We start from the raw sequence: 72089 nt of genomic DNA on the forward strand, positions 1-72089 counted from the left end.
CCTTCTCCACCTGCGTCGCCACTTTCAGTGACCTGTGTACCTGTACACTCAGATCCCTCTGCCAATCAATACTCTTAAGGGTTCTGCCATTTACTGTATATTTCCTAGCTTTATTAAAGCTTCCAAAATGCATTACCTTACATTTGTCTGGATTAAACTCCATCTGCCATCTCTCCGCCCAAGCCTCCAACCGATCTATATCCTGCTGTATCCTCTGATGGTCCTCATCGCAATCCGCAAATCCACCAACCTTTGTGTCATCTGCAAACTTACTAATCAAACCAGTTATATTTTCCTCCAAATCATTTATATATATTACGAACAGCAAAGGTCCCAGCACTGATCCCTGAGGAATGCCACTTGTCACAGCCCTCCATTCAGAAACGCACCCTTCCACTGCTACCCTCTGTCTTCTATGACTGAGTAAGAGTTTTAACAACACCAGGTTAAAGTCCAACAGGTTTATTTGGTAGCAAATGCCATTAGCATTTGGCATAAGGGCATTTGCTACCAAATAAACCTGTTGGACTTTAACCTGGTGTTGTTAAAACTCTTACTGTGTTTACCCCAGTCCAATGCCGGCATCTCCACATCATGACTTCCATGACTGAGCCAGTTCTGTATTCACCTTGCCAGCTCACCTCTGATCCCATGCGACTTCACCTTCTGCACCAGTCTGCCATGAGGGACCTTGTCAAAGGTCCATGTAGACAACATGAGGGGAGATCTTATAGAGACATATAAGATAATGTAGGGGCTATACAGGGTAGACGCAGAGAGATTCTTTACACTTAGAAAGGAAACAAGAACTAGAGGACACAGCCTCAAAATAAGGGGGAGTCAGTTTAGAACAGAGTTGAGGAGGAACTTCTTCTCTCAGAGGGTAGTGAATCTCTGGAATTCTCTGCCCATTGAAGTAGTGGAGGCTACCTCGTTAAATATGTTTAAGTCACAGGTAGATAGATTTCTGATCAATAAGGGAATTAAGGGTTATGGGGAGCGGGCGGGTAAGTGGAACTAAACCACTATCAGATCAGCCATGATCTTATTGAATGGCGGGGCAGGCTTGAGGGGCTAGATGGCCTACTCCTGCTCCTATTTCTTATGTTCTTATGTAACACCCACTGCCCTAACCTTATCAGTCACCTTTGTCACTTCCTCGAAAAACTTGATCAAGTTAGTGAGACACGACCTCCCCTTCACAAAACCATGTTGCCTTTCGCTAATATGTCCACTTATTTCCAAGTGTGAGTAAATCCTGTCTCAAAGAATTCTCTCCAATAATTTTCCTACCACTGACGTAAGGCTCACCGGCCTGTAATTATCTGGATTATTCTTGCTACCCTTCTTAAACAAAGGAACAACATTGGCTATTCTCCAATCCTCTGGGACCTCCCCTGTAGTCATGATGTGGAGATGCCAGCGTTGGACTGGGGTAAACACAGTAAGAAGTTTAACAACACCAGGTTAAAGTCCAACAGGTTTATTTGGTAGCAAAAGCCACACAAGCTTTCGGAGCTGCAAGCCCCTTCTTCAGGTGAGTGGGAATTCTGTTCACAAACAGAGCATATAAAGACACAGACTTAATTTACATGAATAATGGTTGGAATGCGAATACTTACAACTAATCAAGTCTTTAAGAAACTAAACAATGTGAGTGGAGAGAGCATCAAGACAGGCTAAAAAGATGTGTATTGTCTCCAGACAAGACAGCCAGTGAAACTCTGTGGGGGTTACAAATAGTGTGCCATGAACCCAATATCCCGGTTGAGGCTGTCCTCGTGTGTGCGGAACTTGGCTATCAGTTTCTGCTCAGCGACTCTGCGCCGTCGTGTGTCGCGAAGGCCGCCTTGGAGAACGCTTACCCGAATATCAGAGGCCGAATGCCCGTGACCGCTGAAGTGCTCCCCAACAGGAAGAGAACAGTCTTGCCTGGTGATTGTCGAGCGGTGTTCATTCATCCGTTGTCGCAGCGTCTGCATAGTTTCCCCAATGTACCATGCCTCGGGACATCCTTTCTTGCAGCGTATCAGGTAGACAACGTTGGCCGAGTTGCAAGAGTATGTACCGTGTACCTGGTGGATGGTGTTCTTACGTGAGATGATGGCATTTGTGTCGATGATCCGGCACGTCTTGCAGAGGATGCTGTGGCAGGGTTGTGTGGTGTCATGGTCACTGTTCTCCTGAAGGCTGGGTAGTTTGCTGCGGACAATGGTCTGTTTGAGGTTGTGCGGTTGTTTGAAGGCAAGAAGTGGGGGTGTGGAGATGGCCTTGGCGAGATGTTCGTCTTCATCAATGACATGTTGAAGGCTCCTGAGGAGATGCCGTAGCTTCTCCGCTCCGGGGAAGTACTGGACAACGAAGGGTACTCTGTTCACTGTGTCCCGTGTTTGTCTTCTGAGGAGGTCGGTGCGGTTTTTCGCTGTGGCGCGTTGGAACTGTTGATCAATGAGTCGAGCGCCATATCCTGTTCTTATGAGGGCATCTTTCAGCGTCTGGAGGTGTCTGTTGCGATCCTCCTCATCCGAGCAGATCCTGTGTATACGGAGGGCTTGTCCGTAGGGGATGGCTTCTTTAACGTGTTTAGGGTGGAAGCTGGAGAAGTGGAGCATCGTGAGGTTATCCGTGGGCTTGCGGTACAGTGAGGTGCTGAGGTGACCGTCCTTAATGGAGATGCGTGTGTCCAAGAATGCAACCGATTCCGGAGAGTAGTCTATGGTGAGTCTGATGGTGGGATGAAACTTGTTGATGTCATCATAGAGTTGTTTCAGTGATTGTTCACCATGAGTCCAAAGGAAGAAAATGTCATCGATGTATCTAGTGTATAGCATCGGTTGAAGGTCCCGTGCGGTGAAGAAGTCTTGTTCGAACCTGTGCATGAAGATGTTGGCATATTGAGGTGCGAATTTGGTCCCCATGGCTGTTCCGTGTGTCTGGATGAAGAACTGGTTGTTGAAGGTGAAGATATTGTGGTCCAGGATGAAGCGGATGAGATGTAAAATTGCATCTGGAAACTGGCAGTTGTTGGCGCTGAGCACTGAGGCCGTTGCAGCAATGCCATCGTCATGGGGGATGCTGGTGTAGAGTGCCGAGACATCCATTGTGACGAGGAGCGCTCCTGGTTCAACTGCTCCATGTGTGCCGAGTTTCTGTAGGAAGTCCGTCGTGTCGCGACAAAAGCTGGGGGTTCTTTGTACAATGGGTTTCAGGATGCCCTCGACATAGCCGGAGAGGTTCTCGCACAGGGTCCCATTGCCCGATACGATGGGACGGCCGGGTGTGTTTGCCTTGTGTATCTTCGGGAGGCAGTAGAGATCTCCAACGCGGGGAGTACGTGGGATGAGAGCACGGAGGGTGTTCTGAAGGTCCGGATCAAAGGTCTTGATCAGAGTGTTGAGTTGACGGGTGTGTTCTTTGGTCGGATCTGCAGGTAACTGTCTGTAGTGTTCCTCATTGTTTAGTTGTCGGTACACTTCTTTGCAGTAATCCGTTCTGTTCAGTATGACGATGGCCCCTCCTTTGTCTGCTGGTTTGAACACAATGGGACAGCCAATGAACCGGAACAGCTGACAGAGAGATCCGCAGTGCATCCGAAGAGGAAAGAGTCGAATTGGACTCCTCCGGAAGGCCGCTGCCCTCGACTTGACATGTATGCCCAAGCCGTCAGAGGTGCGTCAACACCAAATTCATCAGCCGCACTCACAAGACAGTCCTGAACATCACCCAAGCACAACGTAACGCCATCCACGCTCTCAAGACCAACCGCAACATTGTCATCGAACCAGCAGACAAAGGAGGGGCCATCGTCATACTGAACAGAACGGATTACTGCAAAGAAGTGTACCGACAACTAAACAATGAGGAACACTACAGACAGTTACCTGCAGATCCGACCAAAGAACACACCCGTCAACTCAACACTCTGATCAAGACCTTTGATCCGGACCTTCAGAACACCCTCCGTGCTCTCATCCCACGTACTCCCCGCGTTGGAGATCTCTACTGCCTCCCGAAGATACACAAGGCAAACACACCCGGCCGTCCCATCGTATCGGGCAATGGGACCCTGTGCGAGAACCTCTCCGGCTATGTCGAGGGCATCCTGAAACCCATTGTACAAAGAACCCCCAGCTTTTGTCGCGACACGACGGACTTCCTACAGAAACTCGGCACACATGGAGCAGTTGAACCAGGAGCGCTCCTCGTCACAATGGATGTCTCGGCACTCTACACCAGCATCCCCCATGACGATGGCATTGCTGCAACGGCCTCAGTGCTCAGCGCCAACAACTGCCAGTTTCCAGATGCAATTTTACATCTCATCCGCTTCATCCTGGACCACAATATCTTCACCTTCAACAACCAGTTCTTCATCCAGACACACGGAACAGCCATGGGGACCAAATTCGCACCTCAATATGCCAACATCTTCATGCACAGGTTCGAACAAGACTTCTTCACCGCACGGGACCTTCAACTGATGCTATACACTAGATACATCGATGACATTTTCTTCCTTTGGACTCATGGTGAACAATCACTGAAACAACTCTATGATGACATCAACAAGTTTCATCCCACCATCAGACTCACCATAGACTACTCTCCGGAATCGGTTGCATTCTTGGACACACGCATCTCCATTAAGGACGGTCACCTCAGCACCTCACTGTACCGCAAGCCCACGGATAACCTCACGATGCTCCACTTCTCCAGCTTCCACCCTAAACACGTTAAAGAAGCCATCCCCTACGGACAAGCCCTCCGTATACACAGGATCTGCTCGGATGAGGAGGATCGCAACAGACACCTCCAGACGCTGAAAGATGCCCTCATAAGAACAGGATATGGCGCTCGACTCATTGATCAACAGTTCCAACGCGCCACAGCGAAAAACCGCACCGACCTCCTCAGAAGACAAACACGGGACACAGTGGACAGAGTACCCTTCGTTGTCCAGTACTTCCCCGGAGCGGAGAAGCTACGGCATCTCCTCAGGAGCCTTCAACATGTCATTGATGAAGATGAACATCTCGCCAAGGCCATCTCCACACCCCCACTTCTTGCCTTCAAACAACCGCACAACCTCAAACAGACCATTGTCCGCAGCAAACTACCCAGCCTTCAGGAGAACAGTGACCATGACACCACACAACCCTGCCACAGCAACCTCTGCAAGACGTGCCGGATCATCGACACAAATGCCATCATCTCACGTAAGAACACCATCCACCAGGTACACGGTACATACTCTTGCAACTCGGCCAACGTTGTCTACCTGATACGCTGCAAGAAAGGATGTCCCGAGGCATGGTACATTGGGGAAACTATGCAGACGCTGCGACAACGGATGAATGAACACCGCTCGACAATCACCAGGCAAGACTGTTCTCTTCCTGTTGGGGAGCACTTCAGCGGTCACGGGCATTCGGCCTCTGATATTCGGGTAAGCGTTCTCCAAGGTGGCCTTCGCGACACACGACGGCGCAGAGTCGCTGAGCAGAAACTGATAGCCAAGTTCCGCACACACGAGGACGGCCTCAACTGGGATATTGGGTTCATGGCACACTATTTGTAACCCCCACAGAGTTTCACTGGCTGTCTTGTCTGGAGACAATACACATCTTTTTAGCCTGTCTTGATGCTCTCTCCACTCACATTGTTTAGTTTCTTAAAGACTTGATTAGTTGTAAGTATTCGCATTCCAACCATTATTCATGTAAATTAAGTCTGTGTCTTTATATGCTCTGTTTGTGAACAGAATTCCCACTCACCTGAAGAAGGGGCTTGCAGCTCCGAAAGCTTGTGTGGCTTTTGCTACCAAATAAACCTGTTGGACTTTAACCTGGTGTTGTTAAACTTCTTACTGTGACCTCCCCTGTAGCCAGGAGGATACAAAGATTTCTCTCAAGGCCCCAGCAATGTTCTCCCTTGCCTCTTTCAGTATTTTGGGGTATATCCCATCAGGTCCTGGGGACTTGTCTACCTTAATGTTTCTCAAGAACCCCAATACCTCCTCCTTTTTGATCTCAATATGACTCAAACTATCTACACACCCTTTCCCAGATTCATCACTGGCTAGGGTAATTTGGAGATAGAATTTTCCTCGGTGGTGTGTGCTAAGACCAATTATAGCACATCCATTTTTACTTTGGCTGGGAACAGCCAACACAACATTGACCAGGGATTTAGCCTAGAGCCTTCCTGGCATGTTTGGCCCAGTAACATAATGGGTGATGTGTTCACTTACTGAGCCACTGAGTATTTCATCTGAAAAACATTTACCAGATTAAACTATTGATTGAGTGCTGTGCCAGATTGAGGATTGCACTAACATGAATCATCATCATAAAACAGACCCGTGCAATGGCTTTTAAAAGCCTATACTGTACAATAATGAATGTGCTTCCAATCTTTTTTCTCATTCTGTAATATTGTTCTCTGGAGTTTTGATGGTAATTTACATTGGAAACATACTTTGCATCATACCAAACTGTGCTCAGTTTTTGAATTCACTGGATTTAATCTCACTTACAGAAACCTTGTGATTACAGAGTTTAGAATGTAGAACTGAATCATTAATACAGTGAGAAGGTGACTGCTCTGCAATGTAAAGGGAACTACACGTCTTTGATTATGAGGAAAAGGAAATAATTCATAACTGAAGGAAGCAATTGAAACTTGTGTTGATTAGTGCAATGGGTTAATATCAATTTAATCCCTGGACCTTTGTTTGATACACACCGCAATGATGGAATAAAAGTTTCCTTTCTTTGTTGGTTACAAAGATTCAAGTCAAATGAATCTGCAGCAATCTCAACTCAGTTCATTATGGATGTGGACCAAAACACAAAACTATCTGTCAATAAGCATAGAATTAGTCTTGGTCATAGAGGTCACAAGACAATTGGGTGGAAAAATGGAAATGTCACCCTAGTGTAGCAGGGACTGCTCCTCTGAAGTTTTAAATCAGGCACCTTGTTTATAGATATATTTATAGCAAAGGAAACAATGGTCTAGATTTTGGTGGAGTAGGGTCGACTTTTTGGAGTAGGGTTCGACTTTTTTTCTTGAGCAAGAAATATTTTTGCTTTCCAAATTGCAAGCTAATAGAGAAGAGGACATCTCTTCATCTGTGACCAACAGTCTAATAACTTATATTAATATAGCACCTTGAATGCAATAAAACATCCCAAGGTACTTCACAGGAGCATTATGAAACAAAGTATGACACTGAGCCACATAATTAGGTAAGATGACCAAACGTTTGGTCAAAGAGTTAGATTTTAAGAAGTGTCATAAAGGAGAAAAGCAGGGTAGAGAAGTGAAGAGGTAGAAAGAGGGAATTCCAGGGCCTAGAGCCTAGACCGCTGAAGGTGTAACTGATGATGGAGCAATTATAATCAAGGATGCATATGCGGCCAGAATTAGAGGGGTGCAAACATCTATGAGAAGTGTGGAGCTGGAGGAGATTAAAGAATTAGGGACGGGCAAGGCCATGGAGGGATTCAAAAACAAGGATGAGAATCTTAAAATCAAGACTTTGCTTGAACTGGAGCCAGTCTAGGTCAATGAGCACAGGGTCTCAGATGAATGGGATTTACAACATGGGCAGCAGAGTTTTGGACCTCAGGTTCACGGAGCATAGAATGTGGGAGACCAGCCAGGAGTATTTTGGACTAGTCAAATCTAAATGTAATGAAGGCATGGATGAGTCATTCTCAGGTGAACTGAGAACTTCATAACCAATGACATTTAAGGATTAAGAGCAAAACAGAGGAATGACAGAGAAAAAAATAGAGTGAACTTGAGTTTCTCCACCAAGCACCATGCCAGAATCACAGGCACTCTTTTCCCCCTCGCCCTTCAAAGCCATCGCCCTCCTCCTTCAAAGCCATCACCTGCCGCCTTCATAGGCATTGCCCTCCCTCTTCATGAGCATTGCCTCCCCCTACCCCTCTTCATAGGCATTGGCGTTCGCCCCCACCCCCCAATACACATAAGGGGAACCAGCCCCAATGGGGCTCCCCAAAGGGCCTGCCCTGGCACTGCTCCTGGCACAGGTTGGCACTATTCCGGCACAGGTTGGCACTGCCAGTTTGGCACTGTTGGGAGTTCCCCTGGACTGATTCCCCTTCTTATGTAGCTGTTGCAATGTAGTATGATTATTTAATGAGGGCGGCTCATGTAGCTGAGAATCACTTTAATAATGTGTAAATATAGTAAAATTTATCGAAAAGGGCAGGAACCTCGTTACATCGGTGAGGGGCAGGGAAAATTAGGAAACGAGATCTTGCCGGTGAGAATCTCATTTCCTTACTCTCATGGGATTTTGTGCCCATTGCCATTTGCATTCACCACGAGTGCAAAATCCCCCCCCCCGCCATAATCAAAAATATTTTAAAAATTAGTAAACAAAAAAGACTGCAAATTACAGTGGGTGGAATTTTTCTCTCCCTCCACGGCGTATTTCGCAGTGGCAGGAGACAGCTTGCTACTCACTGGCAGTGGAATCTTATGGTCCCACTGTTGTCAATGGGGATTCCCACTGAATGAACCCCTTGTCGCTGGGAAACCAATGACGGGGGTACGCTGTCGGTGGGACAGTAAGGTCCTGCCGGCGTAAACGACAGCAAGATTTTGGGGTATGCCAGTCATAAACAAAAACAATCTTTTCCACTTCTATTTCTGAGGATAACCTGCCTACAAATATTCATTACAAGTTCACCAACTCCCACAGCTTCCTTGACTAGACTTCCTCATACCCTGCTTCCTGCAATGACGATGATGTGGAGATGCCGGCGTTGGACTGGGGTGAACACAGTAAGAGTTTTAACAACACCAGGTTAAAATCCAACAGGTTTATTTGGTAGCAAATACCATTAGCTTTCAGAGCGCTGCTCCTTCGTCAGATGGAGTCAGATGGCAATGGGCTCCATCTGACAAAAGGGCAGCGCTCCGAAAGCTAATGGTATTTGCTACCAAATAAACCTGTTGGACTTTAACCTGGTGTTGTTAAAACTCTTACTGCAATGACTACATTCTGTTTTCCCCGTTTTTCAGTTTACGTCGCATCTGTTCTGATGACACTATTTTCCACAATGGCACTTCTGACCTGCCTTCCTTTTTACTCAACTGAAGATTCCCCACCACTGTGGTTGACAAGACCCTCAAATGTGTCTGATCCATTTCCCACACTTCTGCCCTCACCTCTTCCCCTCCCTCTTGGAAGCATCTTCCACTTTTTTCGCCGCCTCCAGCATAATGCCACCACTGAACATTTCTCCCTTGTCAGCATTCCAAAGGAACCGTTTCCTCCACATCACTCTGATCCACTCCTCTATCATCCCCAATGCACGTTCCCTTCCCACAGCACCTCCCCATGCAATCTCTTAACTGTTCGAAGCCTCAAACATGGTGAAGCAGCAATTTAATTGTATGTCTTTCAATTTGCTGTACTGTATTTACTGTTCACTATGTAGTCTCCTCTACACTGGGGTGATCAAACGCAGACTGAGTGACTGCTTTGCAGCTCAGTTTTGAAGCATAGCCCCGACTTTCCAGCTGCTTACCATTTTAATTCACCATCATGCTCATGCTCACATTTCTGTCCTTAGATGCTACAATGTTCCAGTGAAGCCCAATGCAAGCTGGAGGAACAGCACTTCATCTTCTTATTAGGCATTTTACAGCCTTCTGGACTCAATAATATGTTCAGCAACTTCAGACCACAAATTCAGTCCTCCACTTTGAATTGTTTTTTGCCAAGTGCCAGTCTTTATCTTATGTTTGCTTTCATACTGAGCTGACTTTTATTCTGCCATTAACTCTCACTCTGGATCTATGCTTTGTTTCTTTACCACAACCATTACCACCCCCTTTGCCTCTTGGTCCATGACATCTTTGGTGTTTAATGTCCCCTGCCCTCTAACCTATCCCTGACCTTTTTTGTTCGACCTGATCTTTCCCCTTTTTTCAATCCATCACATTTCCATGTCTTTTCAGTTCCAGTGAAGAGTTATATAAGATTCAAAGTGTTAACTGTTGCTCTCTCTGCAGATACTGCCAGACTGGAGGCAAGATTTTCCAGTCCTTCCCGCCAATGGGATTTTCTGGTACCGTCGAAGGTGACCCCCTGTGCCGGGTTCCCTGGCAGTGGGACAGGTGAATCACACAAAATGCCATACACATTGGCGGGATCAGAGAATCCCACCAGCGGCCAATGGCAAGCTGCCTCTGCCGACAGAAAAACTCCTTGGGGGTGGGAGGGGTGGAAAATCCCACCTGTTCTTTCAGCAATTTCTGCTTTTATTTCAGATACTCAACTTCTGCTGTATTTTGCTTCTATATCAGAATAATCTGCTGCACGTGCATTTTTTTCTTCTCCCTTGAGTGACATTAGAGCTCAGGCCCACATTTTATTAACACAGGTCACACAATGTACCCCATTGTTCCTAACCTCAATGTTTACAAAAAATATAAGCCTGATTAACAGCTCTGGTTTCTTCAAAGGAAATAAATGGTCTGCAAAAAAGGAAGTGAAGAAACCTCAACTGTCAATCAGGCTAGAGTCTTTGTAAACATTGTGGTTAGGAACAATGAGGGTACTTGAGATGCATTCAAGCATGAAGGGGAAGGTAAATAAACATAGCCTACTGGAGGCTGAGTAGAAATCCATTGAACTGTGAATCAAAGCCTATTTTAAAGCACTGCAGTATGAAATTGAAAGGGAATAAAGGTTTTCAATGGAATAGAGAGGATTTCAAATGTTTCAGTTTTCGAGGAAAGCTCAGAGACTTAAAATAAAAACTATGTGAATACATTGGGGCTAAGTGAACCTTCCCCGCAGTTAAATTGACATCTCTCTGTCAGAGGACTTCAAAGGGGTCTGCTCACACCTGTAGCTTCTGGCAGAGAGAAAGGGACATCCCTACTGCTGTGATTTAAAAGCCTGACAACTGTCCAGAGGGCATGGAGATTAAAGTAACCAGGCCACTTCAAATTTTCACAGCTGACAGGCAGGAATGAAAATATTGATCACAAGGCTGCCTAAAATCAACATCCCAAGGGTGATCTTCAGGTCTGCTAGGGCTAGAAGGGGCTGTCCAGCCGCGCAACTCTGATCCTGGGGGAGAATGGCGAACCCAACCCCTTGCCCCGAATCCAACTCCCCCCAACTCCAAGGAGCCTTTGGGACTCTTGCTCTGCAGCTTGGCAGTAACAGAGGGCCCATGGGCACTGGACTCACTTCCTTCAGCTACCTCAGGGAGCAAGGCACCATGCCAGGGTATCAGTGCCAGGGGATAGTGCGCATTTGGCATTGCCAAGGCATGTGACCTGAAGTTGGGCTGCTTTGGGGTCTGAGGGGGGCTGTGGAGGTCTGAGGGGGAAGGGGAGTCTGAGAAGGGAAGGAGGCAGAAGGGGTAGCTGGAGGATGTCTCATTGGTGGGGGGTCAGGTCAGGTTACCCTCATGCTGGCATGGTATGAGGAGGGTGGTGGCCCATTATTTGAGTGGTGGGGATAGGATTGGTGTTCCTCTGGTCAGCCATGTTGATCCTCTAGAAGGAACTCTTCAGTTGTAGGCAATAAAATAAAACAAAACTTACTCCAACTTATAAATCAAAGAAAAATATTTAATAAAGAAACTTCATTACTCCAACACTTGAGGCCTCACCCTGGGCCATTCCAAACTCCCTCCAATTCTCAACAGATTCTTATTTATACTGAGTCAACTGTCAGCTAACCAGCACATTATTTTGTCATTGGTTACATAGTTTACTGGGGTAGCTGACCCTTACAACTTGTTACCATTGGTCACACTACAACAGATCCAATGTTATCATTGGTTACATTCTAACAAGCCGGAGATGTGGGTTTGTGTGTGTGTGTGTGTGTGTTGGGGCGGGGGTTGGGGGTGGGGGGGGGGGGGGGGGGGGGCGCGGGGTGGGCGCGGTGGTGGTGGAATACTGTCCGTGAAGGTGGAGATTCGAGACTCAATCTCTGAGTAGTGGGGCTGGTCAGCAGGTTACTTGCGATGCATAAATTTAAATCTGTCACGTGGGTGAATCCCAACTGACAGATACACCCAGTGCCAGCACGATTCATAGAATCCCTACAGTGCAGAAGGAGGGCATTCAGCCCATCGAGTCTGCACCAACTCTGTGAAAGATTACTGTACTTAGGTCCACTTCCCCGTCATATCCCTGTAACCCTGCACATTTTCCATGGCTAATCAACTTAACCTATGCATTTTTGGATACTATGGGTCAATTTAGCAAGGCCAGTCCACCTAATTCATGACGTCTTTTGACTGTGGGGGAAACTGGAGCACCCGGGGGAAACCCACGCAGACGTGGGGAGAACGTGCACACAAACAGTCACTCAAGGCTGGAATTGCACCTGGGTCCCTGGTGCTGTGATGCAGCCTTGCTAACCACTGTGCCACCGCCGCCAGTGGTTAGCAAGGATGAATCACAGCCTGGCATGTAGAGAAAGATTGAATACTCGAGGGGAGTCAAAGATAGAATTTTACCAATCTTTTGGTGATGTACTGGGAGATGGAAAGGTTTTGGAGGGGCTGTATTTTCTGCCTTCCCATTGCCATGCCATTTTGCCAGCAGTTGGAAAGCTCTCTAACTATCCGGCAGCAACCAATTGAGCTTTTACGGTGGCCAATTAAGGATGATCCCCCCCTCCCCCATTTGATTGGGCCGGCAGCTCTTCGGGAACTGGTTGCCATTCTTGATTAGGACGTTAGCAGTCACATAATGCGCCACCCTGGGAACATGCCTCCCTGCTTAAGATGCGTTGTCTTCTTAAGCAGGATCTCCTCCTGATGCCAGTAGCAGCTCCAGCTGTTCCTATAAAATTCAGTCCTGGGTTTTCAAAGAGGAGCTGTTCCTTATGCCCTGTCCAAGTGTGCAGGAAATCTACTAAAGGACTGAAGCCAGAAATGGGAGCTGTATTCGCAAATTGGATAGATTTTGGCTTTGTAGACTGAGAGGAAGGTTCCTTGATTTCTGCATTCTCAGCCCTTATCCTTTGAAACATAATATGGGGTGAATTTTCCAATTCCACCCTCCACGGGAATCGTAGCGGGCGGGGGCTGACCATGGAAAGATATGTTGACCTCGGGTGGGATTTTCCAGTTTTGGGGCAAGCATGGCCGGAAAACCCCACCCAATGTCTGTGAGCACAGCTCACCACTGGGAGCATGGCATTGCAGAACTTAAAAAGTTGTTCCAGGGTACAGCTCTGTTTGACCTGAAAAAGGAAACTAAGCTCCTTGAATGCAATAGAGAAGATGTGAGACTTTAATTTGACATAAGGAAAGATGTGAGGCTGTCTAAAAACATCAATCATTGAAGAAGGAGTAAGTGTAGAACCATCAAAGCAATTTCTGGCAGTTGAGTAGGCTTGCTGGATGAATGAAGAAACTCAAAGTTGTTCAAAATTTAAAAGAAATGATACGTCCTGCACCCCAATAGAGGGTTTGGAGATGAAATTGGAGTGGTTCAAATATTGAACTGTAAAATGCACTGTTGAGCGAAGGAGTGGATATGTTGGATGTATCAGTGGCTGAGATCTTTGATGTAAAGAAGAAACAGAGTGGAGGAGATGATAGACCATTTAGAACTCCTGTGTTAATGGGAAAAATATTTGCTGAAATACAGCTGCATTAATGCAGTTTATTGCAGCAGTGTAGATGGAGGGATGTAGTTTATTATGTGGTAAGTACATGGATGTAATTTGTTACAGTACAGCTGCAGGTTTGATAGAATTTATAGCGTTACAGGTGCCTGGGTATCGTGCTTTGTATTACAGATTTGTGGCAAGAGAGAGTGCAGTTAATTACTTCACAGATGTTTGCACAGTTGTTCTGAGTATAATGAGTTGAAGATCTAAGTGCCCAGCACATTATTACTTTCTGCAATGAAAGGAAAAGCACAATGCAACGTTTTTCTTGATTGGTGTTTCATTATCCAAACAAAAAAATTATCTAGACATCCCTGGTCTCAATTGCTTTGGATAATTGACATTTCTACTGTAACCACAATCCAACTAAACGCAGACAATGAAACCAAACAAGGGCTGATTCACCCGAAATTATTGCAGAAAGGAACAGAGGAAACTATTGTGTAATAAACTTATAAGGCACAGTAAATAAGTTAGCTTTACGCTAATTAAATTACAGTATGAAAAAGATTTTTGGCTTTAAATTATTAAATTTTGATGATTGAATTGTGCATGTGGGAGGTAGAAAGACATTAAGAAAGAATTTTGATCTAAGGTTTGTATTTTGGTCAGTGTATGGAGATGATTATGTGGCATTAATATAATGTTTTATCATGTGATGTTCATCAGCAATTTCCACTTTGGAAAGTTAAAGGTTTTCACAAAAACTTTTAAAGCCAACACAGGAACTGTGTTTCATCCAGTTTGTGTAATATTTTCTACAACTTAACACTGCTCCTGTGCCAAATAATTTACCATTTGGTGGCATTCATCAGTTTTAACAAGTTGGTGCACTTCATTGAGGTGATTAAAAGATTACCCTCAATTTCCAGCTGTAGCAAAGAGGAAAAGGACTTGTTAGCGCGAGTGAACAGATACCACACCACTCGCACCCAGAGCCAAGATCGATAGCAGCACAGTTTATTATAGTGTTTTACGTCGACGGAGGTACAATCAGGACACAGACAAGACAGTCCCGTAAAGTACTCTGCTTGCCTGCCAAAACGGAGTACAGTTATAGTAACGATCTGTTTTGATATGTAAATGGTTTGTGAGTGGTTTCCTGATATAATCATCCTGTTTCAATAGGTTTGTGGGTGTGGAGTTTGATGTGTAAATGGTTTTCTTTTATAGTTATCCCGTTAATGGGTTTTCTGGTCTAGAGTTTTAATATGTAAAGTTTGGTTTAAGAGTGTGATAATTGCTTTATGTCTCTGAATTCCTTTGGACAATGGGTGTTTGATGGGATGTCAGGAAGTTTTCCAGGTCTCATGGTATTTTCTGAATAGCATATTGATGCGAGTTCCTGAGTCTTTGTCAACCTGGTTTCTGTGTTTAAAATATGTCTGCTTACCTTACTCACACCTTTCTGGCTGAATGCTGTCCTGTTTTGCTTCATTTATCGAGTTACAGTTTAAGAAATATTCTAATCCTAATACCCACAAAATTTATGCCCGCCTACAGTCCCCCCTGTCGGTCAAAAGTGAATTTTTGTTGTTTATTTCCTTTTCACTTTTCTAACCGATCTTTCTCCCCTTTATTATATTTTGTGTCCGGTGCTTCCTGCCTCCGTACGCTGCAGTCGTACAGTTTAGGGAAGTCCCGGAGTTTGTCAAATCATGTGTAGGCGGGAGTAATCATCCCGCTTGGTTACCTGCCCCATCATACCAATTGTTCTAACTAAGTTCTTATGTGCTTTCATTCTCTTCCGCTGGCGGTAGGTATAACATGTAACCAATCCCCAGGAAAGGGCTAAGATGAGTTGGATGACCACCAGTGTGTGCGATGTAATTCGGACCCAGGGGTGGATGTTTACATTTAGACCCCAGTCCCACACCTTCTGTACCCATGTTTGACTTCGTAACGCCGTCTCGGTATCTTGTTCCAAGGTTTTGATGTGTGACTGTAACCGGTGGTATAATCGGACGGAGTGTCCTACTTTAAGTCGGAGCTCCCTTAGGACTTCGGTCAGGTGTGGGATGGGGGCTTGCTCGGGTTCTTGGTAGTCTCTTAGGTTGTCTTTTAGGGGGTCTGTGGCATTAAAGGCTATGGTCTGCCTATTTCGGATATTGGTGATGTGAGCTTGACCTATAGTGACTGGCTTGCGAGGGGTAAAACAGAAGTTAGGGTCGGGGATTGGGCATGTTAATCCGTTATATGTGAATGATGTACGTGTGGTGGCTACACAGTATCTACCCCGCCCCCCGTATCCTGCCCGGGCGAAATGTGGGTCTACGGGTATAATCTCTAAGGTGCAGTCCTGTGTTCGGTTAAACCCACATTCTGCTGCCTCTCCTTGTCTCAGTGGGTGAGGACAGATGGTGACCTCTCCCCTCTGCTTGCACCCTGCGAGAGAAACACTGGACATTATGCCATGTTTGGAGATGGCCATGTTTTCGGTTATGTGGTAGCGGAGGGAAGCATTGCCCCTAACAACACCAATATTTTCAATTCGGAAGATGGGGAATGGTCCAGCGTCCTGTGTGACCGTTGGAATTAGCAGAACCATTCCTATCCCGGTGCCCTCACTAACCTCGCAGTCGGGGATTACTGGATATACTCGTGTCATCCCCTTCAGGGTCCGGTCATCCAGCACCCCCTTCTGATCTGCGAGTTGCGCTAGTTGGGCGCTGTCGATCCAATCGGGCACTTCCCCCCTGTGTACCTGGTCCAAATTGTGTCGTACTTGTGCCACCATCCACTGACCATATGCATGGCATAACTGTCCCTGTTGTACCCGGGCAGTGTCTTCCCTTTCCCTGTCTATGAGGCGATTGATAGTTCGGGCATGTGCTTCTAACACTGCAATCCCATCTAGTTGGATATGGGCGCCCGCTTCCCCTAAGAATGCTTGTTCCGCCTGCTGGTCTAATGACCGCTGTAATATGTTTTTCATTACCCCTTTCAGCTGTTCAATTTTACTGTTGAGGCCCTGGATGTCAATGGAGTTAATCATTGTGTCTCCTGTATTCAGCCCTGTGAGCATATCATTGATAATACCCCGTTTGCTTCGGTATGTGTTGGTGTTTATGTTTCCCCTGTAGTGTGTGGCCCCCATTGCGTCAATGGCCCGTTTTATGGTCTCTCTCTCTAACATCTGATACAAGTTCTGTACCCGTTCTGAGCAATGCCTGGGTACCTGGATTCCTGAAATGTCGATCAGGACAGGTACCACCTCATGTTTTACGTTGTCGTACACAATTTCCCCCTCGTTCCACAACACCAGTCCTCCCTCCGGTCCCCTGCTTTGCAAGGGACAGGGTAAGATTTCGGGCCTTGTGGTCGTGGGGGCCCGCGTTGGAAGCGGTGCAAAACATACATACAATGAGACTGCGGGAGCCTCAACAAGTCCGTAATAGCCGCAAATGTCCATGTTTGAATTCAAAGTGTCCTGTGGTCGGGCCTCTTGTGGGTTGTCGGGGAGGGCGCAGAGAGTCCCAAAAACGCACTGGTCTCTGTTCTGGAGGTCCCGCTGTTGAATGCATGTTCGGAGTCCTTCTAAAGTGCAAGTGAAGCAGATCTCGTTGATACCCGGGTAAACTTGTAGCCATGCGTTAAGATAAGTTCTACTGTTCATAGGGTCCGGTCCAGCTGGCACACATAGTGCCTCGGATGTGTTGAAGGCTACCCCGTGGAATCGCGGGTAGATGGGGTGTTCTTTGGGTGCCACACTCGTCAGGAAGGTCGCCGCGAGGATCATTCTCCAAGTGGTCCACATGGTTCTGGAGAGGGGTTGGGGGAGGATATATAAAACCTGGTGGCCGCCAGTCGTTAGGTTCATATTAGGTGATGAACTTGTCTTACTTATCTTATTCTTATTTCTATCTACATATATACATTCATGCCTCGGTTGGCATATAGTTCCTTTAGTGTTGGAAAATAAAGGTTGTTATTTCGATTTCCGCTGTAAGGACAAAGATGGTTAAGGGCCAATACGTGGAGTGGACGGAGCATCCTCTGTCCTTTCAGTCAGTCTGCTCTGTCCTCTTTCCCCGTGGTGATAGGATTTTAATTGCGACCAATGTTTCCATCGGCCTTTTCCTTTCACATCGACACACGCACATGTATCGCTGGTAAGGATAACCTCGTGGGGTCCCATCCATTTCGGTGCAAACCCGGGTCGGTCTGGGGCAATCCGAATCAAAACCCTATCCCCTACTCGAGGGAGGGTGGGGGTATGACTGACATTTTCCTTTTTAGCCTGGTCTCTAATGGCTTGCTGGTCCCTGGCTGTGTGGTGCAGGTCTCGGAGTTGTGAATCTAAGTGTTGCACATATCGTTTGAGCTTGTCCCGGAGGGGTGTCATTTCTTCCCCTCCCACGGCGATGTTTTCGGGGAGTCGCATTGCTCTCCCGGTCATTAGTTCGAACGGGGTGAGCCCTATGGTTCGACCTGGGGTGGCCCGTAGGCGCATCAGGATACAGGGAAGGACATCTACCCACCCCTGACCTGTTTCTGCGATAGTTTTTGCTATCGTGTTCTTGAGGGTGCGATTCATTCTCTCTACCATTCCAGCACTCTGGGGGTGGTATGGTATATGGAACCGCTGTCGGATCCCTAAGGTTTTACATGCGTGTTTCATTACCTTGCCTGTGAAGTGTGTCCCCCCGCTGCGGTAATGAATCCGCGCCTATTCCATGCTATCATATAGTCGTGAACCACCCCGAACGCATATTGACTGTCCGTGTATATGTTTACCCTTTTGTCCCTTCCTGCGCTAAGGGCCTTTGTTAATGCTATAAGCTCGGCCACTTGAGCAGAGGTCTCCCCCCTTTTACCAATCGCTGGATAGGTTCTGCTATGGATGCAAACTGATCGATGAAATTCCGACAGTAATTAAAGAGTCCCATTACCCTACGCACCCCCCTAACTGTGTTCGGACGGGTCATGTTGGCAATTGCTGTTTTTCGGTCCGTGGGAAGGGTTTTCTTTCTCTGACTTATGTAATGCCCCAGATATCGGACCTCTGGTTTTGCGAGTTGTGCTTTGGTTGGGTTAACCTTAAATCCTGCTGTTTGTAAGCCCCGCAGGATTACTGACAGGGCTCCCAAATGCCCCGTCGGGTTAGTGGAGGCGATCAAGATGTCATCCACATATTGGAGAAAAGCGCTCTCATAGGGGGATAAGTTACAATTTTCGAGGGCTTTGCTCATAACCCGGTGGAATATGTTGGGGCTATTGTGGAATCCCTGGGGGAGACGGGTCCAGGTGTACTGTCTACCTCCACAGGTGAAGGCAAACTTCTCCTGGGAGTCTGGGTGGAGTGGAATTGACCAGAATCCGTTTGCTATGTCCAGCACGGAGAAGATACAATATTCAGGTCGCAGTCCGTTAAATATAGTGGCCGGGCTCGCAACGATAGGGTGTTCCTTTGGGGTGACCTTATTCAGGGCGGTATAGTCGATGGTTAGTCGGTAGTTCCCGTCTGGCTTACGGACGGGCCACATCGGGGAATTTGTGTGGGACACGGTGGGTCTCAGGATGCCCCGTTTAACCAAAGCCTGGACGATTGTTTCGGTTGCCTGTAACGCCTCGGGTTTTATGGGATATTGTTTATGAGGGGCATGGGCTGGTCCTTGTATTTGTAAAGGAAGGATTGTGACGAGACCGCAGTCTTGCTTGCCTGTAGCCCAGACCCGGGGTAGTGCTTGACATAAGAGTCCCACTAGTCCCTCCTTCTTCCAGTCTCGGGCCGTCGGAGCCGGAGCCCCCATGCCTATGGCTGCTACGTTCTTATTAGGGACCCAGTATCCTTGGATCCCGCTCTTGTGTTCTTTCCTTGCCGTCCACAGCAGGCGCTTATTGAAAGCGTCCACCACTGCTCCTAACTCTCCCAGGAGGTCTATTCCCAAAATTGTCCCTTCTTCATTTGGGCCCACCCAGAAGTGTACGGGGAGTATGATCCCCTCTACCTCAAATAACACTGCTTCGCTCTGATATGCTATAGTCCTATCCCCCCCTATTCCTACTACTACTATGGAACGGTGGGTGGTGGGTAGTGCCATGTTGGTGAGGGATATCGAAGCCCCCGTATCTATTAATATTTTGCATCGCCGGCCCCCTAACGATGCATTCACCCAGATACGGGGGTCCGTTCCCGGGGCGGGGGCCGATGCCACTCATGCAGATTTTTGTGCCGCCAAGGTTTGTATAATGTCCAGCAGCTGCTGGTGGCTGAGGTGCGCTGGGTCCGAAACCACCTCGTTCTCCCTTATATCTGGGGCGCTTGCCGGGGTTTTCTCCAGTCTCTTCGGGGGCGCTCCCTTTCTCCTTGGGATCCTTCTGTCTTTGCAGGTAGATTCGGTGTGTCCGATTCTGCCGCACTTATTACATGTATTAGGAGGGTGCGGGATTATAGCTCGGCATTCCCTTTTGAAATGGCCTAATTCCCCGCACCTGTAGCAATGTCCTCCTTCAGTTCCTACCGCTGATATCCCTACTCTGGCGCCCCGTGTTTTCCTTTGCTGGTTGTCTACAGTGACAGCCCAGTTTTCTAATTCATTGAAGGTGTTAAAGTTTACCAATCCTGTCTTTAGGATAGCTTGGTGTGCTGGGCTCAGCCCATCCCTATATAACCGGAGGAATGCCGGGTTCTGTCTATCTGCATCTGGCATTCCTCCGTGGGCTACAAAGGCATCGAATTTTCGTCGCCCGTATTCCTGAGCCCCTTCCTCCTTTTTCTGCGTTACTCCTACTATTACACTCCAACTCACGGGGACCTCCCCCATGGTCAGGATGATATCGTTTTTAAAGCCTGTCAGAGCCTGTTCCTGCTCCCGGCGGCTCCCGTCTAGGTCTGCACACCAAGTCCCATTCTGGTGTTCTGCCCGGAGCCGAGCCCAGTGATTCTCGGGCATCTTGGCTCTTACTAACCCTGCTATATCTCGGTTGTGTAAGTTGTGGCACAGTTGCATCCCTTTCATCTTTTGCCAAAAAATTACGTTACTGTGCCTGGGCTGCAGGGTTGGGAGCTTTTCTAGTAATTTCATAGTGCCCCCTGGCGAGAGTGACACATAAGTCATTTTAATTTGGGCCTGCCTTCCTCGCCCGTCTCTCCCTTGTCCCCCTGGGATACATTCGATCTTAAGAGGTGCTGCTTTGGCGTTTGGGGGATCGGTGGTTACCGGGGGACTCCCCCCTGTTTTAATCATGCTTTTAATTAGGTTCTTGTTTTTATCTGCTAGATAGCGGGTGAGGGACCCTTCCGGCCCCCATTCAAAAATGGTGTCAATGCTATCCATGTCGAATCTCTTAGCTAAGATCAGTGGTGTACTAATCCTGGTTTGGTGCTTCCCACAGATACTTGTGTAGGTATCCCTGGGGTTCCTGGTTTGGTGTTTCCACTGTCAGTACCTTTAAACCTTCAGCAGTAACACGCAGAGCCCGTCCTGCATGTAACGGGGAGATCACCGCTCACAGAGACAGGGGGGGGGCTCTGACCACGACTACAGGGGCCGGGGGCCACTCTTTCCTGACCAAATCCTACCGCTAAATCAATCCACAGAGGCTCGCCGTTTCCCTATCTCCCCGGGAATCACCCTGACCTGGGTGCGGACAAGCGTGGGATTGACCGCAGGTAGGAGTTCCCCCGGCGTGTAGCCGTTCTTTCGCGCTACCAGAGGTCTCCTGCTTGTAGTGCCCGAAGCACTCACAGAGGCTCCAGACTTAGTAGCGCCCGGACATGTAGCAGACTCCTCGCGGATCTGTTTCCAGTGGCCCAGACTTTCGCGCCTGCAGAGGTCCTACCCGACTTGCAGCGCCCGGACTTAAACCGAACTTCGTGAGTCCGCGTTCATTGGCCCTAACCCTGGACGTCCTCCCGGCCTCCCGGCCACTTAACCCTTGTCTTCCTTAGGTACCTTTTGGGTCAGCTAATGTCTGGTCGGGTCCGCTGTCAGGGATACACGGAATGCAACAGTACACAATCAATTACAATTCGCGACCCCGCTCACCCGCCCAAAGAAGAACCTACCCCGCTGTGCAGCTCTCGATCGGGCTCTGTTCACAAGTTCAGATCGCGGCAGCCGTGGAACACCGCTGGCACTGGGAATTCCCGCGGACTTTAAATGAGTAAAGATACTCACCCAGTGTTTGAGAGGCGATGTTCCAGCGGCGGTCACGATCCCGGACGAGCCCCCAATTGTTAGCGCGAGTGAACAGATACCACACCACTCGCACCCAGAGCCAAGATCGATAGCAGCACAGTTTATTATAGTGTTTTACGTCGACGGAGGTACAATCAGGACACAGACAAGACAGTCCCGTAAAGTACTCTGCTTGCCTGCCAAAACGGAGTACAGTTATAGTAACGATCTGTTTTGATATGTAAATGGTTTGTGAGTGGTTTCCTGATATAATCATCCTGTTTCAATAGGTTTGTGGGTGTGGAGTTTGATGTGTAAATGGTTTTCTTTTATAGTTATCCCGTTAATGGGTTTTCTGGTCTAGAGTTTTAATATGTAAAGTTTGGTTTAAGAGTGTGATAATTGCTTTATGTCTCTGAATTCCTTTGGACAATGGGTGTTTGATGGGATGTCAGGAAGTTTTCCAGGTCTCATGGTATTTTCTGAATAGCATATTGATGCGAGTTCCTGAGTCTTTGTCAACCTGGTTTCTGTGTTTAAAATATGTCTGCTTACCTTACTCACACCTTTCTGGCTGAATGCTGTCCTGTTTTGCTTCATTTATCGAGTTACAGTTTAAGAAATATTCTAATCCTAATACCCACAAAATTTATGCCCGCCTACAGACTGGAGACCTGTTATTTCAGATCTCCATCTCTCTCTGTGCAGCCCTTGGGTAGCCTGGTTGGTCATATGTGGATCTACACCCACCATAGGTGCAAGCCAGGTGTTATTATTGAAAGGAGATTGGAAGGTACATAGGCAGTCCTTTTCCTCACTTGCTTTATGCTTGCCTCAGAAGGCTGACAATGGTGATTGTCATTTCCACTCCATCTGACGAAGGAACAGCGCTCCGAAAGCTTATGGTATTTGCTACCAAATAAACCTGTTGGACTTTAACCTGGTGTTGTGAGACTTCTTACAATGGTGATTGCACCAGGACTGTCCTTGGAATGCAAGGTCTGAGGAGAGTTGCTGATCACCATGCAGAGTGTTTGCTATTTCTCTTCAGTGGGACCCTTGGGCCTCAGGATCTTCTGGTAGCAGCTAGGACAGATAAGAGTGGATCTGATAAGTACATCAGTTTCCTCACACACTGTACTTATGTTTCCATTTCACTGATGCCCTGGTTCTCTGTGCAAGATCCCTTTTTCTTATCCATTCTCAGAATGTGGCCCTCTCTGAAAAGGCCAGCATTTATTGCTGACACCTAATTGCCTTCGAGAAAGTAGAGGTGAGTTGTCTTCTGGAACTGTTGCAGTCCATGTGGTGTAGGTACACCTGAATTGCTGTTAGGGAGAGAGTTCCAGGATTTTGTCCCAACAATAGAAACAATGCTCTATGTCCAAGTTAGAATGGTGGAAACTTGGAGGAAGTGGCATTTTCATGGACTTGCTGCCCATGTCCTTCTAGGAGCTAGTGTGTTTGGGACTGTCATAAAAGTCTTGGTGAATAGTACACAAGCATTGTGAACTGGTAAAAGGAGTGGATGTTAAGGGCTGTGAGTGAATTATTGATAAAGCTGATTGCTTTTGGTTATGGATCAAGCTCCTTGAGCACTGTTGCAGCTTTGGACCCATCCAGGTAACTGCAGAATAATTCATCACACTCCTGTCTTGTGTTTTCGAGGTGAGATGAGCCATTCAGCACATAATGCCCAGCTATTTGCAGGAGTTGGGTCTGAGTGTGGAGGGCTTCCAAACCAGACCCTGGCCCCATGCAAATTATTATTTGTACATACTGACAAGGAAGGAACAGACATTAGTGATTCCAGTTGGGATGATGGGGTGGCAGTAGGTCTCACTACATGACTTTGCCAATGTTCTGCACCATGATCCCACCTGCTCCTGGGTGGGTTTGCAAAGGAGAATTCCTCCCCACTGAATTTATGACATGGGGTAGATGTAGATTAAAGCTTCACCTACTTTGTCTAATCAAGCATTTTGAGAACACATGGAACGCAACTTCAATGCAAAGTAAAACAACCTTTGTACCATCAGGTATTTCCAATTCAAATGCAGCATAATTTAGAGAGAGTAAAGTTCCCTTTACACTGTGTCAATAATGTTTCATGATACCAACTTCAGAGCAGCTACCCAGTTGTACGTTTGTGATAGTTGGATTTAAATCCAGATCTCAGAGGTGGAAAGATTAGCCCCAACTTTGAGACAAGCAAAATGGGTTGTGTTGACTCAAGTTGCTAGTACTGGTATCTCAGGGAACAGAGCCTAGTAGATTTTGAACAGGCTACGAGAGAATTTGGTCAGCAGCACATTTGAGTAGAGGTGCAGTATCCAGCAGGGCAGCAGCCATAAGAAGGGACTTAATCTAGATAATAGAAACAATAGACATATTTGCTCACAATGGTACAATGAAGAGATGTGCAAGTCTGCTGCCTTGGATGCAAAAATATTGTAGGTAGTACTGCAAAAGTTGTAACAAAGGCACATGGGCTGATAAGAGGAGTGAGGTGTGCTCCATTCTTTCACACTGCATAAAATTATGTCCTTATTTTACAGCTTCTTTTGTTGTGCCCAAGTTGCACGGCACACTATTCTTGAAGGTGGATGAGATGGCTTCAGAAGCTCTGAGATGTACAGGGGCTCCGCTTATGCCAGGAGATTTTTTTCACTGAGGGCAGCTGTATTGGATGCAGAGGATGTGTTTCTTCTTCTTCAGTGTGGATACTTTGGCACATTGCATAATGAGGACATCATAACTGGTGTGCATAATAATGCGGTCAGATGCAGTCTGAATTCTGAATGCAAACCCTTTCTATTCATGATAGCCATGAGATTAATGTGAAGAGATCTGATGCCCATGATAACCATGTTCAAATCTTTGCTCCTCAGGGAGCTCAGGTACCTCTTAGAACTTTCCATTCTCTGTAACAGATGTCTCTTATCCACAGGAAAAATGAAGAATTGTTGCTGTTGCAAATAGCAAATAATGCATTTGTGTTATGTTTGGGTGTCAAATGTCTGTTGTGGTGCTCTGGAAAGGCCTAATAGATGAAAACTGTGCTGTGGTCACCTTGGCTTTTAAATGAAGTGTTGCCACAGATTTAGCTGTTTTCTAATTTGTGTGCAGATCTTTAGGCAGCAGATGGCACAACTCTCTGGCAGTCTGTCTTGAGAAACAGAGCTGGCAAAGGCATCTCTTTAGACTTAGACATGTCTAGGTGGACGTAGAAGAATTTACAAACACAGGCCTCAGGGCAATAAGGGACATGATCTGAATTAGGAACAGGAGCAGGCCATTCGGTCCCTCAGCCTAGCTCTATCATTTGCAAGATCATGGCTAATCTGATTGTGGCCTCAACTCCACTTTCCTGTCTGTCTCTCCATAATCCTGATCAAAATCTATCTAACTTGGCCTTGAGTAAATTCAATGACCCAGCCTCCACTGCTCTCTGGGGAAGAGAATTTCACAGACTAATGACCCTCTGGGAGAAAACAAATCTCTCCTAGTCTCTATCTCAAATGGGAGAACTCTAATTTTTAGTTTGCGTCCCCTAGGTCAAGACTCTACAAAAAGGGGAGAGAAAATTCCACTCTGCCAAGGCCCTCAGGATATTATACGTTTTGATAACATCAACTCTCATTCTTCTAAATTCCAACCTGCTCAACCTTTGAATCAGTTGAGTGAACCTTCTCTTAACTTCTTCTAATGTAATTATATTCTTTCTTAAGTAAGGAGACCAAAACAGTACACAGTACTCCAGATTGTTATGGTCCCAGCTGATGCTACTGTTGGACAAGCAGGTCCCAGAGTGGAACTCAGACATGGATAAACAGAGTCACAGGACTGCTAATTAACATTTAACAAAAGAATAAAACATTCATAAAACACGAAAAGATTGACTATAATACAATACCCCTTCACCCCACCTATACCTTCACAGATTTACACAGATTTCTAAGGATAATACAAGTTACAAAATATATCTCATAAAGTTCTCAGTAAGTACACAGTTCATGTAAACCAAAAGGGGAAATGTGGACAGGCACACCATTCTCTGAAACCAAATGGAAGACACCACCCAATACAACATCTGTGCTTATCACACTATGAGCCAGCTGGTCTCACTGGAACTCTGGCTTCCGCAAGAGTGCTTCCAAACTCCATTTGTGAAAAGCATGCCTTAGAATCTTCTCTCAAGCAATGTTTTCTCTTGGATACCTTCACCAAGGATCCACTTCCAGGATTTCAATCTCTCCTTTCAGTATTGCCCTGCCCTGGATTGCCATGTGCATTCAACTCACTTTCTTACCTATCTTCATGTCATCAGTAAATTTAGCTACCATGCATTTGGTCCCTTAATCTAATTTGTTACTATAGATTTTAAATAGCTGAGGGACCAGCACTGATCCCTGTGGCACTCCACTAGGAACAGCTTGCCAACTTGAAAATGACTCACTTATCCCTACTTAGTGCTTTTTGTTAGCTAAAAAATCCTCCATCCATGCTAATATTTTCCCTCCTGCACCATACATTCCTGTGCGAGATTCTCCAACCTTGTTTGCAGCTGGGATTCTCTGGTCCTGCTGCTGAGAATAGAGATTTGGCTGAGTGCCAAATTCTCTGTTCTCACTGGCAGTGGTGAACAGCGTCGGAGAATTCTGGCTCTTATTTTGTGTGGTAACCTTTTATGTGGCACTTTATCCAATGCCTTTTGGAAATCCAAGTACACCACATCCATAGATTCCCTCATATACACCTTGCTTATTATTTCCTCAAACATGAATCCCCTTTCACAAAACTGCATTGACAAAACTGCCTGATTGTGTTATGATTTCTAAATCCTTTGCTGCTATCTCCTTATGAAAGGATTGTAGCATTTTCGTTATGACAGATTTTAGGCTAACTGGCCTATAGTTTCCTGCTTTCTGTCTTCCACCTTTTCTTGAATTGAGGACAATCCACTGGAACCTTTCCAAAATCCAGACAATTTGGAAGCTCACAACCACTGCATTTATCATATCTGCAGCTACTTCTTTTAAGGTCCTTGGTTACAAGCCATCAGGTCCACGGGACTTGTCAGCTTTAGGTTCTAATAATTTTCCCAGTACCTTTCCTTAGTGATCATGATTCTTTTAAGTTTTCCCTCCTGATTCCTGGGATTGTCCTGAATGCACCCTTTAGGTGGGATTTTCTGTGCAACCCACCACGCGTTTCATGGTGGCGGAGGTGGCTTGCCATTGGGCGGCAGTGGGATCTTCTGCTTCTGTCATGATCACAGTAAGAAGTTTAACAACACCAGGTTAAACATCTTACTGTGTTTACCCCAGTCCAACGCCGGCATCTCCACATCATGTCTGTCATGATCAACAGGGTTTCCCGATGAATGCACCCCTCACTGCCATGAAACCCACGGCGAAGGTACACCATTGGCGGGACCAGAAGATCCTTCCACATAAACGGTTGGAAAACCCTGCCCTATGAATCAGCTTCCAGATTACGGGGCAATTCTCCCATCCCACCAAGCTAATTTATTAGCCAGGACTGCGGGGAAGGGGGTGGTCTGCACTGCAGGGGGGGGGGGGTTGGAGCTGTGGGGGGGTCTTGGCTGGGCCCGGACATGGTCGGGGTGGTGGGGGGGGGGGGGGGGGGCAGCGATCAGGCCGTTGGGGGGTGGGGATTGGCAGACAGGGGTCACTGCGCATGCGCCGATCTCGATGCTGACAGCTCAGTGCTATGCTGCCAGCTTCTCCAGCGGGAATAGGTTCCACCCACTGATTTGCAGTGTGATTTACGCTAGTGCACTCTGCAGTGCACAGAGCGTGGGAGATTTGGCACTTAGAATTTTTTTGGGGAGAATCGCTCCTACCTTTGCCAAACTGATTTGTTCAACAATATGAAGATTGAAATCCTTGATTATTGCAGTTTCTTCCTTATAAGCCCCTTTATTTCTTCTTGTACACTGTCCTAAAGTGTAGCTACTGTTATGTGCCTACTCTCACAAGTGATTTCTTATCTATGCTATTTCTCATCTCTACCCAAACTGATTTTACATCTTAATCTTCTGAACTAAGGTAATATCTCACTACTGTAGTTATGATTTTCTAATTAACAGAGTTGCACATCACCTTTTCCTAGCTTTGTGTCCTTCCGAAATGTCAAATATGCTTGAATATTTGGGTTCCAGGCTCGCAGGTTTGTACACTTCCATACCTCGGCTCCTCATGAACTCCTCTTCCTCATCTCAATTATTCAGTACGCATTCGACCTCCAGAAGAATCCCATTGCTTTGTGAGCCATGACATCAAAGTCAAACAGCAACCAAGAATATTGAAGCAAAGCATTGATGGATAAGGACCAAAATATCCTGACAAACATTAAAAAATTGAGGATAACTGAGCAACAAATGACTAACAAGTGGAGAAAAAAAATCACCTAAGGATATAGAAAAATACCTAAAATGACTGGAAACATATCTACTGCCCTTAAGAAACCTGGGTTGGCAGGCCAGTCCTCCCACAGTTTGTATGGGCAAGGCTTGCTCTGTGGATGGAGCTTCATCAGAAAGCCTGAAGCTACCCGCTCCTGTATTTTCCTTTGTGCATCCTGGTCGCCTTGTCCAAGGCCTGTCATCCTTTTTAATCTCATTTGATTTCCCACATTCTGTGTATTTGAAGTATGATGCACTACTCCACAATTGTGAGAGCAATTTAGGTTGGAATTTGTGTGGTAGCTTTAGCTAAAATAAATGAAACAACACAGAAGCTTTGATTCAAAGGTTCTGACTAAGCCCACAATTCCCAGGCAAAAACTATTGAAGAATACTTACTTAATCCTTGTTTGGAGCATATAATGAGAAAAAAATGCACCAGAAGAGAAAATTATAAATACCAATTACAAAGATTATAAACATTGAAAATTCCATTTCTCAATGTCAGCTTCATGTGTTTTTTCAACAGTGGGGAAAATTCCAGCAGCTTACATGAAACTGAACATAGGTACAAAACAAAACACTCTGAGAATCAAAGGGCGAAATCTTACCAAGAATGGCAGAGCGTTGTTTCCGGTGAGAAAGCACGCGTGTTTCTCTCCAGAGAAATCGGTCAATTTTTCTCGCCAGATCTTATGACACTCTTCCAAAAAAAATCAAGCATCGTCCCCTGCTTCCCCTGTCCCGTGATCATCAGCCCCCTCCCATGACCATTGCCAGGTTGGCACACTGCCAGGGTGGCGCACTGCCAGGATGTCATGGGCATGGAACCAACCTGGCTGTACTCACTTGTGTCAAAGGGCAGTGCTAGGGGGCATTGCCAGGGCATTGCTTGGCCATGTCCCTCTCCCCTGGGGGCTATGCTTTATGTGCCCCTGGGGAGACCCCCACGACAGGTTCACATCTGTGTGAAACTATTGTGAACTGCACCGATATTTGAAGATATGATGAGGGGTCAAGATGCCACGGTGGAAGGGGGGTGTTTAATCATATTAAAATGTATGCAATTACATGTAACTCAAGTCCGCGCCATTATGGGCACCAATGACATCGCCGGCGAAGGGTGAGATAGACCTGGAGTCGTGTTCTCGCCGGCAAGAACTGTGACTTCTGGAGTTTGAGCCCCCGCTGGCATTTGCACGGATGGTGAACGCAGGCTCAAGATCACCCTAACCCTAAACCCCAGTGTTTCTCAGAATTGGAGATCTTAAAGGGGAAACTTCTTAAAAATGAGAAACCTTGGCAAGACGCAAAGTGCTTGGAGATTTGATGAGGGAAGTTAGAAAATTAGCCTATCACCATCTTTTCCAAGCAGTATGAATGGGCACTAAATGCGGCACAAGCAATTTTGCATAGATCTTATGAACCTTATGCTGGATCATCCCAGCTGCTGCTTCTTGGCACTAACCCTGCCTCAGTGTGTGTAAGCAGGGGGTTAGTGCATGCCCAGACCAAAACTTGGGAAACCAATGTGTCCCATTGGCAAGAAACCTTTTGGTGAGGTGTGGGAGATGGAGCCGGGTGTGGTGGTGATTGGGGGCGGGGGGGGGGGGGGGGGGGGGCAGGGAAGGGGAGCTTGACTCCTCCCCTTAGAGAGGAGGACTGTGGCCCCAGCAGTCCCATATGTTTGAGCTCCATTAAAAAATGTAAAAACAAAATATTCGGCAACTTTCAGAGGGGTCAGACTCTCATCCTGGATCATACACCTTAGTGAAGCCAACTTTTATCTTTCAGGAGGTTAGTATGTTTTAATCATGTTTGCATGTTGGTCTTCAAACTTATAAAAGGTCCCTTTGAGGCTGAGGAAGGTATAACTCCTGGAATTGGGCACCCTTCCTGCCACCACTCCCACCCCCGCCTCCTCTTACCAGAGCCTGGTAGACTCTGTTCCCAAGTTCACCCAATGGATTCCTCCATGTAAGGTGAAAACCAACACTTGTTGGTGCTGGCAGAGTGTGTAGTTGTTCTGCTACAGCTATAGTTTACCAGCTAGACCGAGAAATTTGAACTCCATTAAGTTTGGGTTTAAAACCCTGTAGTTTACAGGAAGAAGGAAAGACTGAAGCAGATGAGAGGCATTGGGATCTGCATTATAGATTTTTTTGCCTTCACCAATCGGCTTCCTTTGGAAAATCTCTTCTCTCTACAGTTTGCTAACACACAGAAAGGCTGACAGTAAAAGTACAGTTGGTCCATTGTTGCAACTAAGCAACATAACCCCTAATGCTCCCTAACATCTCCACCCCACTTCCTTCCACAACCCATATAATCTGAAATAAATAGATTTGTTCATAAACCCAGAGGGGGTGATCTTACCAGCTAATCAGACCGGTTGATGGGCAGGGTGAGCCGGTAAGATTGCGCAAAAACTCAGGTTCGTGCCCGGTTTCTTGCCTCTTGTGATCTTATCGGCCGTGGATTTCCGGCATGATCAGCCTCGCGCTCAGGAAGGGCGCAAGGCTGTGATTATAATACAACAACCAATTTAATTGCTGATTTAAATACTATTAGTGAGCCTGTGATGCAATTGTCTGGGCTCACCTGCCTTAACGGCCGCACCAGTGAAACTCCCCACCAGCGAAGTTCACATATGGTCCTCATCAACGGGGACTTGACATGGTGGCCTTGCCGGTGGGACCGGAGGCCATTAAGGCCCCCTGGGAGGTCGGGGGCTGGTGGGGGGGGGGGCAGTCCTCATTGGGCACCCAGCATTGCCAACCTGGCATTGTCCACTGGGCATCTTGGCACTGCCCACTGGGCACCAGGCAGTGCCAAGGGGGCAGGGCCTCAGGGGGACAGGGTCTAAAGGAAGTGGGCAGGATTTGAGGGAGGTGGGGCCTAAGGAGAGGTGGGCGAGGGGAGCTGCGCACTCTGCAACTGGTGACTGAGCTGGGGGAGCTATCGACCGGGCTGGGGTGGGGGGAACGGGGAGGGAGGGGGGCGATCGGCTGGATCAGGACAGGGGTGGGGGCAATCAACCAGGACAGGTGGGGGGGGGGGGGCGATCGACCTGGGCGGGGGCGGTCGACTAGGTTGTGGGGGGGGGGGGTTGATCGACCCAGCCATGGTTGGGGGAGGTGAGATCGGCCTGGGAAGGGTGCGATGGCGTTATTCATGGGGGTGAGTAGGCTGATTGGCTGGGGAGGCCAGCAATCGGAACAGGAGGCATGGGCGATATCGGGGGGAGGAGGCAGGTGACTGAGAGCGTGCGCAATTGCACCCTCTGGTGTGAGCAGTCAGCTTTCTGGTGAGCTTAGGCCCCTCCCCCCTACTGGCAGGAATCAGTTTTTGCATCATTCTTTGCATAAAGTGCCATAAGATTTCATTTGTGATCTCACCAAAAAAACAGATCTGAAACTCTGCCGTTTTCATGCTTGTTCCGCACTTCGAATTGTTTTGGTAAGATCGTCCCCACGGTGTGTTTAGGAGAATAAAGAATTCTGGGAAATTTCTCTCTGTATCTCAAAGGTGAGTTAATTAAGTCCCTGGGGTTTTCAATGACCATGAGATACATCAGTCAACGTTCTATTTACCTTTTATAACCAGCAACATCAGCCTCCTCCAAGAACTTTGCCAGCTCCCTATTGAATGTTTACAGTGAATCTGCATCTACTACACCAGCCAGTAGCTTGCTCCAAAGTTCACCCTGATCTAATAGTAAATAATTCTCTGAAACATAACTTTATAATGGTTGTTTTTCTGAATCTACACTCGCTGCCCACAATGTTTTGAATATGCTCAGCTGTGGAAAGGAAGAAGGTAACCAACACATCCCCTTCCTGACCAGGCTGTTTGTGATTCACTCATTGGGCTAAGGTACCAGTAACCATAACTCCAATTCATCATTCACCAAAGTCCCATGCTTGACCATTTCTACCATCTTGGCCATAATGCCAAAACAAAAGCCACCATAAAACAAATATTCCAAACCAGCTTTATCAATCAAACCATCCAACACTCCATACCATAAGACCATAAGACATAAAATCAGAAGTTGGCTATTTGGCTCATCAAGTCTGCTCCACCATTCAATGAGATCATGACTAATCAGATACAAAAGTCAACTTATCAGCCTTGAGTACTTCCTTAGTAACTGTCTTCCATGTGCCTGAGATAACTCCCCACTGTGTCTGCAGCATGGCTGATGGAAGGTGTTGATTTTCAGTGGAGAGACTGCAGGTGTCTTTGCAGGATGACTTGGATAGTTCTAGCCCTAGAAGGCCAGGCTTTGAACTGTACCACTGGAATTGGTGGCAGCAGGTTGTGCTGAGCGGCTGGCTGGCTGGCTGATCGACAGCAGCAAGGGTGCTGGTGGAGTTGCAGTGGTGGGAGGAGGAAAGCTGTCATTCTGAAAGGGATGGTTTGATTGTTAAGAGATTAAAGGGGACCTAGATTGTTTTGCTGGAAAGAAGGTGCAAGGTGTTTACACTTGGACACAATGGCAAAAGGCCTGTGTGTTAACAGTGGATGGATTGTGAGTTTCCAGAAGCCAGAGGAGTTTTGAGAATGTCAGGTTGCAAACAGTTGTGCTTTAAACTGTCCATTTACTTCCAAGCAGGGGTCAATTATTTCCCTCCCGAGGGCTTGTTTTAAGATTTTCTCGAGGGCTACGTTTTCACAGGTTCCTCTTTCATTCTCATTAACTTGTTCATGAGGTGATGCAGTCATGGAGTAATTTTACCATCTGAATTTGTGTTGAATTTCTTAACATTACTACATTGATTAATGTGGAACATATAATAAAATATTTTTATTAATTTATTGTAAATAAACTTCTCATACTCCATTTTGAAAATAGAAATTCTATTTGGCACACATCTTATTGGCAATGATTCTCACATCTCGGTCCCTTTTAAACTTTAATCGCCAGCACCCCCCAGCATTCTTTGGATTTGTTCCGCCAATTGCAAGTTTCATTCTCCTTAATACTTGTGTTTAAAATGAGTGTTAAGAAACATGGCAGGATACTGATATCCAAACATCCAACTGTGCAACAAAGAGAATGCAACAAGGGGATTGTGTGTGCAGACAAAGATATCAATGTCTTTAAAAGATTTGCGAGCCACACAGTGGAATTAATTCAGGTGTAGGCACCACTATTTTGCTGTCTACTCAGCTTGTGTCTGCCCCTCCTTCTGTTGCTTTTTTGCTCCCTGCTGGCACTCCTTACCCTGGCCTATCCATCCGCTGAGGCTGCGCCAGGTCCCTGACCCAACTTGGATACCGCAGCCATAGGTCTTGGATGAACATTGCTGAATGAGGCCTCTCGCTGCTTGTTTCTATCTTGCTCTCCTTCTTCCAGGTTTGGGCTCAGCATGATGGCGGCAGTGGGATCAGCTGGAATAACTGCTCCAGCTCCTCCTGTCACAGTTGCCTATCTCTCGCCTTGGCTGCTCCTCCAGTCATGGATTCTTCTGTAGAGGAGCAGCAAGAACAGGAGAGAGATTGGGCAGTGAGTATGGAAGTGACAGAATCTGTGATTGGAGGACAGCCATGTACAGATTCTCTCTCCCATGTACAGGGATGACTTCTATGCTATTTGTCACCCAGCCATTAATTTTTTAATGGGCTTTCAAAGGCAAATTTGCCTGCCACCCTGTGTATTTTGAACTCTGCTTCCAAGATAAAAATAAATTACTATTTCTAATCAACATTTCTACCTGATGCAAAGCCTATATGCTTCACATTACCATTGAGAGGGGAAGGGTCTAAACTATCCCTGGAAACTTACAGACAAGGTTGGTATTCCAGGATCCAGGAAAGGGCGAGCAGTTACAGGCTGCAAGATGCTGTGGTTCATCATTCAGAAATGTAGGTGGGAGCTCGCACTTGGATTGAAAAGACTGCATTCATGAGGAGTTGAAACAAGACTGGAAGATTCACCCAGCTAGTGCGAGAGAAAGAAACTCCTGAGGGAGCAAACCTCACTGTGAAAACAGATCTGAGATTAAAAATTCCCAGGCTGAGACAGGAAAAGAACAGAAGTAAACTCCTGGGAGGTAAGAATCACCTTGGGCTAGTTCTGGGAGAATGGAATATCTACTTAAAGGACAGTGGAAAGTAAATATATATGGAATGTGTTTTTGGTCGTGCTAAGAGAACAAGATGGATGTTTTGTGTTTTTAAGTTGCCTACAAAGATAATGTTTGGTCAGCAGGCGTCTGCCACAGCAAAAGTCTTATAATGTGAAATCACATCAAGCCATCGTTTCAGCCATTAACTGGAAGTTCAAATTTCTCTGAATTTCTTTCATAACAGGTTGTGTGCCACCTTGACCTGCAAGAGAGAGGGAATTGTGTTATTGAGTGTGATGCAATGATGGAGGTGGTGGCACAGTGGTATTGTCATTGGACAGGTACTACAGGGACCTGTGCACGAATATAATTTGAATTCAATAAAAAAATCTGGAATTAATAGTCTAATTATGACCATGAAACCATTGTCAATTGTTGTAAATATCTATCTGGTACACACGTCCCTTTGGTTCCCCACCAAGTCACTCACCATCCTGACTTGGAAATTTATTGTTGTTCCTTCACTGTTACTGGTGTGATGTTAGTGTACCTTTAAGAGGTTTTTAAAATCATGGTCACAGCCTTGGGTGATGTCACTGCTGGAAGGAAAAGAAACTGTGGGCAGGTCAGGTGACTGAAGTTTTTCAGCTTTCAGTTTAGTTTTGCCTGCAGTGTTAGAGGCAGCCTGGAAAAGAAGTCTCTTTCCCTCTCTGTTTTGCTTTGAAATTTTTACCATTTAGCTGAAAGAAAGGCTTGTTGTGCTGCAGTAAAGAATCTGTGCTTTGGTGTTTTGGGGAGCTGATATGACTACAAACTGCTCTGAGGTTTCAAGATCATTTGAAATCAACATCCAACCCAGGGAACTGGATTCCAGTATCATGTGAGCTTTAGCCTGTGCAGTGATAAATCTTTTTGAAGGCTTTTGTTTATTGGATATTGGTTTTGATTGGAACATCTGATATATATTGGTTAACGGTTAACATTATTGTGGTTGTTTTGTTTTTGTTTGTAACTGATGAAAATTATTGCTAATTTTTGTTCTGTATATGTTAACTATATTCCTAAATAAACTTTGTTTGATAAAAGCTCCCTAGTGGGTCTTTTGAATCACACCTGAAGTGGAACATATCATGCTTATCCTAACCAAATTCAAGTTGCAAAACTTATGATTCAGACAGACTTCATAAAACACTTTGGAGTTTCTAACCTGAACCATAACAGTGGATTAAAATTCTGGGACACCCTCCCTAACAGCACTGTGATTGTACCTACACCTTATGGACTGCAGTGGTTCAAGAAGGCAGCTTACCACCACCTTCTCAAGGGCGATTAGGGATGGGTAACAAGTATTGGCCTAGCTGGTGAAGCCCACATCCCTAGAATTAATTTAAAAAATGTGATTGAATTATTTGGCTGCTATAGATGAATAGCAAAAATGTGTGCAGTCTGAGAGGCTTATAGCAGTGCCAAGTGTAAAAGGATAGGATAAAGCTATGTAAAGTGTGAATCATGCTTGAAGTTGAACGAAGGCATAGTGATGGTGAATTGAGCATTATGTGAGATTAATGGTATAATATAGTACTTGAAGATGGAGTCTTGGACTTTGACCACTTATGTGAGGTCATTGAACTTATTGTGACACTTCATCTAGACCTTTGGAATTACACTGCTGGCGTTCACTGTGATGACTATCTGCTTCCTTTGGAGGGCCTCTCTCCTCCTGTCCACCACCTGCACCAAGGCCTCCATTGCTATATCAGAGAATTTTGGAATCCATTCTCTTCCATATTGTGCTATTGTGTCTTTTCCAGGCCAAAGTCTGCTTTTGAATAACTTCCAGCACCTACTCCAGTCAATGTATTCTGAAAATCCTCCTCCCCTGCTCTCTTCCTAGCTCTGAGTAAATATTGAAACAACAAGGAATAACCACAGTCAGATTGTGTTGAGACCTGACTTCTGACTGGGAAAGTTAGCCTCACTGAAATGAGTCAATGGGCTGAACGCAGCGTGGGTGTGGACTGCTTGCTACCCCAGAGGCAAAGTCAACACGAAGCTGGCCTGCGCCACTCTAGCACACTCAGTAATGAGACCTTTTCATCCTTGATTATCTATTTTAATAAGATGGACGGGCTGCTGATGACACCCATCCCCCACCCCAACCCTGCCAAAAGCATACCCAATGGGGGACAGCCCAGCGTTTCTGAAGAACATCCTTTGGATTTATTCACATTTTACATTGTCAAATTTAACAATTAAAACCTTGAAATGAAAAGCTGTCAGGTTAGAAGTAGGACCTTAATCAATTCTAAACACATGTGCACCAGTTTCTATACATCTAGTTACTCAAGTTAATTAGCTCCTTTAGTCCTTAGAATGTGGAATAGATTCCAGAATTGTTCACAACATGCGATGACAGTTGCTAGATTTGTTTTTACATTTTCAGACTATTGTGGTGACTGTAGACTGGTAATAAAGGTAAAACCGCCATAATCCTAGATGACCATAGTCTGCTTTCCCCTTTTGAGGGGGAGAGCTGACTAGGGGTGATTTAACCTGAGGATCACCACACCTCAGGTGATGGGAGCTTCATGAGTAACATCAGCCGGTACGGGAATTGAACCCGTGTGTGCATCACAAACCAGAAGACAGATCCAGTCTCTCCAATCTCTCCTCATATCCTGCCATCTCCGGGATTAATCTGGTGAATCACTGTTGCACTTCCTCAATGGCAAGTATATTAAGTATATTCCTCCTTCGAAAAGGATGTACATAATACTTCAGGTACGATCTCAACAAGGTTTTATAACTGCAGCAAGACATCCTTACTCCTGCACTCTAATCCCCTTGCGATGAAGGCCAATATACTATTTGCCTTCCTAATTGCTTGTTGCACTTGCATGGTAAATTATAGTGACTCATGAACAAGAACACCCAGATCTCTTTGTACACCAGCATATCCCAACTTCTCACCACTTAAGAAATATTCTGCCTTTCTTTTTTTCTTACCAAAATAAATAACTTCACACTTATTCACATTATATTCTATCTGCCATGTTCTTGACCATTCATTTAGCCTGTCCAAGGCCTCATGAAGAGTTCTAGTATCCTCTTCACAACTTACATTCCCGCCCAGTTTGGTGTCATCAGCAAATTTGGAAATGTTACAATTGGTTCCCACATCCAAATCACTTCTATAGGTTGTGAACAGCTGTGGACCTAGGACTGATCCTTGTGATACCCCACTAGTAACAACTTGCCACCCTGAGAATGTTCTGTTTATTCCTACTCTCTACATTCTATCTGTTAACCAATTCTTAGCCCATACTAGTATATTTCTTCCAATCCCATGTACTCTATTTTTGTTCCTAACCTCCTGTGTGGGACCTTATCAAAAGCCTTCTGAAAGTCCAAACACACCACATTCACTGGTTGTTCTTTATCAATGTTATAAGTAATGAGCTCAGAAAACTCCAACAAGGTTGTCAAACACGGTTTCCCTTTCATAAATCAATTTATAAATTGATTTTACCCAATTTTACTATTCTTTTCTAAATGTCCAGTTATTATAACCTTTAGAGTAATACCAACATTTTTCCCACTACTGACATCAAAGTAGCAGGTATCTGGATGTCCATTCTTCCTCTTCCTCCCTTCTTAAATAGGGGGGTTACCTTTACTACTTTCAGCCCACAAGAATCTTTCCAGTTTTTTGAAAGATAACCATCAATGCATCCACTACCTCTTTCAACATTCTGGGATGAAGCTCATTTGGTCCAAGGGATTTATCAAACTTCAATCCAGTCAACTTTTCAAGTGCCACTTCTTTACTAATACTAATTTCTTTTAATTCCTCAGTTCCACAAGGCCCTTGGTTGCCTAGTTTTTCTGGGAGTTTTCGGAATCATCTTCTGTGAAGACGGACGCAAAGTCACTGTTTATTTTTTCTGCCATTTCCCTGTTCTCCATTATAAGTTCCCTTGCAATAGGCCCACACTTGTCCTTGCTAATTGTTTTCTTTCCAAATACCTACAGAAGCGGTTGCAGCCTGCCTTTATGTTCCTCACTGTTTTGCATTCATATTCTCTTTTCCTTTCCTTAATCAGTTTCTTGGTCCTCCTTTGCTGGGTTCTAAATTACTCCCAATCCACAGGTATTGCCAGACCAAGTATAGCCCAGGTTAAATGCAGAACAAGATTCCTACTAATCATCTCTAACAATGTGATCAGCCCTCCTGGAGAAAAGCAACTTTGTTGTAATGGTGCGGCATTTCTGTTTCTCATGTTAGCTGCCCCCATAGTTTCGCAATGAGATTACTAATTTGTGCCCAGCATTGCCCTGTTGACCCACCTTTACCAGGTGAAAAAAGCCCAGACTCCTGCATTACACAGTTGTGGAATTCCTTACCTCCCACAGACTTTCCTTCCTCCTGCAGACTGCAGATTTTAAAAGCCAAGCTTGATGTCAGCTACTCCCCACTTTATCACGACCCCCCCCCCCCTCCACTCCCCCCAACCCCTTATACTCTTCAGTTAAAGCATTGCTCCATACTGTAGGTGTCAGAGCTTAACCTAAATCTTTGAGCACTTTTTAAAATGCACCACCTCCAGTTCCTGGCATGGATGGGAACCAAAGCAAAGAACATAGTATGATTGTGAGGTAACTTGGGATGAAAAACGGAGGAGTGAGAAAGAACTACAAACGCACAGCAACAAGAACTTAAAAGGAAAGAGTGAAAGGATCATTCCAATTCCGGCTGGTTGGTTTCCACAACCCACAAAATTTAAGTGGACCAGGTGATTCCAGGGCAATGTTATTTTTCCTGGGGGCAAGATATCTGATTCACATCTGTGATCATTTTTTTCACTGCAATTATGTATTCCGTTGTTAATGCTGATCATTTTCTCCTGAAACCCCATTGTGGAAGCTGTTGTTTATTAACTTTCTGTGTTCCGATCTTGAACATTTTCCTGATGAAGGCTAAACTGGCTTGCTTTATTAATGATGAAAAGGCAATGGGATTTGAACAATGCCCTCAGTGAGTATTGTGAAATCAAAACACTTCAATAGAAGAACAGTGGAAAAAATGATTGGGAAGTCATGCCAGAAATATTTGAGAGCTGTTCTCAGAGTTAGGACTTGGGAGTGTAGCTACACCCTGGTGTATTACTTTATGACATGACATTTGACTTTACATGTAACTCTGCGACATGAAGTATAATATTACATCGTGATTTATAAACTCTTCACCAATACATTTAGTTCTATACCATGATGCGTAACTCTGTGCTAAGTAACTTTAACCACACTTCATTTCAGTCGTAGTCAGATGAAAAAAAAAACAATGCATTAATTTAGCATATTTTCGTATCTATCAGACAAATCTAAATTACCTCAAAATAATGAGTTGCTAAGAAAATGTGGTAGTCATTCTGTAAGCAGTGGGATTCCACAAACAGCAATCACATGAATAACCAGTTAAGCTGTTTTTGAGTATTGCAGAAAAAAGACATTTTGTGGAAGCTTTTCATCTTGCACTCATCAGGATAATTGCAAAAATACCAAAATATAACAAAATGCTGGAATAACTCAGCAGGTCTCTGTGGAAAGAGTCGTATGGATTCATATTAACAATGTTAACGTGAGTCCATATGATTCTTCTTCAGAATTAAAGAAAGGGAGACATGTGATGGATTTTATACTATTTAAGAAGAGGTGGAGCAACTGGAGCAGAGTAGAAGGTGGGAACTAGGAGAGATTTGACAAGAGGGCACAAGACAGGGAGAGTATTGAAGATTAAAGAAGGTGCTGAAAGTGGCATTAAGGTAAAGTAGCAGAATGTGTTAATAAGAGAAGAAAGGTCAGTACTCTGTGAATGTGTGTATGTGTGCCTGTGTCTATGTGGGGGTGGGGGTGGGGGGGGTGGGGGGGGGTGGGGGTGGGGGGGGTGGGGGTGGGGGGGGTGGGGGGGGGGGGGGTGGGGGGGGGGGGGGTGGGGGGGGGGGGGGGGGGGGGGTGGGGGGGGGGGGTGGGGGTGGGGGGGGGTGGGGGGGGGGGGGGTGGGGGTGGGGGGGTGGGGTGGGGGGTGGGGGGGGTGGGGTGGGGTGGGGGTGGGGGGGTGGGGGGGGGGTGGGGGGGGGGGGGGGGGTGGGGGGGGTGGGGGTGGGGGGGGGGGGGTGGGGGGTGGGGGGTGGGGTGGGGGTGGGGGGGGGGTGGGGGGGGGTGGGGGGTGGGGGGGTGGGGGGGGGGCAGGGGGTTGGGGGGTCAGGGGGGGTGGGGGGCGGGGGGGGGTGTACAGAATTGGGACAAGAAAATGATTTCATGGTCTGAAGTTTTTGAACTTAATGTTTATTAACAGAAGGCTGTAAAATGCCTAATTGGAAGATGAGGTGCTATTCCTGCAGTTTGCATTGGGCTTCACTGGAACATTGCAGCAGGCCAAGGATGGACATGTGGGCAAGAGAGCAAGATAGTGTGTTGAAATGGCAAGTGACAGGAAGGTCTGGGTCCTGCATGTGGACGGACCAAAGGTGTTCTGCAAAGCAGTCATCTGCTCTATGTTTAGTCCCTGCAATGTTGAGGAGATCACATTGGGAGCAGCGAATACATTAGGCCAAATTGGACAGCGAGGAGGTAAAGGGGTAGGTGTTCCACCTTCTATGATTGCATGGGAAGGTTCTGTGGGAGAAGGATGAGGAACTGGGGGGTGATGAAGGAGTGGACAAGGGAGTCCCACAGATGGAAGAGTCCCTGCAGAAAGCCGACAGAAGAGGTGAGGGGAAGATGTGTTTGGTGGTGACAACAACTTGGCAGAAATGGTGGAGGATGGTCTTTTGAATGCAAAGGCTGGTGGGGTGGAAAGAGGGCAGGGTGCTCAACCGTGTCCGACCCAGCCCCTGCACCTCTGCTTTCACCCCTTCCCCTCCCTCCCACGACCATGATTGGGCCCCCCTTGTCCTGATCCTTTCACCTCTGCTCTTTGAATAATGTTACAGAGTGTTTAATAGCCACCAGAACAGGAACTATGGTTACTCGCTTGTTTACCTCCACCATACAAATTAAACCTTCAGTAATGTTGCTCAGTACTGTGCTGCAGTGTTACACTAAATTATATTCATAATTCAGAGAGTGACACTTGAGTGCACAATTAACTCGGTTGAGTCGAAGCTTTATCTAGTTGGCCTATTTATTTCAAAAATAAAATGTGAAAATCTGAAGAGTTTTGACTGGAAAGGGATTCACATTCAGATATCTATTCACTTCACGACAATTGGACGGTATACGTTGTAGCTCTGTTGGCTGCAAAGGTGTCCTGTGAGATTAATCATGGAACTCTTGATGCAGTTTCCAGTGGTTACAGACCTATATCAGTAACAACTAGCATTTGTATTGGGGGAATCCTCCCGTTCCGCCCGCCACAGGAATCGTAGCAGGCAGGGGGCGGAACACGCAAAGAAATCTTAGAAATCTTAGAAACCCTACAGCACAGAAAGAGGCCATTTGGCCCATCGAGTCTGCACCAACCACAATCCCACCCAGGCCCTATCCCCATATCCGTACATATTTACCCACTAATCCCTCTAACCTACGCTCTCAGGACACTAAGGGCAATTTTAGCATAGCCAATCAACCTAACCCGCACATCTTTGGGCTGTGGGAGGAAACCGGAGCACCCGGAGGAAACCCACGCAGACACGGGGAGAATGTGCAAACTCCACACAGACAGTGACCCAAGCCGGGAATCGAACCCAGGTCCCTGGAGCTGTGAAGCAGCAGTGCTAACCACTGTGCTACCGTGCCGCCCACAATAGGTCCATTGACCACCGGCGGGATTCTCCAGTTTTGGGGCAAGCATGGCTGGAGAATCCCACCCATTGTGCCTAGCAAACTAAAATACCTCAAGATATCCACAGCACAAAAGCACTCATCACATGGTTCTAAACTTCCTTTAAATTTGTTTTCTCAGACACCACAGATTATTTGATGTTAGAGAGGGAAATGTGGTATTTGCGTAGTAGAGGTATTTCTGTCATTAGCCTTAAGCAGAGTGATGGTCCATAGGGAAGCTTTCTGTTCTATCTAATCCATGTTGTATCTATGGAGTGTTTGGTGGTTGCACAAAATGGAAAGTGTTCCATTTACCTGAGATCCTGCATGTTATAATAGAGTAAATAAAGTCCCGTCCACGACCCCACCCTTCAGCCCCGCCCCCTTACCACCAAAGCCTTGCCCCCCTCGGCACTGCCCAATGCCCAATGGGCACTTTGCCCCTTGGGCCAGGGGATACAGGCTGGCACTGCCTGGGCACCCATGCCCAAGGGGCACCACCCCCCGCTGTCCAAACCTATGGGGGGGCCTTGATTGCTCCCCCCTTCACTCCGGTGGGGTCTCCCACTAGTTCCCCGCAAGTGGGGAGCTACTCTAAACCCCACCGGAGTGAAATATTCCTGGCAGGGTGGGAGATGCTATTGGGCCAGGAGAATTCCGTGCTGGGCCCAATAATGAGATTTAAAATACATTAAAAATAGATTTAAATGAAATCTTAGAAACCCTACAGCACAGAGAGAGGCCATTCGGCCCATCGAGTCTGCACCGACCACGATCCCACCCAGGCCCTATCCCCATATCCCTACATATTTACCCATTAATCCCTCTAACCTACGCATCCCAGGACACTAAGGGCAATTTTAGCATGGCCAATCAACCTAACCCGCACATCTTTGGACTGTGGGAGGAAACCGGAGCACCCGGAGGAAACCCACGCAGACACGGGGAGAATGTGCAAACTCCACACAGACAGTGACCCAAGCCGGGAATCGAACCCAGGTCTCTGGAGCTGTGAAGCAGCAGTGCTAACCACTGTGCTACCGTGCCACCCCAAATGACTTGCCTTTCTTCTCGCCGGTTTCCAGTGCGGTCCCAACTGCGCCTGTTCTCGGGCTGTGGGAGACACACATGCGTCGGGAACGCAGACGCGAATCCCGCAAAATGGCCAGCATGCGATTCTCCTATCCCGACGCACCAAAATATGTGGGCGTCAGGGTGGGAGAATCGGGCCCTCCGTTTCAGCAAAATTCTCGGCCTAATAGTTGAAAATTGGTCGAAAAATCTCTTGAGGCGTAACTTTGGGTCCAACCCAACCATATTTAATCAGATATCAGCCGTGTCCATCTATTATTTTGATTATGTTCAAAGCCGAACAACTTCTGTTTTGAACTTAAAATAATTACCATTGCTTTATTCCTATTTCAGTGCCTCTCACAAAGATAGGATGAGGAAAGGCCAGGACTCCAGCAGAAGCTGTCAGTGGTGCACTTTGCGTTAGTTGACTTGGGCATTTGGGGCTAGGTCTAGCAGCCGGAGAGCATTAATAAAATTATTTGCAGGGTACTTTTGTTTCTGAATTAGAATGCATGGAAGAAGCAGAGTACACAGTGGGGGTATAGACACACAGATTATAAAAGTAGTGATGCACATTAATAAGGCTACATAATTCAAAGCACTGGGGCTCATTTCTAGAGGAATAGAATTGTAAAGCAAAGATATATTAAACTTGTATAGAACCTTGATTAGACCATGCTTGAAGTAATATAAGCAGTTCTAACCCACTTGATATAAAGAGGCACTTGCGAAGGTGCAAAAAGGGTTACCAGAATGATACCAGAATTGAGAGGTTTCATCTACCAGGAAAGAATGTAGAAACTAACGCTCTTTATTCTAGAAGAGAATAGTGAGAGATGACTTGAAAGATTATGAAAATATTTGATAGGGTAAATGTAAAGAAGATATTTTCAGTTGTGTGGGGAACCGGAATTAGTGGGCAATAACTATCAGCTTTCACTAAGAAATCCAACAAGGAATTCAAGAGAATTGTCTTTACCCAGAGAATGGTTAGAACGTGGAACTCGCTACAGTAAGGAGTGTCTGAGGTGACCAGCATAGATGCATTGAAGGAGATACTAGATCAGCATATGAGGATAAAAGGCATACAAGGAAATGTCAGTCTGTTTGACTGAATACATGGATATATCACTGAGATAAAATGAAGAACAGTGGGAGTACGGTCATATGGAACATAAACACTGTCATGGATTTGTTGGACTAAATAGTCTATAAAGTTCTGTAAGTACTATATATTGAACTCTGTAGTATTAGAAACAGCATTCAATCACCTGGAGCGCAAGATCTACAACAGCTGCTCTGTAATTCAAAGGTCTACATGATGTTCTTTAATTACTAAATTGGGAGATTTAGTATGTGTGTTGGAGGCACAAACCTACTTTGTTTTACTATCTGATTTCTTGCTAGCATTTAAAGGACTCACTGCCTGGAGAAAATGGTAGGAGGCTTGTATGGGGCATAACAACCTGTTAACAACATGTTGGACCAAATAGCCTGTCTCTGCTGTAAATGCTGTGTAATGCTATGTAACTATGCTGACAGTAAAATACTTTTGGGCCTTCCATCAATGTACAGTTTACCAATTCATGAATCTTGTTTTATGGGGTAATTTAGCCTCTCGAGGGAAAATTCTACAGACTTTCTCCCTGCTCTCCAAAGCTAAGGCAAACAAACCTCCAGAATACCTACGTAACCTGTTCTTTCCCAGGGCTACAAACTAACTTTCAGCTCCCCAATAATTTCTTTCACTCTGAAAACTTCTGGCTTACAAGAAGCTTTTGACTTTGTGACTCTTGACGAAGTTGGAAAACATGTACAGGGAAAAATAGTAGTCTCTATCTGGGATGCATATGTAGTATTAGGATCTTGCACGTATCGAGTTAAAGTGGAACCGAGTACAATACTGTCAACACAGTGATGTAAGACAGCACATGACCTACACCCAGGATCAGTCTAGTGTTGGATAGAGCCATGTGTACCAACAAGCATGGAGAAAGCTCCTAGCTTGAAACCTCTACTGAATATTTGTAAATAGTTCTAGCAGTTAATAAGGATTTTTTCAGATCTACCAAACTGTAACCAAAACCCTACAACTGACAGCTTGTGGAAAAACCCAGGCCCTCTCAGAAAATGCAGAGGAAAACTGTAATGTTAGAAGATTGAGAAAAATTTCAGCAAAGCAGTCTGACCTGAAAAGAAGCTCTAGAAGCAGAGGTGTTAGAAAGAATTACCAGGGAAAACTCAAAGGAAAGGTTTAGAATCTGGAGCCAGAAAATTCCTTACTGCAGTAAAAGACTCCATTGAATCTCCTTTGGATTCTAACCTGAAAGTGCAGACTCAGCAGGCCAAGTAGGGGTGAGCTAAATCTTTTAAAACTCCAGGCTACAGCAAATCTTGAGAAATCTTTTAATAATTCAGTCAGAAGAGCAGCTTGAAAAAAAAAATCGTTAAAACCTGATTCCCTAATCAACACTCATGGTGCCTGAGCTCATGTCAAAATGTGAAAAGTAATTAATTAAGTAATCCTGGAGAATTGTGACTTCTGGGGTGGGATTTACCGAGCAACCCGTGTGTTTCGCGATGGTGGGAGGTGGTCCATCATTGGTCAGTGGCAGGATCTTCTGGACCCGCCAAGTTCAGGGGTTTCCTGTTGAATGCACCCCTCGCTGCCATGAAACCAGGTCCCGCCTATGGCACACTCCAGCTGCGAGTTTCAAGGTGGCAATGGTGCACTTCCGGCGGGACCAGAAGATCTCACCGACATGAACAGCCGGAAAGTTCTGGCCCTAAACTCAGCTGAGAGAAAGCAAAAGTCAGAACTTGATTAATTTGTGGCTTTAAAGTAAAATGCTGAGCAAGAGAACTCTGTAGGCAATCAATTCAGGCAGCCATTGTTGATTTTTTAAAAAGCTGAGCACAATTACCATTGTAGAGTGTGTGACCCTCCAAAAGTGTCAACGCAGTAGAATCCTTTGGGTGGGATTTTCCAGCTCACCCCAAAACTGGAAAATCCCACCCGAGATCAATGGACCTTTGCATGATCCACCCCCACCCGCTACGATTCCCGTGGCGGACGGGACAGGAAAATTCCCCCCACTGTCTCCAATTGAATGGCGATACTATCTTGAAATTCAGAAAACTTGAAGCAGAGCCTACACTTTAAAAAAAAAATTAACCATGGGTTAGGATTCCACATTTTCAGATCAATTTGGATTAATACTATGTCAAAGCCTGAGGACTTGGGATTAAACAGTTAGTGACTGGTGAAATTTAATCCATTTCTGTGCTGGGGCAGTGGTAGGTAGGTTTATTACAATTGATATCAGTATTCCTACGCCAAGAAAGGAAAAATAATCAGCTCTTGATTGCTTGTTAGTGATCCCTGCTGGGTGGTTATGGCTGTGATCATTTCTGATAAGGGCAAAATTGAATTGGCTATGATGTGTCATCATGAAATTATCTGCTGACATTCAGGCCCAGATTTTCTGATTGGCTAATAATTTCAAAGGGGTAAATGATGGCATTGAAATAACCTTGACTGAACAATCTAGATCCTGCTATCAAGTCCACAATGTAAACCATACGAAGGATGGTCAATGGGTATTGTACCAGAGGGCACGTGGCACCCATTGAAATGTATGACAGCAAAATCCAGTGTCTTAGGAAACGTGGAGGTAGTTTAGCTGGATGTATTACTTAAATAATCAAAGCAAAGGAACAGGAGGAAGTATACTGAAAGAAGTTTTCACTTATACAGTTTTCTGTTAGTGAAACATAGTGGACTAGATCGTATGCAGAGATCATCAAGGAATTCTTGGTTTTCTGTTTTTCTTCATGTGGTGAGACTGAGATGATAAATCAGAAATAATATCTTATGAAGTTATATTAGTCACACATTCTGAGACGCTCCAAGTTCTGCCAGGCTGGTCTGCGTTTGTCTAATGCTCCAAATGAGTCAAGCATGAAATGTCTGTACCACTTGATTTATATTTAACAACACCGTCTGTTATTGTTGGCATAAAGTAATCTGCTTCATTTAACAAAAATCTCTTCATGGCTCTGAAATTTAGATATACTCTGCACTAATAATTGATGGCTGGTTTCCTTGTTTACTGTATTGTAAAAAGAAAATAAGGACCCAGTTGTATAGAGACATTCAATGCGAGACATAGTGTGAAGTGTGGAGTCCAGTGCATGTGTATGTGTGAAACAGCTGTGGGCTGCTCAAACAGCACCAGCACTGTAGGCAAGAGAGCCAGTAAAACAACTTCATTTGAAACTGGCAGCCTCTTTGTTTTTATTCTTAATACCAATTTCTGTACCCCTCACAACCCCACCCCACCTCTTTGTTTCTCTCCTCTCCTTCTAAGGCAATGACAATTAGGCAGGTTTGAAGTCTGGGCGATGCCATAAAAAAAATACCTGTAGTCGTATTTCATGGATAAGGTTAGAACAGTGAGTGCCGGTGGCCTGTTCTGCCATGCTGGATCCTGTCACCGTCTCCTCCATGTCCATATCCACAACCATGCACGTTCTAATGGGAGGCCACAGGATTATGATCAAAAGCTGGAACCCTGGCTGTATTCCCCCCTTTCTTAACTCAGCCAAACCTAGGGCTCTTCACGCTGCCTCGGGTGTGATTCACTGTATCGTTATTGTGTCACAAAACAAGCCTGGTGTCCTGCATTTAGCTACTAAGTTATTGGATATTGATTCAATTGCACTGTGATTCCTGAAATCCTGTTTCCTCTGTTAGTCCCTGCGTTAGTAACAGATGAGAAAGAATCTGAGATGTGCGCTGAAGTCGATGTTGACCAGAGTGATGATAGTTGGTGTAAGAACACTTTGAATTCCTATAAAAGGAAAATTTTTATTTGTGGAGCCAAAATCCTCATGATTTGAAGCAGCGCGTGCTTGGCACAAGCCGATCGCTTTCATATTCACCACAAGAAGAGATTAAAATTACCAGCTGATCTGCCTTGGCACTGCTGGTGGGTAGCATTAGGGTTCAGCTGCTTCGACCGAGGTGTGTTTAAGATGGTGTCTTATTGTTTAGAATCTTGCCCAAAATAAATGCTCTAAATGGGCACATACAGAGATCTGTCACAGCAGTGGTGTCTCCTCTATTTTTGTAGGCTACATAATTGTGTATCATGGCACATTGGAGACCACATGTAACATATCGGTCAATGTTCCTGTTAGCTTGAATATTTCTGAAGCACTGGATACTAATCTAGGTGATTTTGGCATTCTGTTTAGTGTTAAAATCAGCCTATTCAAAACGATTATGCCACAAAATTCCAACAGACCAGGATGGTGAATTACAAATACACTCTAAATTGGACTGAGTTACCAGGGTGTTGAAGGCTATGGATTAGATGCTCCTGAGTTAGTGGCTAATTGTCAAGGGAAGGTTTTGTAGGTTGGCAGTTGCTTGTATATTCCCACCTCCGAGCCCTGGAGTGAAAGCAGATTATGAAGAGAAAACACAGAAAACAACCTTTAATCACTTCCAAGTGTGACAAATGCATGCTAGAAATTAATTAATATAAATGGAAAATATTTATATGTATTTGTAGATTACCTTTTGTCACTTGCACCCACGCACAATTGTCTTGCGTTCCTTTACTATTTTTGTGGTCAGATTTTTGAATGAATACGTTAATGCCGACCAAATGGCGGACAAAAGAATGCCGTCTGACTGTGTCAGTTGTCTATCTTCTAATGTCATCGTCAGAGGCTGTAGTCCTGTTAACCTGGGTTGAAAAAGAAGAAACCTCACAAACAATCAGAACTGTGATATGGAAGTTTTCTTCAATAAACTTATGGGACAATTGAGTGTGACTCAATTATCTTGAAAATATAGCCACTCACCTGATGAAGGAACAGCGCTCCAAAAGCTCATGATTCCAAATAAACCTATTGGACTTTAACCTGGTGTTGTGAGACTTCTTATTGAAAATATAAAGCACTGTAGGGCAAAAAAAAGGGAAGGCAAATATAGTGTATTGGAAAAAGCTGCGAATGTAAATAGATTAAATTGCAATTCACAATTGGAAATAGCTGCATAGTGGAAAGGACTGATGTTTTTTGAATTTACTGGCTTGGGCTTTAAGCATTGCCTGGACTGAGTGGAGAAAGGGAAACCTGGTAAGAAAGTTTGGTCCTCAACAAAACTGACCCGATTTTCCTTCTAGTGATTCAATAGTAGGAGAATCGGGTAGGCTCTGTTTGGGTTGTTTAGACTCCCAGTCAGATTTTACTCTCTGTGCTCCACTCCCACTCAGGTGATAAAGATAAAAACCCCAAAGTGACATAAACAAGTTATAATCTATTCATTTCTAAAATGCTTTTCTTCTAAATGTACAACAGATGGCATATATACAGGAATGGGAAACAGTGAATAGTGCCTCTCAGCGAGAGCAGTGAGCATCTGTTATAGTGAAGTATATTTTGTACAGAGGTCTTAATCAATGAGTATTTAATTTAAACCTTGTTAATCATTCTCCTAAATCAGTGCCTGCTGTATTTTTCTACTGCACCAAGCTCTTTGGTTTGCGACAACCGAGATAGACAGTAAAGTGTCTAAAAAGGGAGCTCAGGAAAGACCTCTCAATGGCAGCTGACTAAATCTTTTCAGTCCCGCGCCTTGTTAAATTAATTACAGCAGTCAGCACTTCAGGCTCACTTTGAATTATAGCAGCTTTTAAAGAAAACAGGAGCTCCAGTTGGGCACTGTCTGGATTGACATTTCATTCTTGAGGCATGACATAAACTGGTTCATTGACTGACATGCAGCCTAGACATCCTCTCAGGTCTGGTGCCAGTACAGCAATGCTACAGATTCAAGGCTGCGAGTTCGAAAGGTGGATTTTAACCATTTTATAATACTTTTGCCACTCAAACAGCGTCAACAAAGATGGAGCTGGATTTCAGCTGTGGTTTAGACCGTGCTTGCATTTTGCATTAAGGCTATGATTTTAAGTTGAGGTGGATAGGAGGCAGCTTCTTGTCAAATGGAACATGGCCATGATAATGTTACAAATCTGAATCTAATTGTTTTTAAATGTCTTTTTCTGTCTGTTTTCTTTCTGTAAGGTGTTTGCTGATTCTAAGGTCAGGTTCCATGGGTATCAGCAAGCTGCTGTTACGTCACCCAGGTGGACGACCTTCATGCATCAACCCTGACATTGAATGATGGCCAGCCAGCATTTAATTGGCTGAAAGCATCTCCATGCACTTGAGATTATGCTCACCTGATGTGCTTATACATCTCCTTTCCAGTGGTGGGGTTCAATGCTTATGGTCAGGCACAGCCAGCCGGGATGTTTTTCTGATTTTCAAATACAGAGATGTTGAGGTCAATTATGGTTATTGCCACCTCCGCCCACCCAACCTTCCTCACTGATGTTACAGCTGCACTGACCTTTGTGCTCAGTGTAACTCCCCACCGGACAGTGCACTATTGCGACATTTAGGCAGTCGAAAAGGTATTTTTGTTCTAGTTAAGTTTAGGTTGCATTTGAATTAAAACAAAAAAGTGTTGGAAACACTCAGCAGGTCAGGCATTATCTGGGGAGAGAGAAACGGAGTTTAACATTTCAGGTCATTAACTTGAAAGGTTTACCATGTTTCTCTGTCCATAGATGTTGCCAGATTGGCTGAATATTTCCTGAATTTCTGCTTTTATTTCAGATTTCCAGCATTGGCAGTATTTTGTTTTTGAGCCTGGTGGTTATGGGGATAAGGTGGGAAAGTGGAGTTGAGGATTATATCAGATCAGTCATGATCTCACTGAATGGTAGAACAGACTTGATGGACCAAATGGCCAACTCCTGCTCCTATGCCTTATGGTGTTATGGTGAGTTCTTCAATGCCGAATGAGAGCCAAGTCAGCAAGATTGTGCTGCCTCATTGAACAGGGTAAGAAGTCTCACAACACCAGGTTAAAGTCCAACAGGTTTACTTGGTAGCAAATACCATAAGCTTTCGGAGCGCTGCTCCTTCGTCAGATGGAGTGGAAATGTGCTCCCAAACAGTGCACACGACACAACATCAAGTTGCAGAATACTGATTAGAATGAGAATCCCTAAAGCCAGCCAGGTCTTAAAGGTACAGACAATGTGGGGGAAGGGAGCATTAAACACAGGTTAAAGAGTTGTGTATTGTCTCCAGACAGAACAGCTAGTGAGATTCTGCAAGCCCAGGAGGCAAGCTGTGGGGGTTGCGATCTGGCACGTCTTGCAGAGGTTGCTGTGGCAGGGTTGTGTGGTGTCGTGGTCACTGTTCTCCTGAAGGCTGGGTAGTTTGCTGCGGACAATGGTCTGTTTGAGGTTGCGTGGTTGTTTGAAGGCAAGAAGTGGGGGTGTGGGGATGGCCTTGACGAGATGTTTGTCTTCATCAATGACATGTTGAAGGCTCCGGAGGAGATGCCGTAGCTTCTCCGCTCCGGGGAAGTACTGGACGACGAAGCCACAGCAACCTCTGCAAGACGTGCCGGATCATCGACACGGATGCCATCATCTCACGTGAGAACACCATCCACCAGGTACACGGTACCTACTCTTGCAACTCGGCCAACATTGTCTACCTGATACGCTGCAAGAAAGGATGTCCCGAGGCATGGTACATTGGGGAAACCATGCAGACGCTACGACAACGGATGAATGAACACCGCTCGACAATCACCAGGCAAGACTGTCCTCTTCCTGTGGGGGAGCACTTCAGCAGTCACGGGCATTCAGCCTTGGATCTTCAGGTAAGCGTTCTCCAAGGCGGCCTTCACGACACACGACAGCGCAGAGTCACTGAGCAGAGACTGATAGCCAAGTTCTGCACACATGAGGACGGCCTAAACTGGGATGTTGGATTTATGTCACATTATCAGTAACCCCCACAGTTTGCCTCCTGGGCTTGCAGAATCTCACTAGCTGTTCTGTCTGGAGACAATACACATCTCTTTAACCTGTGTTTAATGCTCCCTCTACCCACATTGTCTGTATCTTTAAGACCTGGCTGGCTTTAGGGATTCGCATTCTAATCAGTATTCTGTAACTTGATGTTGTGTCGCTGTGCACTATTTGAGAGCACATTTCCACTCCATCTGACGAAGGAGCAGCGCTCCGAAAGCTTATGGTATTTGCTACCAAATAATCCTGTTGGACTTTAACCTGTTGGTGTGAGACTCCTTACTGTGTTCACCCCAGTCCAACGCCGGCATCTCCACATCATTGAACAGGGGCAGAGCTAGGGAATCACAGATCACAGAAAATCACAGAAACCCTACAGTGCAGAAGGAGGCCATTCGGCCCATCGAGTCTGCACCGACCACAATCCCACCCAGGCCCTACCCCCACATATTTTTACCTGCTAATCCCTCTAACCTACGCATCTCAGGACTCTAAGGGGCAATTTTTTTTTTAACCTGGCCAATCAACCTAACCCGCACATCTTTGGACTGTGGGAGGAAACCGGAGCACCCGGAGGAAACCCACGCAGACACGGGGAGAATGTGCAAACTCCACACAGACAGTGACCCAAGCCAGGAATCGAACCCAGGTCCCTGGAGCTGTGAAGCAGCAGTGCTAACCACTGTGCTACCGTGCCGGTAGTCTGTCTTAGTTCTATCTCCAACTTGTATTGTTGTCTAGTAAGACTGCCTTATTGAGTTTGGCATTGAGTCATGTAACCTTCATTTTAAGAGAAAAATATCATTTGTTGTCAATGGATTGATTCAAGGTTTAAAATAAACGACTGTCATGCTAAAACGCAAGCATCACATCACACTGTATTTCTTTGTCTTGTAATATACAATTTACATATAAATATGTTGTAAAATGTTGGTCCATCAGGAATTAAGTCAACATGGTCTTGATGTAATTTAATTTGGCGCATGTCCTCATGAGATAAAAGATGAAAACCACTGCAAGTTTCAGTAAGACGAACATTTAATACATAAGTTCCTGTGAAACCACATGTAGGGGTTTGTTGTACCAGGCAGTTAAACACACAGCTAAGAATCAAAGGGGCGCATAGTCTCAATATGTGGGTAGCGGTACTTCGATGCAAATGCATAATCATCCTGCCAATGCAGATGGTAACAAGAAAGTGCCATTCAAGTATAGCCGAAGCGCACTTATTTGGCTGGAAGGATAAGTATAACACTGGAACACCGACATTGTAAAACATTAGCATTACTCATGTAGGTTCGGAAACTTACTTGGATTTCAATACATTTTGGTCAGCTGGTTAGGTATACCTGAAGGTGACACAAGCAGGACAAATGGTCTTTTTCTGGCTTTTGCAGTGCCATGGAGCTTGGAATGTGGAGAATTTGAATTCTCATACTCAGAATGGCTATGACACCTGTTTATTGTGCTTTAGTGCCGGTCTGGAGACTTCCTTATACCTGGAGCCCCAAAAATGAGATGTTTCGGATAACAGAATAAAATGGATTCAGATTGTGAAGTAGGTACTTGTCCAGGGAATGTATAGCCTGTGGGCATAAAGTTTGTCTTTCTATCTCGAGCATTTGTAGAAAACATCCTATCCCGTGGCTATCTGGAATCTCAGGAACCATCAATCTAGATTGTACAAGAATACATAATTTAATTTTGTTATTGTTGAATCAAAATAGCACAATGGCTGGTGTGAAGAGCAAGGGGAAAACAGGATGGATGAGTAATTCAGCCTAAATCTGGTGCAAAATTATGTGCTGTTTGTCTAAATCAGTGTCAGTGTGAAATTAATCACTGGATTGGGCCATGTTTATACTGCTGATTCTGACTGGATTTAATTAACCCTGTTTTGTTGCAGTTCAGAGTTAGGATTTTGACTTTGACAGGGTCCGAATGTCCTCCATAATGCAGTATAACTCTGGCATTTAGGGATTGTGGACTTGACACTCAGTGGGTAAATGGTTACCATACATACCAGGAAGGCCCCTGGGTCTGAGCGAGCTAGTCTCAGATGGTGCAGCAGTCGGATTGTGAAAATTGGCCTTAGCATCTCTAGCCTTAGAAGTGGCTGTGGCAGGAGGGAGGGTAGGGAATCAACAGCGAATCCTGTCCTAATTACTGACCAGGATTTCCAATACCTCACCTCAAATCTCCTGACCCCGTTGCAATGTATCTACATTTGGAAGTTGAATAGGGACAGAATTGTGCTCCCTTATGATACCCCTCAATGTCAAATAGCCTCTCGGTATCCACCGTTAAGCATCTATAATGAAGAACAGTCATTTAGATGAAGTGTCAGAGATTGGCCAATGCCAATGGAGCAGATCATTGGTACAACCTGGGTCTTGAAGGGAGAGAGAGGAGAGTATTGGAAATTAATAAAGGAAAAAGAGTTCTAGATATGGTTAGAAAATCAAAAGTGAGATTATTGTATGTTAACTACATCTGGAAATATTATACAGAGGTTATAAAACAATCTATAAAACTAGTATTTCCCACCCCACCAGCCTGAGTAAATTGAATAGTTTATAAAGCTATTTCCAAGTATTAATCAGGAACTGCTTACCTTAAGATGTAAATACAATTTTTAAAGTATTTCCCCCTCTTTTGCTGCAACGGAACACAACACAATTGGGAATAGTCTGGAAACAAACTAGGTCTCGCTGAGTAAATACTCTTAACATTTTGTGAGTCATTGATGTTCCTATACCCCAATGATCAAAAAGCAATTCAAAGCCTTTGTGTTTCCCACGAAGTTTAATAGTGAGAAAATGCACTTTATGGAAACACACAGGATCAAACTGAAATTATATCCACATGTGGATACATTTGATCAGGAGGGGGAAACTAGTGCTGCTTTTGTAAATATTATTTTTTCCCCTGACTGCGTCCTGTCTTTTGGTTCCTGACGACATGCTTTCTTCCTGGACCAGGGCAAATTGGGGCTTGTTGCTGTCCATTATGGCTATAATCAGTGAACAGCCGGTGTACTCCTATGGGTTTGGGATTGCCCTGCTGAGTTTTAACCCCTCTTGTTTTCGTCCTGACGTATCTTCTCTACCCCAATTCCCAGCCGAGCGTTGGCACCCTCTGAGTTTGAGGAATCCAGTGCTACCAGGCAATATAGTTGAGGTTTATGTTTTTTATTAATCTGTTTGATTTTCAGTTTTCTTTATTTGCTAATAATTCCTTAGGATGCCTCACTTGTGCTGTATTCATTTGTTCATTTGTGATCGCAGGAAATACCTTCATGTTTGGGGCAACTTTTGGGGAATTTTTAACTGAGTTTTCTCTTTGCTTTCACTTGCGTCTGGAATGAGTAGTTGGTTTGCAAGCAATTCCATCAACTCCCTGCTGGTCAGCACCAATTCCAGGATTTTCTTGCAGAAGAAATGGTGGATGTTAAATATTTCTATCCACTTGAGTGGGGCCATGTGATACCACAGGATAATGTTACATCATGGGGGCGATTTTTACCATTTTGATTCTAAGTGCTGAATCTGGGCGCAATTCAGATCCGAGTTGGAAACCTGTTCTCAGGTGCCCCCATACGCACTCAGCCTGAAAAAAAATCAGGAATCTGAATCACGCTGTGGGCGGGGCGTATCGCACCCGAAACGTTGCTGCTCTGATCAGAGGTTTCAACTGCGCGTGCACAGTGGAAAAAAAAATTGAGAAACGCTCCGTCACATCGCTCCTGCACCGCAAAAAGTAGATAAAATGGCCAAGGAGTGAAGGCCCCCACAGACATCGCTCCACCCCTACAACATAACTGTCCCCCTTATCCACCCACCCCCCCGCTACCCAGACCGATCGCGACCCCCCTGCCCCCTTTCCCCCCCTCCCACTGATCACCCGCAGAGTGACAGCGGACCCCTCCTATCCCTCCACCAATCGCCCGCAGAGTGGCAGTGGTCCCCCCCTACTCCTACTTCCCCTGCCCACCCCCCCAATCAGAGAATGAACTGGCCTTCCTCCTGCCCCCCTCCCCCCAACCAGAGAATGATCGGGCCTCCCTCCTCAACCTCCACCAGAGAGCCATCTGACCCGCCTCCTCCCCCACCCCACCAGAGAATGATCTGCCCTCTGAACTTACCTCTTCAGAAGCTGGAGCACCCGAAACAGACCTTTGCCGAGCATGTCTGTTTCTCGCTGAATCTGGACGGATGAACACGATGGTAAAGGGGGAAATGCAGATAACGTGGGCGTCCAGTTCATTAAGTCAATTTAAATGTATGCAAATGCATTTAAATTGCTGTCGCGCCCGTTTCGGGCACGGTTCCGATCGCGGCCATTTTAGTAAAGTGGGAATCTGTGCGGACACGAGCACGGATCATGCTATTCGCCTCACGCCCAACTTTACCACGTTTTCGCACCCGAAAATGGGCACAATGCAACGATAAAATGTGTCACATTTCTCCTTAGCAACACAATCCCATTCTGCCCACCACCTATTGTAGGCATTTTAGTATATTAAAGGTTTCTTAAGCAAAGGCAATCCAGCAGCCAATTGCATTCCTGCAACCCGTGATCGGACCCTTCTTTTTGGCTGCCCACAACACATTCCTCCACCGCTGCCAGCACCCAAGGCTAGAACCAGCCATATCTTCCCCCTGTCACATTAAATCTTGGCAGAGCTATTGAGTGGGTGGAAGGGAGGTCAGACAAATGTGAAGTTAATTGCACTAAACTTAAGTCAGTTTTCTACCAAAGTAGTAAATGCTGTTATTGCTACTCCCATCCCACCACCTCCTCCTGACTAACGCAACGAACCCATATGTAGAGCGGAGCAGTGTCATTAATATCTTTGCATTCATCCAGTGCTACACTGATAGCCTCACTTGGACGTTAATCTGAAAAGCTGCTCTGCCAGATTGGCAGCGATTTCTTGCATTCTGCAATTCACAGTAAGAACATAAGAAATAGGAGCAGGAGTAGGCCATCTAGCCCCTCGAGCCTGCCCCGCCATTCAGTAAGATCATGGCTGATCTGAAGTGGATCAGTTCCACTTACCCGCCTGATCCCTATTACCCCTAATTCCCTCACCGATCAGGAATCCATCTATCCGTGATTTAAACATATTCAATGAGGTAGCCTCCACCACTTCAGTGGGCAGAGAATTCCAGAGATTCACCACCCTCTAAGAGAAGAAGTTCCTCCTCTACTCTGTCCTAAACTGGCCCCCCTTTATTTTGAGGCTGTGCCCTCTAGTTCTAGTTTCCTTTCTAAGTGGAAAGAATCTCTCCACCTCTACCCTATCCAGCCCCTTCATTATCTTATAGGTCTCTATAAGATCCCCCCTCAGCCTTCTAAATTCCAACGAGTACAAACCCAATCTGCTCAGTCTCTCCTCATAATCAACACTCCTCATCTCTGGTATCAACCTGGTGAACCTTCTCTGCACTCCTCCAAGGCCAATATATCCTTCCGCAAATAAGGGGACCAATACTGCACACAGTATTCCAGCTGCGGCCTCACCAATGCCCTGTACGGATGCAGCAAGACATCTCTGCTTTTATATTCTATCCCCCTTGCGATATAGGCCAACATCCCATTTGCCTTCTTGATCACCTGTTGCACCTGCAGACTGGTTTTTTGCGTCTCATGCACAAGGACCCCCAGGTCCCTCTGCACAGCAGCATGTTGTAATTTCTTTCCATTTAGATAATAATCCAATTTGCTATTATTTCTTCCAAAGTGAATAACCTCGCATTTGTTAATGTTATACTCCATCTGCCAGATCCTCGCCCACTCACTCAGCCTGTCCAAATCTCTCTGCAGACTTTCTACACCCTCCACACGATTCACTTTTCCACTTATCTTTGTGTCGTCTGCAAACTTTGTTACCCTACACTCAGTCCCCTCCTCCAGATCATCTATATAAATGGTAAATAGTTGAGGCCCCAGTACTGATCCCTGCGGCACGCCACTAGTTACCATCCGCCAACCAGAAAAGCACCCATTTATTCTGACTCTCTGCTTCCTGTCGGATAGCCAATCCCCAATCCACGCTAACACCCTACCCCCAACTCCGTGTGACCCAATCTTCTTCAGCAACCTTTTGTGAGGCACCTTATCAAACACCTTTTGGAAATCCAAAAACACCGCATCCACCGGTTCCCCTCCGTCAACCGCACTAGTCACATCTTCATAAAAATCCAACAAGTTTGTCAAGCACGACTTTCCCCTCATGAATCCATGCTGCGTCTGCTTAATCTAACCATTCTTATCCAGATGGCCTGCTATTTCTTCTTTAATGATGGATTCCAGCATTTTCCCAACTACAGACGTTAAGCTAACCGACCTGTAGTTACCCGCCTTTTGTCTATTTCCTTTTTTAAACAGCGGCGTAACATTAGCTGTTTTCCAATCCGCCGGCACTACTCCAGAATCCAACGAATTTTGATAAATAACCACTAATGCATCCGCTATTACCTCTGACATTTCTTTCAGTACCCTGGGATGCATTCCATCTGGGCCCGGGGACTTGCCCACCTTCAGTCCCGTTAGTCTACCAAGCACTGCCTCCCTGGTAACATTAATTGTATTGAGTACTTCTCCTCCTACCAATCCTCTATCGTTAATATTCGGTAAACTATTTGTGTCTTCCACCGTGAAGACCGACACAAAAAACTTATTTAAAGTTTCAGCCATTTCCTCATTTCCCACTATTAAATCCCCCCTCTCGTCCTCCAAGGGTCCAACATTCACTCTTGCCACTCTATTCCTTTTTATATATTTGTAAAAGCTTTTACTATCATTTTTTATATTTAGGGCTAGCCTAGCTTCATAACCTATCTTTCCTTTCTTTATCGCTTTCTTAGTCGTTCTTTGTTGTCTCTTAAAGTTTTCCCAATCTTCCGATTCTCCACTATTTTTGGCCACTCTGTACGCATCGGTCTTTAATTTAATACTCTCCTTAATTTCCTTCGTTATCCACGGCTGGTTATCCCTTTTCTTACAGCCCTTCTTTATCACCGGAATATATTGTTGCTGAGTACTGAAAAGGATCTCCTTAAAAATCCTCCACTGTTCCTCAGCTGTCCTACCTACCAGTCTGCTCTCCCAGTCCACCTTAGCCAATTCAGCCCTCATCCTATCGTACTTCCCTCTGTTCAAACAGAGGACAGTGGTATGGGACCCTACTTTCTCCTCTTCCATTTGTATCAGAAATTCAACCATATTGTGATCACTTGACCCAAGAGCGTCCTTCACAAGAACATCCTTAATTCTACCTACCTCGTTACACATTACCAGATCTAAGATAACTCGTTCCCTCGTCGGTTCTGTAACATACTGTTCAAGGTAACTATCCCGACAGCATTCTAAGAACTCTTCCTCCATCCCACCCCTTCTAACTTGAGTCAGCCAATCAATATGCAGGTTGAAGTCCCCCATGATTATTGCCATTCCGTTTCTGCACGCATCCATTATTTGCTTGTTTATAGCCCTCCCCACCTCAACATTATTATTTGGGGGCCTATAGACCACGCCTACTAGTGTCTTTCTCCCCCTACTGTTCCTTATCTCTACCCATAACGATTCTACGTTTTGTTCCTTAGAGCCTATGTCATCCCTCACTACTACCCTGATATTATCTTTTATTAACAGAGCTACCCCACCACCTTTTTCTTCCTGTCTATCCTTCCTAAATGCACAGTACACCTGCTGAGATGCAGACATTTAACATGTTTGATAATTTCCTCTTGGTTTTTAAACCCAGCTGTTATGACCATGAAGGACATGGGGAATTGTCGATAGGTCTCCCTGTGCGCTTTGTGGAATATGAACTTTCTTAATGATCAAGAAGAAGTTCGTCCAATGAAAAGCGAGTGGGGGCTTAAAAACCTATAGCTTCAACCCAGGCTATGGTTGTAGGTCCTGGGTACAGACTGGGTACAGACTGGATACAGCCACGGGTTCACCTCTTCCTTTTGGTTCACAAAGTTTTATTGGTGATGGGAAAACTGGCTTTGGCTGAATTATTACCAGCAAGTAAAACACCTGCAGATTCAATGATGCATTCTTTCACTAATTTGCCATCTGCGAATGGCTTTTCATTTTTTACAAGTAACCAAGCAATACAAAAGCTAACCAAAGTCACTAAGTCATTCTCGTTTAATACTTGTCTAAGGACCTGCCTTTGTGATTTCATGGCTTCCTTCAGATTTGAAAGCTGTTGGGCAGAGCCCACCGGAAAGTTTACCATGTGAGAGGAATGGTGTTGTTGGAGTGAAGTCAAAGTGAAGGACACAAAATGGTTACCTGGCACAAAATGGACTCTGGGAAAGGACATTAAGAGGCACTGACTTTGGGCACAGACATTACATAAAGAGTTAAAACCTGTAGTGTTTAAATTACTGCAGGAAACGGGTCAGACCTTGAGGCACCTTAAACTTGAGATAAAAGCAGACCCAAAACAATGAGTTTGATAACGAGATCAGCCACTGATGGGGGACATAACTGCATAAATGTATCTACTCCATGTATGATGATGTGATAACTGTCGATGTCCGTACTTGTCTACTCAACTTGTAATGATGTGCTAACAGCTAATGTCCATTCTGTCTATTATCTAACAATGTATAAAAGATGCTCAACTACCATTGTGTAGTTGAGAAGGTGACTGTCTGTACTGCGGAGTGCCAGCGCTTCTCCCAAAGCTTTATCCGAATAAAACTGTTGAACCTCCAAGTCTGACTCTGAAGTGGTGACTTTCCCACAACAAATTGGCGTAGTCGGGCAGGATCTCACTGCTGGTAAGTTCAATTGGATGGCCTCGATCGGCAAACTGGGGTAGAGATCATTGAATCTGTGGGAGTCAGACTGAGTCAACAATACAGTTTAAAAGGGGTAAAAATTAAGGGGAATTTATGGTATAGTAATAAGTATTGACTGTTACTTGTGCTGATCGACTAAAGGACAAGGAAGTGTCTGTCTCAAACGCGCAGCCTTAGACCGATTGTTAAGAGGGGAAATCCTCCACACGAAGGTCAGGACCCTGAAGTGGGCATAGAGGAACAAGAGCACTTAGGATCGTGAAGCACAAGTGGCAAAGGTCATTTAACATCAAACTCTGTAGTGGCGAACAAACACAGTTTGCCACCTGGTTGCATTAAAGTTTGTGTAGTTGGGTACTTGTCTGTCATGTTGTAAAGCGGTGCGGAAAAGGAGCTGATCACTCTGACCGAGAGCCGGACTCCGGTGGAGAAAACACGTTGCCAAGGAGGTAATAGTGGCCGTGAGTATAAATAGAAACCCTAATGGTGGAGAAACACGTTGCTAGGAAGTAATCGTGGCCGGACGGTGGATAAAACACGTTGTCAGGGAGATAATTGTGGCCGGGGGTTGTGAAGTCTGCGAGATGGCAGATAAAGAAATTAAGTGGGGACCTGCAGGATCTCTCATTGAAAAGTACATGACAGACAGACACGCGTTAATAAAGAGGATGCAAAGGGTGGCTGGGATGTTTCTCAGACCTTAGAACAGCAGAGAAGGTGGATAGATGGGGAAAAGAGAGACAAGACAAAGAAGGCAGGGGTATTATTAGTACATCAATTAGTGGGCCTAATTGAACAAGTAGTCGCTTCCACCAAAAAATGGAGTGAGGATAAGATTAAAAGATTAGAATCCAGAGTAAGGGAACTGGAGAAATGGAACCGAGTGTTAGAGGAGAATCAATGGGGAGGGGAAACTGTTCCTCTGCCCCCTTATGAGTCCACACGACAGGGACCAACCGCCCCTCCAGAGGAATGGGAAGCACTAGATCACAACTTAGCGCCAGTAACCCGAGGGGGAACGGATGCGCAGCCAACAGCAAATTATAAGCCATTCACCCCAAGCGAAAGACAACAGGTAATGGCCTCCCTGGGTAAACTACAACCTAGAAGCGCAAACACTAAATTTTGGGAAGAATTAGATACAGTTTGGGTAGGACACCAACTGCACCTAAAGGACATACACCAACTGGTCAGGGCAGCATGTCCAGCAGATAAATGGAGGCAGGTAGCAGGAGGACCCGCCACTCCCCCAGCACAAGATTATAGTGGGGGACGTTGGACACACATAGTCGTCCTAACAGCAGAAATAGATGCCCAACAGGCACCCTTCACCCTGTTTGAAACAGAAGTCCGGAGAGTTTTAGGAAATGCTCCTACTAACTGGAGCAGAATTACAATGACCAAGCAGCTAAAGGGGGAAGGAGCTTCTGAGTATGGGGAACGGTTGTTCCAAGTATACCAGGAATGCTCAGGGCAAGGGAACCCAGGCCGTGGGATCGAGCTTTCATTCGGGCTTTCAAGGATGGGCTCTCTAGCACTCACCAAACCATCCTAAAAATGGGAGTGATTATGTCCCAGGATTATGATGAACTAGTAGAATGGGCTAGTGGCGTACCGGGAGGCAGAGAGGAGAAATCCCAGACAAGAGTAAGACCAGAAAGAGTAGCCGCATAAAGTAGCGGGAGCGGAACTAAGCCCAAACTGACCTGTCACAATTGTGGCCGACAAGGGCACTTTGCAAGGGAGTGCCGGGTCCCAAGGAAAGGAAACAAATCTGGAAACAGTGAGAGACATCATAATCACTGTAATAAAAATGGACACACAGAAGCAATATGTTGGGACAAACATGGGAGACCCCCGACCCGATCCATGACCACAGCAGAATCAGAGGAACCTCCAAGGCCAGCAAGACTGACGGTCTGCAGCCCCCATTCATAAGGGTAAGGAAGGAGGGAAGGATCTATGTGTCTGCACTAGTAGGGGGCAGGCAATGTGAGATGCTGGTGGACACAGGAGCATCCATATCTGTCACCGACCTACCCTTACCCACTACAAGTAGGATGATTTATCTAACAGGGATAGGAGGGAACAAAACACCCGCCTACCTGAGTGAGACCACGTTAGTAGAAATAAATAATTTGTATATACCTATGAAATTCTATGTGTGTAAAAATAACGAGGGTACAATAATGGGAAATGATTTAATGAAGGAGTATGAGATTTTGACAGACTGTGGTGATAATGAAGGGGGGTTCTACTCCGCAGTGGTAACGCAAGATCATGGCGATAAACGGAGACCCATAGGTTACTCTTCAACAGCAGAAAGGCCGGTAGTCACCGGACTGCCAAGGTGCAGAGCCGCCTTAGATTGCACCACCTGGGCCGTAAAGGTTAGCGAACCGATAATAATGATGGAATATAATCCTCCACACCAAACACACCTTGGTGGAAATGCTGAATACGGGAAAGTTAAAGTCTGTCTCAAACATGAGAAGGGCTAAATGGGAAGCCGTCCTCCTACCTCCCAGCAAATCAGTTAGAATAGTAAGGGACACAGGAGATAACCCAGCAGAAGGAATTTTAGATACAGGAGAGCCACATAATTGTGGGGAAATAGACATGGATGTAGAAGAAGGTAGGATAAAGGATGTACCTTTAGCAACAGCTGAGGAGACCCTTTTTGTAGATGGCTCACGTAAATATGTGGAAGGATCACTCTGGACAGGGTGGGCAGTAGTAAATGACAAATTAGAAACAGTAAGGTCGGAAAGAATTGACGGAGGTCTATCCGCACAAGTGGCAGAACTAGTGGTACTCACAAAGGCACTAGAATTGTCCGAAGGCAAGACGGTAAATATATATACCGATAGTAGGTACGCATTTGGGGTAATACATGATTATATGACAGCATGGGGTAGAAGGGGGTTTGTAACCACAGGAGGAAGTCCTATTAAACACCAGCAAAGGATCGAGGCATTACTAAAAGCTACTGAGAAAGCCTGAGAAGTGGCGGTAATAAAAATTAAAGCGCACCAGAAAGAACCAGGAAGAGATAACCCAGATTGGTTAAATTTCAAAGGGAACCAAGCCGCAGATAGAGCAGCACAGTTAGCCTTAGAGCAGGAGACAGTTGGCGAGCTGCCAATAGCAGTAACGGGACAGACAAGAGACGAAATAGATATTCGGGACTTACATGAGGATACCTCGAAAGAGGAAAAGGGGAAGTGGGAAGCACAGGGAACGAGCAGAGGGACTGATAACGTTTGGAGACAAAATGATAAGGTAATGGCACCGGAATGCATACAAAACACCCTCTTGGAACTACACCATGGACTCTCACATATGGGAAGAGAGGCCATGGCAACTAGTATAGGAAAGGAATGGGAAGGGACATGGTCTGACATTGTCACCGATGCGTGACATGCGCGCAACACAACCCTGGTCGACCCATAAAAAGTAAGATGGGACACCAGCCCCGACCAAAGGGGCCCTGGGAACATCTGCAAATAGATTTCACAGGGCCACTACCACAATCCCATGGCAAAACCTATTGTCTGGTTATTATAGACCAGTTTACTAGGTGGGTCGAAGCGTTCCCTACTAAAAATTGTGCTGCTACCACGGTGGCTAGAATATTGGCAGAGGAGATAATTCCTAGATGGGGAGTACCCATACAAATCGATTCGGATCAAGGGACGCACTTCACTGGAAAGGTGGTAAAAACAGTGTGCCAATTGATGGGGATAAAACAAAAATTCCACATCCGTTATCACCACAGAGTTCTGGAATGGTGAAACGTACGAACAGAACCCTTAAGAATGCCCTGGCTAAAGCCATGCAAATGTCAGGAAAAATGAGGACAGAAGGATTGCCCACTATATTAATGAGGTTAAGAGCCACCACAAACCGGACAACCGGATTAACCCCTTATGAACTGATGACAGGAAGGGCGATGCAATTACCAGAAAGCATAAAGGTGGGACCGATGTAGGTCCACGAAAAGACAAAATCAAAAGATATGTTTTGGAACTAAGCGCCCAACTAAAAGGGATGTGTAAATTAGTAAAAGATAATCAGGAAGAAAGAGATGCACAGAGAGAGCTTGAAATGCTCCCTGACGTCCCAACAGCTGGAAGTCACGTCCTAGTAAAAACATTACCTGACAAATCAGGGTTTGCACCAAAATGGAATGGGCCATATGAAGTTATAATTAGTGGAGATACCTGTGCCTGTCTGGACATAAGAGAGAAAGGTGTAAGGAAACATTGGACCCAGCTGAAATTACACAAGGAAACGAATGAATGAATTAAAGTGACCAGAGTCCTTTCCCCAAAACAGGTGATGACTACAAGCAAGAGTAACTGGCACGTTCGGGTTGGCAATATAACCTTTGGAAAATTGTTAACATAAAGTAATAAGATCGATACTTGCCTGTTGCGGACATGTATAAGATCGCGTATGTAATTGTATTACTCTGTGTTGTCGCGACTGTAAACTTGACTGGGCTAGAGGATAACCTATTCTACAAGGCTCATGTACATTTACACGGTAATCAAACCGTATGTTACCCGTTAGCCCAATCTGTAGAAGCCCTATTTGTGGCCACCCCTGGGTGGACCCCCATGACTTATATACGGCAGATACCTCAGACGCACCCTGTAAAGGACAAATTGGCAGATATAAAAGGGGTGTACAGGGAAGATGTGTGGGACTTATAAATCCCACAGATCCTGTGTGCAGGGGGCTCCAGGGGGTGGGAGGAAGAGTTTGCCCGGTAATGCAAGCTACCCGCTTTGCTTTTCGGGGCAGGGATGGGGATGTGCATATGCCTTAGTCCCCAAGAATGATTCCTGCGTACAGGCGCAGTGTGTCCGTCAGCACTCTTAGATAAATAGAGGTCAGTTTACTTGTACCTGTAACGAGCAGAGATGCCTGAACGTAACCGCGGGGAGGCAGCTCATTTGTGGTCAGTGTAATGGGACTCATGTCAGCTCAGCCGAATGGACATACCCGTTCGATACCTACCAAGTGGTGGGATCAAACAGGGAGTCAAGTAAACCGAGCAATTGGCGGTATACATAAACCAATAACCAGGACATTAAATGCTACCGGGCTAAGAAGGGATTTGTGTTCCTCTTCAACGGCACCTACACGACAGCAACACCAACCCTCTCGATCTTTTTTGCAGGAGGAACAATAGGACCACTCACTGTTCCTCTGAAGGGGCATATCCGGAGAAAGATAGTGACCCGGGCCATCAGCAAGGAATTCTGTGCTGATTGGGAAACCCCGGGCACACTGGGATCATCACCGGGATACGGGTTCCTTGGAGCCCTGTCTCTGCGGGGGGGAGGGGGGGGGGAGCAGCAGGAGTAATTAGTGCCAAAAATAGAAACCATATTATCTGTGGACTAACAGTCCTGGGAAACAGCACATCAAAGGCACTGGAAGCTGTCAACCAAGAAATGGCTGAATTAAGATTATACGCACAGCAGACCCGATATGCAGTAGACTATCAGTTAGCCCAACAGGGGAGAGTATGCACAATAATAGGAGACAAATGTATAACACATGTCACAGATGAATCCTATAACATCACCCAAGTCATTAATAACATAAGAAAACAGCTTGATGACTTTAGACAAGGACCCAAGAAGGGGAGTAGCTGGCCCGAATGGCTAGTGGGGGGGATCCTGGGGATCCTATTTAATGCATGGACTGATCATTCTCGTTGCAATAATAATTTTCTGTTGCCTAATTGTCAGATGCCTTAATGTCTGTTGCAAAGTAATGATGACTCGGATTGTGCCAGGAGCTAGTGTGATCATCGAAGAAGAATACCTGATGGGAACTCACGAGGATACCAAGGACTACGAGGAAGGAAAAGGCGAGAAGGTGGACATCTACCTGTGAACGATGCTACTGTTGTTGGTCTGTGGATTATTAAATCATAACCCTGACCAAAAGGGGGAGTTGTTGGAGTGAAGTCAAAGTAAAGGACACAAAATGGTTACCTGGCACAAAATGGACTCTGGGAAAGGACATTAAGAGGCACTGACTTTGGGCACAGATATTACATAAAGAGTTAAAACCTGTAGTGTTTAAATTACTGCAGGAAACAGGTCAGACCTTGAGGCACCTTAAACTTGAGATAAAAGCAGACCCAAAACAATGAGTTTGATAACGAGATCAGCCACTGATGGGGGACATAACTGCATAAATGTATCTACTCCATGTATGATGATGTGTTAATTGTCGATGTCTGTACTTGTCTACTCAACTTGTAACGATGTGCTAACAGCTAATGTCCATACTGTCTATTATCTAACAATGTATAAAAGATGCTCAACTACCATTGTGTAGTTGAGAAGGTGACTGTCTGTACTGCGGAGTGCCAGCGCTTCTCCCAAAGCTTTATCCGAATAAAACTGTTTGTTGAACCTCCAAGTCTGACTCCGAAGTGGTGACTTTCCCACAACAGTGTGTTTCATAATGTTCCTAACATTGTATTTGTTTGGAACTGCTGTCACCTCATTGCAAATTAAGCACAATGGTCTCTCTTTCTGTTCAGTAACAAAATAATCCCGCTCCCAACTCTCTTTTACCATTCTGCCCTTATCCCTGATTTTTCTCTTCTTAGCTACTTCTTCCTTGACATTTTTTGATTTTGCACTTGATTCTCTTTCCTCACCACGCCACCTCAACACAAAACAACCCATTAGGAAGGGGCAAAATAGATAACCACCGCAAAATCAATAGCAAGAAGCGCAACCGCCCACATGTGCTCTGGCACTGAACACGACGGCGTCCCGGCACTAGCTTACCCAGAATGCATGTCGTTTAAACTGTGGGAACTGTAGCAGCGTGATCCCAGCGTGGACTGGCAGCGTGATCCCGGTGTGGACTGGCAGTGTGATCCCGGCGTGGACTGGCAGCGTGATCCCAGCGTGGACTGGCAGCGTGATCCCAGCGTGGACTGGCAGCGTGATCCCAGCGTGGACTGGCAGCGTGATCCTGGCATGGACTGGCAGCGTGATCCTGGCATGGACTGGCAGCGTGATCCCGGCGTGGACAGGCAGCGTGATCCTGGCATGGACTGGCAACGTGATCCCAGCATGGACTGGCAGCGTGATCCTGGTGTGGACTGGCAGCGTGATCCCGGCATGGACTGGCAGCGTGATCCCGGTGTGGACTGGCAGTGTGATCCCGGTGTGGACTGGCAGCGTGATCCCGGTGTGGACTGGCAGTGTGATCCCGGCGTGGACTGGCAGCGTGATCCTGGCATGGACTGGCAGTGTGATCCCGGCGTGGACTGGCAGCGTGATCCTGGCATGGACTGGCAGCGTGATCCTGGCATGGACTGGCAGCGTGATCCCGGTGTGGACTGGCAGTGTGATCCCGGCGTGGACTGGCAGCGTGATCCCGGCATGGACTGGCAGCGTGATCCCAGCATGGACTGGCAGCGTGATCCCGGTGTGGACTGGCAGCGTGATCCCGGCATGGACTGGCAGCGTGATCCCGGTGTGGACTGGCAGCGTGATCCCGGCATGGACTGGCAGCGTGATCCCGGCATGGACTAGCAGCGTGATCCCAGCATGGACTGGCAGCGTGATCCCGGTGTGGACTGGCAGTGTGATCCCGGTGTGGACTGGCAGCGTGATCCCGGTGTGGACTGGCAGCGTGATCCCGGCGTGGACTGGCAGCGTGATCCCGGTGTGGACTGGCAGCGTGATCCCGGTGTGGACTGGCAGCGTGATCCCGGCATGGACTGGCAGCGTGATCCCGGCGTGGACTGGCAGTGTGATCCCGGTGTGGACTGGCAGCGTGATCCTGGTGTGGACTGGCAGCGTGGTCCCGGCATGGACTGGCAGCGTGATCCCGGCGTGGACTGGCAGCGTGATCCCGGCGTGGACTGGCAGCGTGATCCCGGCGTGGACTGGCAGCGTGATCCCGGCATGGACTGGCAGCGTGATCCCGGTGTGGACTGGCAGCGTGATCCTGGCATGGACTGGCAACGTGATCCCGGCATGGACTGGCAGCGTGATCCCGGCATGGACTGGCAGCGTGATCCCGGTGTGGACTGGCAGCGTGATCCCGGCGTGGACTGGCAGCGTGATCCTGGCATGGACTGGCAGCGTGATCCCGGCGTGGACAGGCAGCGAGATCCTGGCATGGACTGGCAGCGTGATCCCGGCGTGGACTGGCAGCGTGATCCCGGCGTGGACTGGCAGCGTGATCCCGGCGTGGACTGGCAGCGTGATCCCGGCGTGGACTGGCAGCGTGATCCCGGCGTGGACTGGCAGTGTGATCCCGGCGTGGACTGGCAGCGTGATCCCGGCATGGACTGGCAGCGTGATCCCGGTGTGGACTGGCAGCGTGATCCCGGCATGGACTGGCAGCGTGATCCCGGCGTGGACTGGCAGCGTGATCCCGGCATGGACTGGCAGCGTGATCCCGGCGTGGACTGGCAGCGTGATCCCGGCGTGGACTGTAGTGGCGTGACTCAGGTGCCACTCTTCAAAGTTTCAATAAAGCTAAGCAAAACAAAAGATTGGGTATTTGAACTGGACCTTGTGCCAAACACATTTATTAAATGAACTCAATACAAACACTAAGATAAAGGCAAAATTCTGCGGATGCTGGAATCTGAAACAAAAACAAAAAATGCTGGAAAATCTCAGCAGGTCTGACGGTGTCAGAACTTTGACGAAGGGTCACCCAGACTTGAAACTTTGGTTCTATTTACTCTCACAGATGCTGTCAGACATGCTGAGATTTTCCAGCATTTTCTGTTTTTGTTTCAATACAAACATGCTTGTCTTCACAGTACAAATCGCTGTTATATTAAAATAAATTATTTTTAGACACAGGTACCTGGCGCCCACAACAATGTTCTATTTCCAGAGTTAAATCGTGTTAAAAAAAGTGACAGTCTTCTCAGACAATGTTTCCATTTGGAGATTTTGTTTTGTCAACTCCTGCTGATATATCGGATTTGAGTTCGCTCACCGTGCTCCTTCTCCAATAGAAACTCTTTGAAATAAAATAGACAAGAAAGCTTGCATTCAGTCAGTCACTCAGGGAATATCTCCGTTTTACACTCTGACTCATTTCAGCCACAGTATCGTTGACGAAGGACAGGTGGATACTGACAGCAAGATCAACTTCTCAGAAAAATCAAAGAAAAAAGATTGAGTTAAATGTCAACGAATTTCACACAAATCATTCAGCTGGTACAACCTATGGGATTTGAAAGAATTTCTTTTGAAACACAAGTCTTTATCTTCAAGGAGAACAATGACTGTACTTTTGTTTCAAAGTTTAAGCGACAAAGTTTTACACTAGTTGAGAATCCAGGAATGAGTCACTCACGTCTTGACACGAGTTTATAGAATTTGTATAATCTTTTGTATGGCCGGGCTAAAGGTGTGTGTGAGGCAATGATTTTTTTGTCAGTTGCCTGCAGGCAGTGTGTCATCTTTCCGATCCAAGCGGTTTGGATTTACTGTGAAGCTAACTGTGCTGTGCCACAGACTGCCAACCAACCAAAAGTGAACTTAGTTTGGGTTGGTTGGGGGTCCATGACACGGCACACAGACAGTTTCACAGTAAATCTGCCATTGACAGCGCGATTCCAGTATGAAATGTAGCATTGCAATTCCTCTGCATGAACAATAGTCGACTCAGAGACCTGATGGTTCGTGGAATCATGCAAATGCAGACACATTTAGAGATTTCCTGTAAAGACTGATTCATTTCAGCCAGTGAGTTAACCTGTGAATTACTTTACATTCACAAATGGCATATTAATGTTAAAAAAGAAACTGGCAAGGATGTGATGCTCAGTAAAGTGCTCAATTATATCATGATGACTAGCCTAAAGAGTGTGACGATGAGAAATTACAGGAGATTTCACATGTAGAATTGAACTGAGCATAGATCAAAGCTGTTTCCTATGGGGTTTATATAGGAATCATTCTTCTGCCAAGGTTTGGAGAGAAAGATTGTGAAAGGAGCTTCATCAAGAGCATACAGGGATTGTCCATATGAAAGCAGTAGCAAGAAGAATCCAAAGGTAGACAGAGATATTGAAGAGTTGGTCAAAAGTTGTGAAATGTGAATCACAATGAGAAATGATACAACCAAGGCTCCTTACATTCCTTGATCAAACACAACAAAACCATGGAGATTGCATGTCGATTTCTTTGAAGTGGAAAGAGTACTTAGCTTTGTGCAATAGCCATAGCAAGTGGATTAATGTTGAGTCTCTGCCCAATACAAGAAGTGCCAAAATAATTTAGGTTTTGCGAAGTTGGTTTGCAATTTAAGAGATTGCCAGAGGTGTTGGTATCAGATAATGGTCCGCAGGTTTACGTCAAAGGAGTCTGAAATATTTCTGAGTAAGAATGGAATCAAACACACACTCATACCATAACATCATATCAGCCAGCATTGAATGCTGTTGCAGAAAGAAGTGTACAGATTATGAAGAGATCTGTTCCGGGCATGAACTTGATTACGTCACTGGTGTGGGGCAGCGAAGATTGGGAATCGTAATTTTGCCTGCAAGGTTCGCAACTTGCAGTGTTTCGCTGAATCGTGAGCCCCCACCGCCATTCCTGTAGACAGCTACAGGATCACCCTCAATAATTCTTATGCTTTTATCAGGACATAAACATTACCACAAAGGTCTGATCTGGAGAATACATGAAAAACACTTAAATAGAAAAAAAGAGACTTTAATGCATGGGCATTAGATGAAGCATAAATTAATAAGCTTACAGAACAATATTTGCAAAGCTAAACATTTTTTGGTGAGTGTTATTGAGAAGAGGTGATAGGTGGGAGGACATCAGAACAAGCTGAAGGTGTGCTTCAGGTGTGAATCTCCACTTACCTGAGCCACCTAGAGGAGGATGAAGTGGAAGATGAGCAGGCAGCTCTCTTGTTGCCAAGGCTATGAGACAACATTAGAAGAAGGGGCACCAACTCTGAGATATCCAGCTGGGCAGATTTTACAGCCCCAGACAGATGGGGAATTTTCAGAGCAGTAACCCTCTGGTTTTTTTAATTCATTTGTGAGACATGGGTGTCGGTGGTTGGTCAGCATTTATTGCCCATCCCTAGTCGC

At 45.8% G+C, this 72089-nt stretch overlaps 1 protein-coding gene across 1 annotated transcript; it reads right to left on the bottom strand.

Annotated features, from left to right (window-relative positions):
- Positions 1-15220: 15220 nt before the first annotated feature.
- Positions 15221-55684, bottom strand: LOC144497276 (uncharacterized). Its single transcript, XM_078218296.1, has 2 exons — positions 55656-55684; positions 15221-17489 (listed from the first exon to the last, which is right to left on the bottom strand). Exons 1-2 carry the CDS (start codon positions 55656-55658, stop codon positions 15348-15350), a joined length of 2145 nt encoding a protein of 714 aa, XP_078074422.1. The 5' UTR covers positions 55659-55684; the 3' UTR covers positions 15221-15347.
- Between the last annotated feature and the right edge of the window lie 16405 nt (positions 55685-72089).

This window comes from Mustelus asterias, chromosome 8 (genome assembly GCF_964213995.1).
Source record: "Mustelus asterias chromosome 8, sMusAst1.hap1.1, whole genome shotgun sequence".
Lineage (NCBI taxonomy): Eukaryota > Metazoa > Chordata > Chondrichthyes > Carcharhiniformes > Triakidae > Mustelus > Mustelus asterias.